Raw genomic sequence first — 61,169 nt, 5'->3', positions numbered from 1 at the left:
CCCTGGCTCTGTAACGCAGTGACCATTTGCTGCCTCTGCTGTCAGCAGACACCCATGGGTGAGTCTTAAATCTAGTCCTTGGTCTCTGATAGGTCACAATGCAAAAATGAGCCATTCCCTCCTGAACTGAAGCAGGTACAGATCCTTGTGGGAAGCAATTCTTTGGGCCTATTCTTGACACATTTTTGGGGGGAAGGAAGTCCCAGCCTTCAGGCATTGCACTGGGGTAATTCCATTTTATTACTGAGATGTCATGAGAGAGTCTTCACTGACTCACAGTGTTAGATGCACATCTATATGGTCTGCTAATGGGACAGTACAAGCTTGTTCATTCACAGCAGTGGGGGGAATCCAAATATTTATGTACAAATGCAAGGAACAGAAGCAGTAATAATAACCCAACAGCCTAAAAAAATAATAATTAATAATAATAATAATGAGTACAAAGACAACACAAGCTTGGAAGGGGATGTACTTGTATTCATTATTGGACAGTGCAGGGATCTTTATAAGTACTGGAAAACATTCCCCAAATCTGTCTCCTAACTGCACACTTGAGCTCCTTGTTTTGCATGCTGTAGATGAGGGGGTTCAGAGCTGGGGGCACCATGGAGTACAAAACTGCCAGCAAAAGGTTGAGGAATGGAGAAGAGATGGAGGGGGGCTTCAGGTAGGCAAATATGCCAGTGCTGATGAACAGGGAGACCACAGCCAGGTGAGGGAGGCATGTGGAAAAGGCTTTGTGCTGGCCCTGCTCTGAGGGGATCCTCAGCACAGCCCTGAAGATTGGCACATAGGACAGCACAAGGAAAACAAAACACCCAAATGCTAAAACAACACTAACCACAAGAAGCCCAGCTTCTCTTAGGTACGCATCTGAGCAGGAGAGCTTGAGGATCTGGGGAAGTTCACAGAAGAACTGGTCCAGGAGATTTCCCTGGCAGAGGGGCAGTGAAAATGTATTGGCAGTGTGCAGCACAGCATAGAGAAAAGTACTGCTCCAGAGAACTGCTATCATGTTGATACAAGTACTGTTGGCCATTATTGTGCCATAGTGCAGGGGTCTGCAGATGGCAATGTAGCGGTCATAGGCCATTATGATGAGAAGATAAAACTCTGCTGCGACAAAGAGAATAGAGAAAAAGACTTGGGTAGCACAGCCTGCATAGGAAATGGTCGTGGTATCCCACAGGGAATTGGCCATAGCTTTGGGAACAGTGGTGGTAATAGTGCCCAGGTCAAGGAGAGAGAGGTTGAGGAGGAAGAAGTACATGGGGGTGTGGAGGCGGTGGTCGCAGGCTATGGCTGTGAGGATGAGGCCGTTGCCCAGGAGGGCAGCCAGGTAGATGCCCAGGAAGAGGCCGAAGTGCAGGAGCTGCAGCTCGCGTGTGTCTGCGAATGGCAAGAGGAGGAACTCTGTGGGGAAGCTGCTGTTGGACATTTGCTGTCCTCTCAGGGCAGGGTTGGCTATCCATGGAGGAAAAAAAGAGGGACAAGTTAGAGAGATTTCTCAGCAAAATTCACACCTTCTCCCACAGAAATTACCTTTCCATGACTTGAATGAGGAATGAGTCAGCTCATCTCCAACCCTCCCAACTGGATGACAGCATGTCTGACAGTTTAAAATGAAACTTGGGCACCTTGTTCCCAAAAAGATGCCCTCAGGGCAGGGCCCAGCAGTCCATGTCGGAACAGAAGCTTACACCCACCTGTACCCCTGACAAAGAGATTAAGAGACCCCCACACAGGTGGACAAATAAGAAAGAATACCACAATGCTCCACACAGCCGACATAGAGAAAGGGAGATGGGCATGCAGGGAAGCCTTCACATTACTAAGCTTGCCATCTACCTTTGGAAGTGACACTGAAGGGCAGGTACTCTTAGCCTCATTGTTGTGTATCACCTCTCAAGACACAGGCTTCTCTCTTATTCTGGAGGTCCAGCTGAGGAAGAGCTGGCTCATGCCCTAAAGCCCCTGAGGGCAGAGGCTGTGCTGGGTGTCAGAGGAGAGCAGGGGGTTGCTGCAGAGAAGGCGCCTGCACTGCAGGCCTGGCAGGGAGTACCTGAATACCCCCTCCCTTGGTGTTTCAGGCAGCAGCTCCTTCTTCCATCCCTGCCCAGGTCTCTACTTCCTAGAGTTGTCCCTGATGGCAGCTGCTTCTCTCTCCCCACTTCTCCTCCCTGCCATGGCTCACAGACAACATTCCACCCGCTGTGTGCTCAACTCTGTCTTGCAGACACCGCCTGTCCCTGTATAATTTTCAGGAATATCTCCATGTGTTCAGTGGCTAAGGAGTAGCGCGTACGTATTAAGAGCTAAGAAGAACTGGGCTCTCAGGGTCTTCATCAAAATGTAGAAATAAATTCCCATATCCCACTGCCACTCAGGAAAGCAAGAGGAGAGAAGTCGAAATGCAAACACCTTCCCTTCAAGAATTCCCTGCTCTGATCTTCCTCCTGAAAAGTCCCTTCCAAAATACCCTCGGGGTGTTCTGGAGCCTGACTCATAGAGCAGCATCTGGACAGGAGGAGAGTCCTGCTGACTTATGAGGTTCCTCATAGACCTACAGATCTCTTTCAGTGTAATGATCTTGGAGGTTGTTTTACTAATACAAACCTGACAACTTCCTAATGATCACCCTGACTGCCCTTCAGGGAAGGAAATTTAAAGCACAGATTCCAAAGAGTGTCTTCCCTTCAGGTAGTCCCTGCCTTGGTTTTCACTATCAAGAATATCCCCAAAGATGTAGTGGGGGTGCTGTGGAGCTGTGAGAAGCCTGTCCAAGGCAGCAGCATCTGGACACCAGCAGGATCCTGCCCTACCCTGTCCTGCCAGGAGGCTCCTTCCACCCACAGCTTCTACCCGCATCTCTCTGGGCAGCTCCCCAGGCAGGCTGAGTGCTGAGCCTGGCAGGCAGCAGAGGCCCTGCCATGGCACACAGCCCCTGGGGCACAGCAGGGACCCTGCTCTGCACCACAGCCCTGGCCACCCCTGCCTGCACACGCAACAGCCAGCCCTGAAAGAAGAAACTCTCAAGTCCTCTCCTTCTGATAGTTTTCACAGGTAAACCCTGCTCTGGACCTTGTTCTTCTCCTCTTATCCAAAGAAGGTCTGAGAGTCCTCCTGAAAGATCCCATAGGCTGTGGGATTTGCCAGCAAATCTGGAGATGGCAACAGGAACAACAGCTGTGTTGCCCTGCAGCCAGAGACTTACCCTGTTCAGGGCTGTGAAGATTTCTCCCACAGTGAGCTCTCAGCATCCCCCCTCCACACTGCCTTTAACATCTCCCTCCCTTCTCTCAGCTGCCCTTGTCCCCTGTAGGCAGTGCCCCCAGCCCTGCTGCACTGTGTAGAGGATCTGCTCCTGGGCAGAGCTGTCTCTCTGCAGTGCTGCCCGCTTGCCAGGAGCTCCCCTTGGGCCCAGGAGCCCAGGAGCCCAGCTCAGCAGCACAGGGAGTTCTTGACAAGTCCCTAGGCCTCCAGAGGAATCAACTTTGAAATACACTGAAGTAAACATTCATACTGATTCCCTCCATTGGATAGGGGACAATGTCCTTTTTCATTTCAGAAGAGGTATGATGTCCAAGAATCACTTTTTCCATATCCTGGTTTTAGTCAGAACACCCAGCCTTCCCTCTCCTGAGGGAAGAGTTTCAGCTGGGTCAGTCAAGGCATCTCCTTCTTTATTTGCAGTCCAGATGCTAGAAGGGGGCTTAGTTGCCTCTCCCATGCCTCACACAAGCTCACAGGATTTGGGATTCCTCTTGCCTTGTTTTAAATATGCACAAATCAGGAATCTGCATGTTAGCTGCTTGTCTCAGCTCCCAGCACATTGAATGAAGACAGAGGCCAGGAGGAAGCTGTTCAGATGCAGACACCAGGTGAAAATGGAGGTGCCAGAGAGACATTAGAGTAATATTTGAAGTGCCAAATCCCTCTGGGCCATAAACAGAGATTTTATTGATGTATGTTCAGTATAATATAGTTGTAGCCATTTCTCAAGAACAAAGAAATAAAAAGCAAGCTATGACTTGGTTGCAATAACTGAAACATGGTAGGACTACGCTGATCACTGGACTGCTACAATGAATGGCTATAAGCTGTTCAGAAGGGACAGGCAGCACAGAAGGGGTGGTGGTGTGGCTTTTTATATTAGAGAGTGTTTTGATGTTGTGGAACTCGAGTCTGGGAATGATAATGTTGAGTACATATGGGTTAGGATCAGCGGGAAGGCCAACAAGGCAGGCATCGTGCTGGGGGTCTCTTATAGATCACCAAACCAGGATGAGGAGATGGATGAGGTGTTCTACAAGCAGCTGGCAGAAATTGCACAATCACCAGCACTTGTTCTCATGAGGGACTTCAACTTTGCAGACATATCCTGGAAATGCAATGCAGCTCAGAGGAAGAAGTCTAGGAGGTTCCTGGATAGTGTCGAGGATAGCTTCCTGACCCATTTAGTTAGTGAGCCTACGAGGGGAGGTGCCCTGCTAGACCTGGTGTTCAAGAACAGAGAAGGACTGGTGGGAGATGTGGTGGTCAGGAGCTGGCTTGAGCAGAGTGAGCACGAAAAGGTAGAGTTCTCTATTCTTGGTGAAGTCAGGAGGGGGATCAGTAAAACTGCTGTCTTGGACTTCCGGAGGGCAGACCTTGAGCTCTTCAGGACACTGGTTGGCAGAGTCCTTTGGGAGACAGTCCTGAAGAGCAGAGGAGTCCAGGAAGGCTGAGCACTCTTCAAGAAGGAAATCTTAATGGCTCAGGAGCAGACTGTCCCCACATGCCCAAAGATGAGCCAGCATGGAAGAAGACTGGCCTGGCTGAACAGAGAATTGTGGCTAGAGCTTAGGAAGAAAAAGAGGGTTTGGGACATTTGAAAAGAAGGCAGGCCTCTCAGGAGGGCTATCAGGATGTCATGGTGGCTGTGCAGGGACAAAATTAGAAAGGCCAAAGCTCATCTGGAGCTCACTCTGGCTACTGCTGTTAAAGATAACAGAAAACGTTTTTTTGTAAATACAGAAACACAAAAAGGAGGACTAAGGAGAATCTCCAGCCTTTACCGGATGGGGGAGGAAACGAAGTGACAAGAGATGAGGAAAAGACTGAGGTGCTTAATGCCTTCTTTGCTTCAGACTTTAGCAGCAAGACCAGTTGTTGTCTAGATACCCATCACCCTGATCTGGTGGAAGGGTTGGGGAGGAGAATGTGGCCCTCATAATCCATGAGGACATGGTTGGAGACCTGCTATGGCACTTGGATGTACACAAATCAGTGGGGTCAGATGGAATCCACCTGAGGGTACTGAGAGAACTGGTGGAAGAGTTGATCAAGCTGCTTTCTATTGTTTATCAACAGTCCTGGCTATCAGGGGAGGTGCCAGTCAACTGGCGACTAGCAAATGTGATGCCCATCTACAATGAGGGTTGGAGGGTGGACTCAGGGAACGATGGGCCTGTTAGTTTGACTTCAGTACCAGGGAAGCTCATGGAACAGGTTATCTTGAGTGTCATCATGCGGCACTTGGAGGACAACCAGGCAATCAGGCCCAGTCAGCATGGGTTTATGAAAGGCAGATCCTGCTTGACGAACCTGATCTTCTTCTATAACAAAGTGACACACTTAGTGGATGACAGAAATGCTGTGGATGTGGTCTACCTTGACTTCAGTAAGGCTTTTGACATCGTTTCCCACAGCATTTTCCTGGAGAAACTAGCTGCTTGTGGCTTAGACTGGTGTCGTGGTTCCGCTCGAGTGGGCAGCCGAGCTCCACCACAGCCGCTCTCTCACTCCCCCTCCTCAAAGAGGAATGGGGAGAAAATATGTGAAAAGGGCTCAAGGGTTGAGATAAGGATGAGAAAATCACACAATAATTATTGTAACGGGCAAAACAGACTCAGCATAAGAAGATAGTAAGATTTATTGCTCATTACTAACAAGCGAGAGAAGTGAGAAACAAAGGAAAGAAACCAAAAGCACCTTCCCCCCCATCCACCTTCTTCCACCTCCTCCCCCCGAGCGGCACAGGGGAACGGGGAATGGGGGTTATGGTCAGTCTACAGCACTTCTTCTCTGCCGCTCCTTCTCGGTCACTCTCGTCCCCTGTGCTGTGGGGTCCCACCCATGGGATGCAGTCCTTGATGAACTGATCCAGCGTGGGCTTCCCACAGGCAGCAGCTCTTCCAGAACTGCTCCAGATATGGGTCCGTACCACGGGGTCCATCCCTCAGGAGAAAACTGCTCCAACCTGGCTCCCCTACGGGCAGCAGCTCCTGCCATGTCACCTGCTCCTGCGTGGTCTCCTCTCCACGGGCTACAGGTCCGGCCCGGAATCTGCTCCGGCAGGGGTCTTCCACAGGCGGCAGCCTCCATCGGTGCAGGGCCACCTGCTCTACCGTGGTCTCCTCCACAGGCTGCAGCGTGGAACCCTGCTCCACCGTGGTACTCCATGGGCTGCAGGGGGACAGCCTGCTTCACCATGGTCCTCACCACAGGCCGCAGGGGACTTCTGCTCCGGCACCTGGAGCACCTCTCCCCCCCATCCACACTGACCTTGGCACCTGCAAGGCTGTTTTCTCAGTCCCTTGACTCTCCCGGCTGCTGTGTGGTGCAGCATTTTTTTCCCTGTCTTAAATATGCTCTCACAGAGGCACAAAACAACATCGCTTATTGGCTCAGATCTGGAAAACAATGGGGTCCTTCCCAAACATGGGACAGCTTCTAGATCTTTCTCACGGAAACCACCCCTATGGCTCCCTGCTACCAAAACCTTGCCACGTAAACCCACTACACAGGGCACAGTCAATCCTGGAAGGTCCTGTTATGCATTAATGATACCTTCCTTCTCCCATTGATAGTGGAGAGAAGTGCTATGCTGGACCTCATTCTCAGGAATAAAGCTGGTGGGGAATGTGAAGCTCAAGGGCAGCCTGGGCTGCAGTGACCATGAAATGGTGCAGTTTAAGATCTTAAGTGCAACAAGGAGGGAGCACAGCAGTCTCACTCTTACTATCATGGACTTCAGGAGAGCAGACTTTGGCCTCTTGGGGCATCTCCTTTGTAGAGTCCCATGGGACAAAGCCCTTCAGGAAAGAGGGGCCCAAGGAAGATGCTTAGTCTTCAAGGATCACCTCTTCCAATTTGTGGTGGTTTTACTTGGGTGGCCAGCTGAATTCCAACACAACCACTCTTTCACTCCCCCTTCCTCAAAGGGAAAGGGGGAGAAAATAAGATGCAAAGGGCTCAAAGGTTGAGATAAGGACAGGGAGATCACAAGAAAAAAAAAAAAAAAGAAAAAAAAAAGGAAAAAAAAAAAAGTAATCGAAAGAAAAAAAAATAAAGCAATTATTTTGATGGGCAAAACAGACTCAGAGTACAGAGACAGATTGTAAAATTTATTGCCTATTGCTAACAAACTAGAGAGGAAACCAAGTAAAGACACCCAGAAACACCTTCCCCTGATCCACCCTCTTCAATGGGGGAATGGGAGCTGTGGTCAGTCTGTAGCATTTCATCTCCACTTCTCCTTATCGGTCACTCTCTTCCCTTGCTCCATCGTGGGGTCCCTTCCACAGGATGCCATCCTTCCAGAACCGATCCTGCATGGGCTTCCCACAGGCAACAGCTTCTCAAGAACTGCTCCAGATATGGGTCCATACAATGGGGTCCATCCCTCAGGAGCACACTGCTCCAACCTGGGTCCCCCATGGGCAGCAGCTCCTGCCAGGTCACCTGCTCCTGCGTGGGCTCCTCTCCACGGGCTACAGCTTCAGTCTGGAATCTGCTCCAGTGGGGTTCTTCCACAGGCCTCAGCCTCCTTCAGTGCAGGTCCACCTGCTCCACCATGATTTCCTCCACAGGCTGCAGCACAGAGATCTGCTCGACCGTGGTACACATGGGCCTGCAGGGGACAACCTGCTCCACCACGGTCCTCAACACAGGCTTCAAGAGAACTTCTGCAGAAGGGGGATCACATCCTCCTGCTCTTTCTTTGCTGACCATGGCTGCAAGGCTGTTTCTCAATCCTCTCTCTCCCATATGCTTTTGAGCAGCATTTTATTTTTTCCTATTTCTTAAATATGCTCTCAGAAAGGCACAAACAACACTACTTATTGTCTCCGCTCTGGCCAGTGGAAAGCCCCTTATCTAACACGGAACAGCTTCTGAATTCTCACAGAAGCCACCCCTGAAGACTCCCCAATAAAGAAACCTTCCCATGTAAACCCACTACACCTTCTTTTTTGTGTTTGAGTTTGGCCAGCTTCTCCTTGATCATCCATACAGATCACCTGTCATTTTTGCCTGACTTCCTCTTTGCTGGGATGCGTCACTCCTGAGCTTGGAGGGTGTGATCCTTGAAGAATAGTCAGCTTTCCTGGACCCCTCTTCTCTCCAGAGCTTTGTCCCATGATACCCTACAAAACAGAACAATGAAAAGGCCATAACCTGTCCAGGGTCGGGAGCTTACTGAGCACTCTTTGTCCTGCTTGACAGATCCTGAACACCACCAGTTCATGGTCATTGCAGCCAAGGCTACCTTTGAGCTTCACATTCCCCACCAGCCTCTCCTTGTAGCTGACAACAGGGTCAAGCATAGCACTGGCTAGTTCAGAGTAAAGGAACTCCAAATGAACTGGGTCCAGACAGACCAACTATACTGGGTAAAATCTTTCTAGTGGGAAAGGAGGGCTGAAGTAGACAGCCTGGTCCTGCAGGGATGAGGGGTCTGGAGCAAGGCAGTGGGTGTCCCTGTCTCAGTCCAAGAAGATGTAAGGAAATGACAGAAGAAGACTTGAAACACAGCCAGAGGATCACAGCTGGAGCTGGGATGTAGAAAGCCTCAGCTCTTCTGTAACAGAGGGGCTTGTCTTGTTGAAGGAAGAAGGAAGCAGAAAAACTGATATTTCCTTCCAAACAGGATGCCTCTTTCCAGCATGGGAGGTGCTCTGGGGCCTCCTCTGGTAGCCAAGGGCAGCAAGTGTCCATGATTCCTCCCAGTACTGTTGCACTTCCACTGCAGGAGAAGCATTTCTTCTGCCCCTATCGTAGCTGAAATACAGAAGAAGACAGCCCAGTGGACTCAGTTGTCTGTGCGGATGCTGCTAAGGACAAGAGATATGCATCCCAGTCTATCTTGGGAGCCTCACCCTGAAATGTAGGTGCATGGAGTCCATGTCTAAGGCTGATAAATGAACTCCTCATCCTGATGGTGATGTTCAAGGAAGAGAAGCACTCTTTTGTCAGCACCCTGCAAGGCAGTGCACAGCTGTTGTCCCAGTCCATGTCTTTTCTACCTCCTGCAGATACTGCAATTGGTGACAGTCTCCTTGAAGGCCAATGCTTGAAGGCTTCTTTTGATCCATGCAGAGGTTTCAGATACCCAGAAGTATCTGAAACAGCCCCAGAAAACAATATCCGGGTTTACCCATCTATTTTTATTCACAGACTCTCATCCACATGGTATTTCTCCTCCAGCTAAGTCAGCCTTCCCACATCATTGTTCTGCCATCTGCGTCAGCTCAGTACTTTGTAAACTTGATTGTACATGTTGCATCAGGGCCATGTCCATGGTGAGGATGGAGAGAAGCTCCTTTCCTCTTCTTGCCTCCCACATGGCTCTCTTCTGGAGAAAATGTCAGCTGAAGAGCTAGATGCCTCAGAAAAAATTTGACTCTTCAGATACTTCCAGAGAAATATCCCCATCAGTCAAAGCAGCTCTGTGTTTCAATTCTCCCCTATGTGTTGAGCAAGGATTCTGCCAGCTGGCACTGAGCAAAGCAGGATCTTTGTAAGGAAGCCTCAGAAACTTGGGTTATAAAAAGGATTGAAAGCTTTATTTAATCACCCCTGGAGATTTCATTTCAGTTATTTGCTTTGATTAAGGTACTCATTCATGGTGCCAATTTATTTCTTGAATGTTAGAATATTGTTTGATATGTTACACCAAGGGTATATGACACTCTTCAATATACTAGAAATATAGAATAATTTGTTGTACATATTCTTTAGAGGCCTTGACATGATAGCATGCAATATATATAACTACAAACTTCCTTATAATTTTTATAACTACATTTTTTTTTGTTTGTTTTATACATGTAAAGGATTTAATTTGTCATGTTCTATTCTTTGATATTCCTCAAAACACAAGGAAAGAGCTTCTAATGTCATCTACCTGGACTTCTGTAAAGCCTTTGATATTGTTTCCTGCAATATTCCTACCACTACCCTGAGGAACACGGTTTTGATGGATTGACTGTTAGTTGGATATAAGATGGAAACATCCAACGAGCTGCAGTCAACAGCTTATGGTCCAAGTGGAAATCTGTAAGGAGTGTCTGTGTTGAGACCTATACTATTAATATCTTCTTTAACAAAGTGGAGTGTAAGTGTAAGCACACCCTAAGCTAGTTTGCTGAGGACACCAAGCTGAACGGTGCAGTTGGCATGCCAGTGGGAGGGGATGTCATTCAGAAGAACCTGGAGAGACTGGAGAGGTGGGCCTGTGTCAACCTCCTGAAGTTCAACAAGGAAGAGTATAAGGCGCTGCACCTGGGTCAGGGAAAGTCCAACTGCCATTATAGATTGGGGGATGAATGGATTGAGAGCACCTGTGTTAGGAAGGGCTTGGGAGTAGTGGTGTTTGACGACTTGGATATGATCTGGAAGGGTGCGCTTGCAGCCCAGAAAGCCAACCATACTTTGGGCTGCATGAAAAGAAGCAACAGCAGATTGAGGCAGGTGATCCCCCCTCAGCTCTGCTCTTGAGAGACCCCACCTGCAGTACTGCATCCAATTCTGGGTCCCCCAGTGCAAGAAAGACATAGAGCTTTTAGAGGGGCTACTGTGGAGGGCAATGATCAGAGGGAAAAAATAGCTCTCCTCCAATGAAAGATGGTGCATGTTGCCGTTGTTCTACCTAGAGAAGAAAAGGCTTCAGACAAAACTTATTGATTCCTTTCAGTATTTCAAGGGAGCTTGCAGCCCAGAAAAGACAAAGTTTTTTTGTTTGTTTGTTTGTTTGTTTGTTTTAATCAGGGCCTGTAATGTCAGGACAAGTTTGCAGAAGTCTGATGTCAGAAGTGATGCAAGTCCTAGGGGATAAATGAGAGAAATGATGCAAGATTGGGAGGTAAGGAGCAAGGTTGTCTCTGCAGGGTCAAACTTCTCCTGCCTGTCCAGACCTCCTTAAGAGACTATTAGGGCTTTCTGTGTATTAGTAAGTCCCAAGTTGTAGTTGCTGACAAGGTTATCAACTTCAGCTCCTGAGAGGACACTGATGAACTCTCTCAGAAAACCAGTCAGAAGCCAAACCCCAAAGATCTTCAAAGCACTGAGTGGTCCAAATGAGGGCCATTTCTGACAAAGACCCATGGACTCTTTAGAGCAGGTAATTGGAGGCCATGATACAGGTAGGCCAAGGCCCTGTGCAGGTGGCTCTGAGGCTGAGAAAACGCTAGGTTTGTTTCATCAAGCAGGAAGGCCAAGGCCTGCTGCCAGGCCTGGGCAGAGAGATCCTGTCCCTCACATAGGGCTCTGGGCTCTTCCTCAGGGAGTGGGATGAGTGGTATGCAGTGCCAAGTGAAAGACAGAGGTGTGACACTTACTGGCCTCCCTTTGGACATGCAAAGTGGGGATAAAGGCCCAGTGGTAAGAAGACAACATGTCTCCTCCTAGGCCTTGGTGGCAGAGAGACCTGTCATAGACAAGGGGACAAGACCTTGGTTTTCTTGTCTGTTTTGCCTTGCTGGTGCCCTTGTCCCTCTCCACCTCTGGCTGTCCTATGCTGTTTCACTACCTGCCCCTGTTTCACTACATGTTACAAACATCCATCTTGCTTTCCCACCTTGCTCACCCCTTGACATTTCCATGCTTTCATTGATGTCTGTACCCTCTCCAGCTGTGCCCTGAAACACCATGTCATGAAGGGATAACAGATTCCCTCCAGGTCACCTCTGACAATTTTCCACATCCCTTCCACTATCTTATCTTCTCTCTCAAGCCTTATCTCCAGCACCCAAGCTTTTCTTTGAGGCAGGTTTTCTCTCACATGCTGTTTCCCATGACCAAGGAAAGTTCCAAAATTTCAAAAACCATTCTTTACACAGGAATCCTCACCCACTGGCTTTTCTGTGGCTTGTCGGCTGACCATACACAAGGAACCTCACCATGATCTTCCAGGCCATGTGGCCTTCCTGCTGGCCTTTCAGTTCCTCAGAAAGACACAACCAAGCCACATGCGTGTCTCTCTTCAGTCATATACTCAGGCACAAGACACTTAAAAACCCAAAACCAAGGCCAGTTCTGCATGGGCCTTTCAGGTACTTGGACAGAGGGCATCACACAAACACCATGCCAGCCAGGTGCCTTCTGCTGGCCTGTGAGAGATGCTGGGAAATGTGAGCCTAAAAGCCCATCTGGCAGCCAGGAGGCAAGGGTTGACCTGGCAGCTACTCCAGAAAGATGGGACCTCCCAGTGCCTCACCCAGCCATACTCCTGCTGCTGGCCTCTCAGCTCCAGAGGCAGAAGTGAGCTCACAGTCCCCACCAAAGTCAATTGCTTCCAACCGGATTGGGAGTTTCTAAGGCAGAAGTGACACCCTGTAGGAACATCCAAAACTGGCACCCTCCTTGACGCCCAGCACCTAATGCAAGAAAAGTAGGGTCGTTGTCATCCTCCAAGGCCATAAATCTCCTGATAGCCTTTCAGCTTCTCTGACGGACAGCAGACTACTATGTGCAAGCTCTATTAGGTACCAGGTTAGAAACGACTTTGAAATAAATAGTGACACTAACTGCATGTCTGCAGCTCCTTAGTTCCTTATGACAACTTAATTGCCACACGCATACACCAGCCATGTGCCTAAGGTGGCACATCAGGCCCTCAGGCAGAAGTGCCCTGACACCCACCTGCACAGCCATGGGCCTCCCGCTGCCTCCTGAGATCCTGAGGCACAGCTGACCTCAGCAGAGAATCCCCACCAATCTCCTCCTTGAGCCCTATGGCCTGACCAGATCCATGTCACCTCCTCCAAGACCAAGCAATTGCTGCAGGACCTCTCAAGCCCCTCCTAGCCTCATGGGGTGAAACCACTTCAATTTTGTGATAAGAGTGCAAGAACAAGGTATGTGAGGATCAGGTGTTCAGGTTAGGGTTTAGGGATTAGATTTGCCTTCCAGGTTAGGGGTTGAGCAGCATTTTAGAGGGATGCTTGTGAGTTCTGCTTTGAGTAGACAGTCAGTGTTTATGGCATGAGCTAGATCTCTGGTTAGGGTTTCATTATGTGCTTTGTTACGGGACAAGAGTTGGTGCTAAGGATGGCAATTTAATGCTAGCGATTAAGGGCTAGGGATTGGTAAAAGCAATAGGTTAAGATTAATGGTAACAGCTGCCATGTTGGGGGATTAAGATAAAGGTAGGATTTGAGGTAGGTTATTAGAGCAGTGGATTCCTTCCATGGTGAAGCATAGTAATTAGGGTAGCACTAGGTTTTAACATTCCTGGTTAGAAATATTGCTAGGACATAACATGAATATTTTCCCAGTGAGTACTGCAGCAGCATCAGCCTTACCAGAACCCCTTTTACCACTTCAAAATCTTTCCTTTCTATTAGCCAAGCCAATCTTCTCTCCCCCAGATCTCCCACCTTTATTCTCCCAGATTTCCCCTGGCATCCTGAAATGTTTCACCCTTTTGGGGGCAGCTTTCTGATGGCCTTTATGACCTCAGAGGCTCTGCCTCCCTGCTGTTGTCCAGCCAGGGGTTGGGACACAAGTGGCCTCACAGCCAGCATCCACAGGGCTACAAGGAGCTGTTGTGCTCAGGAGGCCTCTTCCTCTTCACCCAGGAGCAGTGTGTGCAGGGGATGCCCTGCACAATCCCTCAGGTACTCTGCCTGCCAACCAGCTCATGCTTCAGAAGGCCTCCCACACATCAAGACGTTTCCCAAAGCTGCCTTTAGAAAGTCCAGGTCATACTGAAAGAAATGGCCACCTCTTTGTGGAAAAGTGAATCAAGAACTGTATATATAGTTTAGGAAAAAGTCGAGAACTCTTCAGTGAAGGAGTTGGTGTGAAAGTCATAGAATCATAGAATCATAGAATCATAGAATCATAGAATCATAGAATGGCCATGTGTTGAAAAGGACCTTAAAGATCATCTAGGTTCAGCACCCCTGCTCTGGGCAGGGTTGCCAGCCACTAGAGCAGGCTGCCCAGAGCTGCATCCAGCCTGGCCTTGAATGCCTCCAGGGATGGGACATCCACAGCCTCCCTGCACAACCTGTTCCAGTGCCTCACCACCCTCTGAGTGAAAAACTTTCTCTTACTTTCTAACCTAAATCTCACCTATCTTAGTTTGAAACTGTTCTCCCTTGTCCTATCACTACCAACACATGTAAATAGGTGTTCCCCTCCTCTTTATACGCTCCCTTCAAGTACTGCAAGGCCACAATGAGGTCTCCCTGGAGCTTTCTCTTCTCCAAGCTAAACAAGCCCAGTTCCCTCAACCTTTCTGCATAGGAGAGGTGCTCCAGCCCCCTGGTCATCTTCGTGGCCCTCCCTGTTCCAAGAGCTCTACAACCTTCTTGTGCTGGGGGCCCCAGGCCTGCACGCAGTATTCCAGGTGGGGTCTCACAAGAGCAGAGTAGAGGAGGACAATCACCTCCCTCTCCCTGCTGGACTTCCCTTTTTTTTTAATGCTGCCCAGGACATAGTTGGCCTTTTGGGCTGCAAGCACGCACTGCCGGCTCATGTCCATCTTCTCATCCATCAGGACCCCCATGTCCTTCTCCACAGGACTGCACTCAACTTCTTCTTCTCCCAGTCTATATGAATACCTGGGATGTCCCAGCCCAAGTACAACACCTTGTACTTGGCCTTCTTGAACCTCATTAGGCTCCCATGAGCCCACTTCTCCAGCCTGTCCAGGTCCCTCTGGATGGCATCCCTTCGGTCTATTGTATTGACTGCACCACTCAGCTTGGTGTCATCTGCAAACTTGCTGAGGGTGCACTCGATTCCGTCATCTATGTCGTTGATAAAGATGTTGAAAAACACTGGGCCCAAGACTGGCCCCTGAGGGACACCACTTGTGACTGCATGTCATGATGACTAGCATTGCTTTATTCAGCTGGTTTTCCAGAGGGCCATACCTCCAATGGGAAGTGACCCTGAGACTCTGTCTGTCCCACTGGACATGATGGCACCCTTAGGTAACAGCTTGTGGCACTTGGGCTCATTCAGGTTCATCTCACCACACCCACACCATGTGTACTCTCATATGGACAAGGCAAACATGGACTCCTGATGCAGTCTTTTGGTGTCCATAGCTGGAGGAACAAACCACCAGTGTGAGCTGGGGCGAGAGCTCAGTGCTGGCAATGGTGGTTGTGAGGGGCTGCTCTGGGACCGTTGTCCTGGGGCAGGATCTCCAAGGGTGTCCAGGGTGTTTCCCAAGGGTCCAGACCAACCCCTGCTCTGCTGGTCCTCCCTGTCTCTGCTAGGAGGACAACACAGCCCAGACCCTCCCCAGTGCTCCAAAATTCCCTGACCTCTTCACAGCCTAACCCAGCCCAGCAGAACAGCCCAGGCTGGGCTGGCCCCACAGCAGCAAATGAAGTAGGGGAGGTCAGTGGTCGTGTCTCTGATGCTGCAATTAACCTCCCCTCCTTTCCCCCCTGCCTCCAACCCTTTTATCTCCCCCAGGCATTCTGCAGCCTTCCAGGCCAGTTCCGCTCCCCAGCAAAGCACACCCAAACTCTGCTGGCCCTGAGGCTTCTCAGACAGCACCACTGCACACACACAGCACCCTGCTCTGCTTCCAGGACACCCCATGTCCCACACAGTCTTTCCCCAGCCCAGCACGTCTGGGCTGGCCTGAGCAGCCATTTTTGCAGCCCCTGCCCGTGCTGCCCACAGCCCCCGAGCTGGCAGTGCTGCTTTGTAGAGTAAGGGAGCTGTGGTGCTTGGGGCTGTGGGGGCACTCTGAAGGGCTGTGCTGGTCAGGCTGGGAAGGCAGAGCCAGCTGGTTGGTGGCACTGCCTCTGGCTGCCTCCCACACAAGTGGTTTTTGGCCATAGAAGGTGCACACAGATAGATGGCCTTCTTCAGAATCAGAGACTTATGGACTGGCCCGATCTGGAAAGGAACTACAAGGATCATAAAGTTCACCTTTTTTTTTTTTTTTTTTTTTTTTGACTGATTCACGAAATGCAGTCTATGAAATTTCACCGATTGGGTAACTAATAATTAACGGACCCCTTTCATATTGCCTGATGTTGCAGAGCTCTGCATTGTCTATGGAACACAAATAATAATCTTTTTTCTTTCTGGACCGCATTATCATCAGTAAATCAAAGTAAAAGGAAAACAAAATGAAAACAATATCTTGGTCTGTAATGAGTTACATTATCAGTGATATGCAGAAGATAAGCACTTTATTGCTTGTGAAAAATGCTCAGACATCACTTTCCACACTGCATCCTTGAGCTCCTGGTTCCTCATGCTGTAGATGAGCGGGTTCACTGCTGGAGGCACCACCGAGTACAGAACTGCCAGCAAAAGATTCAGGGATGGGGAAGACATAGAGGGAGGCTTCAGGTAAGTAAATGTGCCAGTGCTGATGAACATGGAGACTACAGCCAGGTGAGGGAGGCACGTGGAAAAGGTTTTGTGTCGGCCCTGCTCTGAGGCAATCCTCAGCACAGCCCTGAAAATCTGCACATAGGAGTAAAGAATGAAAAGGAAACACACAAAAAGTGAACAAGCAGTAAAAACAACAAAACCAGTTTTCCGGAGAGAGGCATCTGAGCAGGAGAGCTTGAGGATCTGGGGAATTTCACAGAAGAACTGGTCCAGGGCATTGCCTTGGCAGAGGGGGAGGGAAAAGGTATTGGCAGTGTGCAGCACAGCATGGAGAAACCCACTACCCCAGGCAGCTGCTGCCATGTTGACACAAGTTTTGCCACTTATGATGGTCCCATAGTGCAGGGGTTTGCAGATGGCAATGTAGCGGTCATAGGCCATGATGGTGAGAAGATAAAACTCTGCTAGAATAAAGACAGCAAACATAAAGACTTGGACAGCACATCCCGATGAGGAGATGGTCTTGGTGTCCCAGAGGGAATTGGCCATGGCTTTGGGGACAGTCATAGAGATGCAGGCAAGGTCAAGGAGTGCAAGGTTGAGGAGGAAGAAGTACATGGGAGTATGGAGGCGGCTGTCATAAGCTATGGCTGTGAGGATGAGGCCATTGCCCAGAAGGGCAGCCAGGTAGATGCCCAGGAAGAGCCCGAAGTGCAGGAGCTGCAGCTGGCGTGTGTCTGCAAATGCCAACAGGAGGAATTCTGTGGGGAAGCTGCTGTTGGACATTTGATGCCTCAGGGCATGGTTGACTGTCCATGGAGGAAAAGACAGTGACATGTTAGAGAGACTCTTCTGAGCAAAACCTAAACCATACTTCACAGAAAACATGTTCACTGAGACTGCATCTTCACTGTATCTTCATCTGGAGAAGACTTGCTCTTGCCTAGGGCTCTATATTTCTCTGCCTCAGGGTGCCACAGACACCATTCAGATCCTCTCTGGGCTCAGCAGGAGTCAGTACTGCCTTTCAGTATATGGTAAAGAGCAGCAGAGATGGATCTCAGGCTCCCACTGACCAGAGGAATCTTCCTATTTGCAGGTGCTGAGAAGGACATCCAACAATCCCACAAGAAACAATGAAGGTGGTACTGGTGTTTTCTGTCAGCTAAAGGTTGTGGGGTGAAATTGTGATGTTCCTCAAAGACTTAAAAATCCATTTCACTGTAATGCTCTGTGAGGTTCAGTCCCTTCTACAATCCTGACAACACCATTATCATCCCCCTGACTGTCCTCCAAAGCAGGAAGTTGAAAGCAGAGACCTCAGAGACTGCCTTCCCTTCAGGTACAGCAGGTGTTGGTCTTTCCCTTTTAAGAATCTCCCCCAAAGACGGCCAGCAGGACCTTACCCTGATGGGGGGATCCCTCCTCCCACAGCTTCTCCCCGCAGCACCCTGGGCAGCTCCCTGGGCAGGCTGAGTGCTGAGCATGGCAGGCAGCAGAGGCCCTGCCATGGCACACAGCCCCTGGGGCACAGCAGGGACCCTGCTCTGCACCACAGCCCTGGACACCCCTGCCTGCACCCTGGCTGCACAGCCTGCAGCCAGCCCTGTGAGAAGGAACCCTCACATCCTTTCCCTCTGACAGCTTTGGCAGGTAATCCCTGCTCTGGAGTTTGTCATTCTCCTCTTATCCAAAGAAACACTGAGAGTCTTCCTGAAAGATCCCATAGGCTGTGGGATTTGCCAGCAATTCTGGAGATGGTACCAGGAACAACAGCTGCACTACCCTGCAGCCACAGACTTACCCTGTTCAGGGCTCTGAAGATTTCTCCCACTATGAGCTCTCAGTGTCCCCCCTCCACACTGCCTTTAACATCTCCCTCCCTTCTCTCAGCCGCCCTTGTCCTCTGCAGGCAGTGCCCCCAGCCCTGCTGCTGTGCTGTGCAGAGGATCTGCTCCTGGGCAGAGCTGTCTCTCTGCAGTGCTTCCCGCTTGCCAGGAGCTCCCATTGGGCCCAGGAGCCCAACCCAGCTCATCAGCACAGGGAGATCACAGAATCACAGAATTTTCTAGGTTGGAAGAGACCTCAAGGTCATCGAGTCCAACCTCTGACCTAACGCTAACAGTCCCCACTAAACCATTTCCCTAAGCTCTACATCTAAACGTCTTTTGAAGACTTCCAGGGATGGTGACTCCACCACTTCCCTGGGCAGCCTGTTCCAATGCCTCACAACCCTTTCAGTGAAGAAGTTCTTCCTAACATCTAACCTAAAACTCCCCTGGCTCAACTTAAGCCCATTCCCCCTCGTCCTGTCACCAGGCACGTGGGAGAACAGGCCAACCCCCACCTCGCTACAGCCTCCCTTGAGGTACCTATAAAGAGTGATAAGGTCACCCCTAAGCCTCCTCTTCTCCAGGCTGAACAAGCCCAGCTCCCTCAGCCGCTCCTCTTCCCTTGGGCCTCCAGGGGAATTGACTCTGAAACTTACTGATGCAATCACTGATGGTCCTTCTGTCAGCTAGAGAGAGGCACCTACTTACAGTTTTATCTTTTCTCCTAGTTCAAAGTATGATGTCTTTATGGTAATCATTGTTTTGAATTTAATTCATGGTAACCCCCACAAATTGCCAGGCATTTGCATCCCATCTCTTCCAAGCATTGGTTGATATGCAAGTGGAAGGAAACGTTTTCACAGCAACTGAAATCATTTTCACAGCAACTGAAATCCTCCTGTCTACACCATCTGCGTCATTTATTTTCTTCCCCACTTCTTTTCTTAATATATTTTCCTTATCTCAACTCACTAGGCCTAAGACATATATATATGTATTTGCAGTTCTCTCCCCCATCCTCCTCACAGGAGGTGGGGAGGTGAATGAACTCTTGTGGTGCTTATCTGCCTGCCAGGTCCAGACACACCACAGGGAAACTCAACAAGCAGAAAACCCCTTGAATAAGTGTAAGCACCGTTCAGTAATAACCAAAATGTTGGTGTGTTATCACTGCTCTTTCCATCACAAATCTAAATAATAGCATCATAAGAACATCTGTGAAGTAAATTAACTCTATTCCAGCCAAAACACACACACCAACAACCTAAAACAAAGGTAGGCATAATTCAATATAAAAGACATGACATTCCTCTGCAGAGCATGAGGGTAATTCTGCCTCTACTGATGTCCACTTCAAAGCTTTCAACCTATGGAAATTATATTTGTTTATCTTTCTTATTCCAAAGCAGATCCCAAGACCCGCAAAATTCCCCCTGATGCCAGAAGGGATGAGCGTGATCTTTTCTAACATGCCACAACTTTCACTCAGTTGCCCAGACTTCTCTTTCTAGTCAAAGGAGAGAAATCAGATGTCTCATCTGAGATGCCTTGGACTACCCCACTTCTTCACTACCTTCGTCCTTCAGAAAGGTTCCTGTAAGTGCAAGGTCATATTCCCCAGTCTTATTGGAGGGCTTCAGCTGCCCCAAGAGGGCAGAGTCTCTCTCTGGGTGGGCAACTGAATCAAGTATGCCAAATGTAGGCCAAAAAGTTGGCTGTTCAGTAACAGCACATCTGGGAAGCAGTAGCCCTTTCTGTTTAGATAACTGAATCAACCCCTACATGAAGATGTTAGGCAAAAGTGGAACCATATGGAATAACATGGAATAAGAAAAGACATTGTTGTGATTGATGTGTAAGAAGTCTTCATCTTCACAGTTTTGAAGGTTGTCTACAAAATCATTCTCATGACTTCTTTCATAGGCTGTGGAGATGTAGTAGCAGATGATGACACTTTCCCTCTATGCAAAAATGCATTTCCTCCCAATACTTTGAATGGAGAAACTGTTCCAATAGCATGTTTGTACTGGCATATTTCACACCTACATTTCATATCTAAATGGATCTGGGAGCAATAAAGTCTTGTGAGGTTGTATGGATCCTGCCTTTACTTCTTTGCTCAGAAGCAATGGCTAGCAGTTTCATCCTATCATCCCTGTTTATGACACAGACAAATTTTATGGGATATCCAATAGCATAACACCATAGCTTTTCAAAAACCAGACCCCAGATCCTACACAGAGGCCCGGTGCTTCTCGAAGTGGATCACTGCTTGTGCCACCACATCTGTGAGCTGCAACTGCCTCAGGCAGAAAGCGTCCTCTGCAGAGGGAGATCGTCACTTCCACTGCTCATACGGCCCGCAATATCATTGGACTGCTTTGCTGGTGGCTCCTGTTTTGTTCAATGTAAGCTAAGGCTCACCTGGGAGTTTTCTGCAGAGTTTTCTGCAATATTTTTAGCCATGATTTGAGCACAGGAAATTAAATGAATCTTCAGCAAGTTTGCAGATGCACTGAATTGAGACATGCTACTGACTTCCTGGAAGGATGAGAGGCCTTGCAGAGAGGTCTAGATAGATTGGAGCATTAGGTGATCAGCAATGACATGAATCACAGAATGGTTCAGGTTCGAAGGGACCACTAAAGATAATCCAGTCCAATCCCTCTGCCAAGCAGGATCACCTAGCCAATGTCAGATGCTGCACCTCAGATGAACTAATGCTGGACACAGGTCCAGCACAGACTGGGAGACAAGTGGCTAGAGAGAAGCTCAGCAGAAAGGGCTCTGGGGGTGCTCGTTGACAGCAGGCTCAACATCAGCCAGCAGGGTGCCCTGGCAGCCAAGAGGGCAAAAACCATCTTGGGATGCATTAAGCACAGCACAGACAGATGGTCAAAAGAGGTGAGTTTTCAGCTATATTGAGCATTGGTGCAGCCTCCCCTTAAATCATGTATGCATTTCTGGTCTGCACAATGGAAGAAAGACGTGGAGTTGAAAGCATCCAGAGGAGGACAACAAAGCAGGTCAGTGGGCTGGAAGGCATGTCCTGTGAGGAGAGCCTGAGGACACTTGGGTTGTCTAGTCTGGAGAAAAGAAGGCTGAAGGGCAACCTCATTGGTCCTGACTACTTCCTGAGAAGAGAAGTGGAGGGTGAGGTGATGATCTTTTTTCTCCCTGGTAACTGACAGGATGTGTGGGAATGGCACATAGGGGAGCATCAGACTGGACATTGGGAAAGATTTCTGTACTGTGAGGGTGGTCAGCTACTGGAGGAGGCTTCCCAGAGACATGGTTGATGCCCCAGGCCTGTCAGTGTTCAACAGGCATTTGGACATTGCCCTCAGACATTGTCTCTAACTTTTGGTTAGCCCTCAGGATGTCTGGCAGCTGAACTGGATGACTTTTGAAGGTCCCTTCCAACTGAACTATTCTGTTCCATTTGATTGAATTTGTTGCTATCCATTTATATTCTATTTTATAAAGCTCTACTGTCCCTAACCTGTGTCATGGTACGGCAGTTGTCCACTTCAGAGGCACAACTTGGGATCTGTCCTTGCTGAATATCAGAGAGTTTCAATTGGTCTCTCCTGCCTAAAAGTGGAAGAGGACAAGGCAATTCTTTGATGAATCTTCTCCCAGTAGGAGAAATGACACTGCTGGAAGTAAGTGTCTCTCCCGAGCTGAGAGAAGGAACATCAGGGATTGCTTCAGCCTGATTCAAAATCAGTTCCCCTGGAGTTCCCTCGTGTCAAGAGCTCCCTGTGCTGATGATCTGGGCCGGGTTCCTGGGCCCAAGGGGAGCTCCTGGAAAGCGGGCAGCACTGCAGAGAGACAGCTCTGCCCAGGAGCAGATCCTCTACACAGTGCAGCAGGGCTGGGGGCACTGCCTGCAGGGGACAAGGATGGCTGAGAGAAGGGAGGGAGATATTAAAGGCAGTGTGGAGGGGGGATGCTGAGAGCTCACAGTAGGAGAAATCTTCAGAGCCCTGAACAGGGTAAGTCTCTGGCTGCAGGGCAGCACAGCTGTTGTTCCTGATGCCATCTCCAGATTTGCTGGCAAATCCCACAGTCTACGGGAGCTTTCAGGAGCACTCTGCTCTCTCTATGGTAGAGAAGAATGACAAGGTCCAGAGCAGGGATTCTCTGCCATAAATAACAGAGGGACAGGACATGAGGGTTCCTTCTAGAGGGGCTGGCTGTCGGCTGTGCAGCCGTTGTGCAGGCAGGGGTGTCCAGGGCTGTGGTGCAGAGTAGGGTCCCTGCTGTGCCCCAGGGGCTGTGTGCCATGGCAGGGCCTCTGCTGCCTGCCAGGCTCAGCACTCAGCCTGCCTGGGGAGCTGCCCAGGGTGCTGTGGGGAGAAGCTGAGGGTAGAAGGGAAGGAAGGAGCTGTGACAGGGCAGGGCAGGGTTCTGCTGCTGCCCAGAGGCTGCTCCCTAGATCAGGCTGCTCACATTTCCACAGCACCCCCATTGCATGTCTGGGGGAGATTCTTCACAGGGAAGACCAATGTCTGCTGTATCTGAAGGGAAGGCACTCTGTGAAGTTTCTGCTTTCATTTTTCTGTTTTGAAGTGCAGCTAGGGGGATGGTAATAGAGTTGTCAGGTTTGAATGAATGACTGAAGATCAGAGAACATTACACTGAAAGGTCTGTCGGTCTTTGAGGAAACTCACAATTTTGTTCCACACCCTTTCACCTAGAGAGCACCAAAACCACTGTCACTGTTTCTTGAAAGATTGTTGGATATCCTGCTCAGGATCTGCAAATAGGGAAATACCTCTGGCCAGTGTGCACCTGAGTTCCATACCTGGTGCTCTTTACCAGATGCTGTAAAGTAGTACTGACTTCTGATCTCACGGAGGATCTGCCTGATCCCTGACACCCTTAGACAGAAAAAAACATGGCTCACAGGGAAGAAGCAGTGTGTGTTGCTGTGGAGGGTTCTGTGAAATATGTTAGAGGTTTTGGTCACAGAAGTCTACCTAAATTGTGTCTGTCTTTTCCACCATGGACAGCCAGCCATGCCCTGAGACTGCAAATGTCCAACAGGAGCTTCCCCAATGAGTTTCTCCTCCTGCCATTTGCAGACACACGTGAGCTGCAGCTCCTGCACTTCGCGCTCTTCCTGGGCATCTACCTGGCTGCCCTCCTGGGAAATGGCCTCATCCTCACCACAGTAGCCTGCGACCACCACCTCCACACCCCCATGTACTTCTTCCTCCTCAACCTTGCCCTCCTTGACCTGGGCTCCATCTCCACCACTGTCCCCAAAGCAATGGCTAATTCCCTGTGGGACACCAGGGCCATTTCCTTCTTTGGCTGTGTTACCCAGGTCTTTATGTTTGTTGCATTTGTCACAGCAGAGTTTTATCTTCTAATCATCATGGCCTATGACCGCTACATTGCCATCTGCAAACCCCTACACTATGGGAGAATAATGGCCAGCAAAACTTGTGTCAACATGGCAGCAGCTGCCTGGGGCAATGGCTTTCTCTATGCTGTGCTGCACACTGCCAATACCTTTTCCCTTCCCCTCTGCCAAGGCAATGCCCTGGACCAATTCTTCTGTGAAATTCCTCAGATCCTCAAGCTCTCCTGCTCACATGCCTACCTCAGAGAACTTGGTCTTGTTGTGGTTACTTTATGTTTACTCTTTTTGTGTTTTGTTTTCATTGTGCTGTCGTATGTGCATATCTTCAAGACTGTGCTGAGGATCCCCTCACAGCAGGGACGGCACAAAGCCTTTTCCACGTGCCTCCCTCACCTGGCCGTGGTCTCCCTCTTCATCAGCACTGGCACATTTGCCTACCTGAAGCCCTCCTCCATGTCCTCCTCCTCCTTGAATCTTATGCTGGCAGTTCTGTATGCAGTGGTGCCTCCTGCAGTGAACCCCCTCATCTATAGCATGAGAAACCAGGAACTCAAGGATGCAGTTAGGAAAATGATGACAGAATCTTTCTCAGAGGCATTAATCTTCCTGTTTTCATCTACATATCACTCATAACGTAACTTGTTACAAGCCCTGATTTTCTACTTTTAATTTTATTTTTATTTATTTTGTTTTTATTATTTTTATTTTGTTTTTATTTGTTATTTCTTTGCTTCAGTTGTCATAGTGTTTTACACAAAGATATGACATTATTCATTCCCTTCTACAGGCAAAGAAGAGCTCTGCTACACTAGGTAACACGGCAGCCATAGAGAAAGGAGCCTGGTGAATTATTTGCCATTCCTCTATTGAAATCAGTGGATCTAGTGAATCACCTCAAAAGACTCTGGAAATGGTGTGAACTCTATGATCCATGTGATCCGTGGATTCTGTGATTCTTGTGAATCCCTTCCAACTCAGGATATTCCACGTGTGGAGAGTAGTTAGACTTGTTTGTGTCACTGATAGGCACCAACACAGGACAAAAGGGGAGTTGAACAGCTTGTTCCTGCTTTCTCTTGTATAAACTTAAAGATGGTGATCCACAATCTTGGTGTGAGAGACAGCTGAAGGAGGGAGTGTTCTAGTGGCAGGACAACCCTGTTTGGTGACAGAACAAAATATTGGCAGCTATAATGTCTAGAGTGAAAGCTTTTGCATGATTATTTGTAAAATGAATATTGATGTTAAGATCTCTGAATATGATAATGAGCTCAATGAAGTACATGATAAACATATGTGACTATAGTAGTCAACTCTGTACCCAAATCATGCTAAATGTCACTTCTCAGGTGGTGAGGGGATGGCAGGGTGGGGGGGTGATGGTAACAGATAACAGTAGGGTATGAAAGAGTGTTGGTGATAGGAGCATAATTTAGAGATAGGGAAAAAAGGAGTAAGAGTGAGGAAAAAGAAGGGGGGGGGGGGGGGGGGGGGAGGAAGAAGAACCTGGGGACCTTGTCCTGGTTTCAGTTAGGACAGAGTCAATTTTCTTCCTAGTAGCTGGTAGAATGCTATGTTTTGGCTTAGGATGAGAAGAGTGCTGATAACACCCTGATGTTTTAATTGTTGCAGAGCAGTGCTTACACCAAGCCAAGGACGTCTCAGCTTCTTGCTCTGTCCTGCCAACGGGCAGGCTGGGGGTGCAGCAAGAGTTGGGAGGGGACAGACCCAGGACAGCTGACCCAAACTAGCCAAAGGGGTATTCCATACCATCTGACATCATGCTAAACACTATATAGGGGTGGCTAGCCGGGGGAGGGTGGCCAGACTGCTCGGGGTTAGGCTGGGCATCGGTCAGCAGGTGGTGAGCAATTGCATTATGCATCACTTGTTTGTACACATTATTAGTAGTAGTACTATTATCATCATTATTGTTACTATTATTGTTATTGTTATTATAGTTATTATTATTATTGTTATTATTATTTTCCTGTCTTAATAAACTGTCTTTATCTCAACTCATGGGCTTCACTTTCCTGTGTCTCTCCCCCATCCCGGAGAGGGAGAGGGGAGGGTGAGTGAACAGCTGCGTGGTGTTTAGCTGCTGGCCGGGTTAAACCACAACAGTCCTTTTGGCGCCCAATGTGGGGCAAGAAGGGTTTAGATAATGACAGATCTGACCAGAGTGTGTTAAACTAAAATTGGTATAAGTATTAGACCTGCTTAATAGTCATTTGTCATAATGCTGATTGCTTTAATCTCAACTCTGCTGCACCTGCTTTCCAAATTGAGTATTATAGTACATTATTTTCCGTATTTGCTCTCTGTCATGTTGTTTATCCTCTCCGGGCCCTGGTTTAAGATCATTATGGTACTGTGCGTTGTAACAGTGGCTTATGAGACGATGAAATATCTGGTCATAACTCTAACTTGGTATTTGTACTCAGCAAAGTCGTCGACTCTATACTTTGGAAATCATATCTCAGAAACTATTAGCAATCATACCTATTGCCTTTTTTCAGCAGGGAGTCAATCTGTGGAGGGGAAAGGGGAAGATATTTTTTCTCACTCGTTCACTCTCCCTTTCTCCTTCACCACCCCCTTTTCCTCCTTGATCACTCTCCCTTTCTCCTTCACCACCCTCTTATCCTCCGAGCTTGTTACAATAGCTCTCCAAGATATTGAATATCCTTGGGATACTTAGACCAGCATGGTCTTGTTGTTATGCCTCCTGAATGTGCTTCAGGTTTTGCTTAAATTTAAACAACTACTTAGGAATCTCATCCAGAGATCTGCCCGGAGGCAGTATAGTTGTGAGTGGCAGGGAGTATGGGAGGATATGGACAGGCATTTAGAGCAGTGGACACCTCCAGTGTTTTGAAAATTCACCCCTGAACAACTGCAAAATCCTCAAAAACTGGTAGAATGCTTGAAAAAAAAGGTGTCATGACTATGGCAGTTCCAAAGTGACACAAATCATTGTAACATGCTGGGGCCTGACTCATGCCTATCGAGCTGCAAATGATATTACTATCAACTCAGTGACAGACCCTATGGCCACTCCAAGTCCTGTGAGAGATCCAATGGCCACTGCGACCCCTGCGATGGACTCTGCAGCCACTCTAGCTCCAGTTCCTGCAAACGCTCCAGTTCCTGCAGCCACTCCAGTTCCAGTTCCTGCAGCTGCTCCAGCTCCTGTGGCTGGGTCAGAGAAACGAGCTGTAGCAGTGCAAGTTGCCCCTGTAGAGGAGGTGAAAAAATGGTATAGGGATTCAGGTCGTTTAGAACGCAGAGAGTCTTCTGCCAAATCTAGGTATAGAGACGATGATGCTGGGCCATCAGGGATTCAGGAGGAGGAACATGAGGATGCTGAAAAATCAACAGTAACTACCAAAAAGCTATACCAGCGTGAGCTATGAGATGTACAAAAAGATTTTGGTTGTTGCATAGGTGAGCAGCTTGTCACCTGGCTACTCCAGTGCTGGGACACTGGAGCCAATTGTGTAGAATTAGACGGCAGGGAAGCCAGGCGGCTGGGATCCCTTGCTAGAGACGCAGGCATTGACAAAGCAATTGCAGATGGAGCACAATCTCACAACCTCTGGAGGCATCTCCTCTCAGCTGTGAGGGAAAGGTATCCCTTCAAGGAAGAACTTTTATGTCTACCAGGCAAGTGGACCACTATGGAGAAGGGAATCCAGTACCTGAGAGAATGAGCCGTACGGGAGGTGATTTATGAGGACCCAGACCTCAGACAAACATCCAAAGATCCAGATGAAGTCAGGTGTACACGACCCATGTGGCGGAAGTTTGTACGGAGTGCACCATCATCATATGCCAGCTCATTGGTGTCGTGGTTCCGCTCGAGTGGGCAGCTGAGCTCCACCACAGCCGCTCTCTCACTCCCCCTCCTCAAAGAGGAATGGGGAGAAAATATGTGAAAAGGGCTCAAGAGTTGAGATTAGGACGAGAAAATCACACAATAATTATTGTAACAGGCAAAACAGACTCAGCATAAGGAGATAGTAAGATTTATTGCTCATTACTAACGAGCTAGAGAAGTGAGAAACAAAGGAAAGAAACCAAAAGCACCTTCCCCTCCATCCACCCTCTTCCACCTCCTCCCCCCGAGCGGCGCAGGGGAACGGGCAAATGGGGGTTATGGTCAGTCTACAGCACTTCTTCTCTGCCGCTCCTTCTCGGTCACTCTCGTCCCCTGTGCTGTGGGGTCCCACCCACGGGATGCAGTCCTTGATGAACTGATCCAGTGTGGGCTTCCCACAGGCAGCAGCTCTTCAAGAACTGCTCCAGATATGGGTCCGTACCACGGGGTCCATCCCTCAGGAGAAAACTGCTCCAACCTGGCTCCCCCACGGGCAGCAGCTCCTGCCAGGTCACCTGCTCCTGCGTGGTCTCCTCTCCACGGGCTACAGGTCCGGCCTGGAATCTGCTCCGGCAGGGGTCTTCCACAGGCAGCAGCCTCCGTCGGTGCAGGGCCACCTGCTCCACCGTGGTCTCCTCCACGGGCTGCAGCGTGGAACCCTGCTCCACCGTGGTACTCCATGGGCTGCAGGGGGACATCCTGCTTCACCATGGTCCTCACCACAGGCCACAGGGGACTTCTGCTCCGGTGCCTGGAGCACCTCTCTCCCTCCTTCTTCACTGACCTTGGCACCTGCAAGGCCATTCCTCACTCCCTTGACTCTCCCGGCTGCTGTGTGGTGCAGCATTTTTTTCCCTGTCTTAAATATGCTCTCACAGAGGCACAAAACAACATCGCTTATTGGCTCAGCTCTGGAAAACAATGAGGCCCTTGCCAAACATGGGGCAGCTTCTAGATCTTTCTCACAGAAACCACCCCTACGGCCCTCTGCTACCAAAACCTTGCCACGTAAACCCACTACAATTGGCAATAATGGCCTGGAAAGACGATGAGGAACCTACAGTGGATAAAGTGGCTAAACAACTCTGGCAGTACGAAAAGTCTCTCCTCTTCCTTACAGGCCTGTGTCTCAGCTGTGGAGAAACTTTCAGAAGAATTCCACCAACTTAAAGAGAATTTATCTTTCTCCCCACCTAAACGAACCAGTGTCCACCAACTAAAAGAGAATACATTGGAGAAACTTTCTGAAAAGGTCCACCAACTTGAAGAGAGTTTATTTTCTTCCCCACCTGTACAAAGCAGTGTCTTAGCTATCAGGAGTAAGCATTCATCCACACAAGGAAGACAATATGGTGGGTACACACCCCGTGCCACACTGTGGTTTTACCTACGTGACCATGGAGAGGACATGAGAAAATGGGATGGAAAATCTTCCTTGACCCTGGAGGCACGGGTATGGGAGTTGCAAAAGAAAACAATCGGGAAAAAGGGGTTCTCTGAAAAATTTGCTGCTCCAATTTCCAGCAGGCAGTCCTTTAGACACAGAAACAGAGATTCTGACTAGGATTAGAGGGGCACTGCCTCCAGCCAGGGGGAGAAGAGGGACAACTGAGTTTATTGGACTGTGTGGATTTGGTGGCCTGGCATGTCAGACGCACAGAAGTATAAGGCTTTAGTAGATAACAGTGCACAGTGTACTATAATACCATCAAGCTATAAAGGGCCAGAACCCATCTGCATTTATGGGGTGATGGGGGGATCCCAGCAGTTAACTATATTGGAGGCTGAAGTGAGTCTGACTGGGAATGAGTGGCAAAAACATCATATTGTGACTGGCTCAGATGCTCCGTGCATCCTTGGCATAGACTATCTCAGGAGAGGATTTTTCAAGGACCCAAAAGGGCTTTTGGCATAGCTGTCTTAGAGACAGAGGACATTAAACAGTTGTCTACCTTGCCTGGTCTCTCAGAGGACCCTTCTGTTGTGGGGTTGCTGAGGGTCGAAGAACAGCAAGTGCTAATTGCTACCACAACTGTGCACTGGCAGCAATATCGCACCAACCAAGACTCCCTGATTCCCATCCATAAGCTAATTCATCAATTGGAGAGCCAAGGAGTGATCAGCAAGACTCATTCACCTTTTTAATAGTCCCATATAGCCAGTGCGAAAGTCTAATGGTGAGTGGAGACTAACGGTGGACTATCGTGGCCTGAACAAACTCACGCCACCACTGAGTGCTGCAGTGCCAGACATGCTGGAACTCCAGTACAAACTGGAATCAAAAGCAGCCAAGGGGTATGCCACAATTGATATTGCTAATGCATTTTATTCCATCCCTTTAGCAGCAGAGTGCAGGCCAGTTTCCTTTCACTTGGAGGGGTGTCCAATACACCTGGAGTCGGCTACCCCAGGGGTGGAAACACAGCCCTACCATTTGCCATGGACTGATCCAGTCTACGCTAGAGCAGGGGGAAGCTCCTAAACATCCGCAGTACATCAGTGACATCATTGTGTGGGGTGGAACAGCAGAGGAAGTTTTCGAGAAAAGGAAGAAAATAGTCCAAATCCTTCTGAAGGCTGTTTTTGCCATAAAACAAAATAAAGTCAAAGGACCTGCACGAGAGATCCAGTTTTTAGGAATAAAATGACAAGATGGATGCTGTCAAATCCCAATGGATGTGATCAACAAAATAACAGCTATGTCTCCACCAACTAGCAAAAAAGAAACACAGACTTTCCTAGGTGTTGTGGGGTTTTGGAGAATGCACATCCCAAATTACAGTCTGATTGTAAACCCGCTCTACCAAGTAACCCGTAAGAAGAATGAGTTTGAATGGGGCCCTGAACAACGACAAGCGTTTGAACAAATCAAGCAGGAAATAGTCCATGCAGTAGCCCTTGGGCCAGTTCGAACAGGACCAGATGTAAAGAATGTGCTCTACACTGCAGCCAGGGAGAACGGCCCCACCTGGAGCCTCTGGCAGAAAGAACCTGGGGAAACTCGAGGTCGGCCCCTGGGGTTTTGGAGCCGGGGATACAGAGGGTCTGAGGCCCGCTATACTCCAACTGAAAAGGAGATATTGGCAGCATATGAAGGAGTTTGATCTGCTTCGGAGGTGGTCGGTACTGAAGCGCAGCTCCTCCTAGCACCCCGATTGCCAGTACTAGGCTGGATGTTCAAAGGAAGGGTCTCCTCTACACATCATGCAACTGATGCTACGTGGAGCAAGTGGGTTGCACCAATTACTCAGCGGGCTCAAATAGGAAACCCCAGTCGCCCAGGAATCTTGGAAGTGATTATGGACTGGCCAGAAGGCAAATACTTTGGGATATCATCAGAGGAGGAGGTGGGTCGTGCTTAAGAAGCCCCACTGTACAACCAGTTACCAGAGAATGAGAAGAAATATGCCCTGTTCACTGATAGGTCCTATCATATTGTGGAGAAGCATCGGAGATGGAAGGCTGCTGTATGGAGTCCTTCACGACGAGTTGCAGAAGCTGCTAAGGGAGAAGGTGAATCGAGTCAGTTTGCAGAACTGAAAGCCATTCAGCTGGCTTTAGATATTGCTGAATGAGAAAAGTGGCCAGTTCTCTATCTCTACACTGATTCATGGATGGTAGCAAATGCCCTGTGCAGGTGGTTACAGCAATGGAAGCAAAACAACTGGCAGCGTAGGGGCAAACCCATGTGGGCTGCTGCACTGCAGCAAGATATTGCGGCCCGTGTAGAGAACCAGGTTGTAAAGGTATGCCACGTAGATGCTCGTGTGCCCAAGAATCGGGCTACTGACGAACATCAAAACAACCAGCAGGTGGATCAGGCTGCTAAGATTGAAGTGGTTCAGGTGGACCTGGACTGGCAACATAAAGGTGAATTATTTATAGCCCGATGGGCCCATGACACCTCAGGCCATCAGGGTAGAGATGCAACATACAGATGGGCTTGTGATCGAGGGGTGGACCTGACCATATAGCTATACGGACAATATAGCACAGGTTATTTAGGACTTTGAAACATGCGCTGCAATCAAGCAAGCCAAACAGTCAAAGCCTCTTTGGTATGGAGGACAATGGCTGAAATACAAATATGGAGAGGCCTGGTGGATTGATTACATCACACTCCCTCAAACACACAAGGGCAAGCACCATGCACCTACAATGGTGGAAGCAACCACCGGATGGCTGGAAACATGTCCTGTGCCCCATGCCACCACCCAGAACACTATCCTAGGCCTTGAGAAGCAAGTCCTATGGCAACATGGCACCTCAGAAAGAATTGCGTCAGACAATGAGACACATTTCCGAAACAACCTTATAGACACTTGGGCCAAAGAACATGGTATTGAGTGGGTGTAACACATCCCTTATCATGTACCAGCCTCCGGGAAAATGGAGCTATACATTGGACTGTTAAGGACAACACTGAAGGCAATGGGTGCTGGGACATTCAAACATTGGGAAATATATTTACCAAAAGCCACCTGGTTAGTCAACACGAGGTGATCTGTAAAAAAGCTGGACATGCCCAATCAAACATGTTATGTTCTGCAGAAGGAGATAAAGTCCCTGTAGTACACATAAAAAACATCCTGGGGAAGACAGTCTGGGCTATTCCTGCCACAGGCAGAGGAATGATATGCTGAACAATTAATATGGGGAGGCTGGCTGGGGTGGGAAGACCAGCTGTTGCTTGGGGATAGGTTGGGCATCGGTCAGTGGGTGGTGAGCAATTGTGTTGTGCATCACTTGTTTTGTACACATGATTATGAGCAGTACTATTAGCATTATTATTATTTTCCTTTGCTTTCTGTGCTAATAAACTGTCTTTATCTCAACTCAAAGGCTTTCATTTTTTCTGCATTCTCTCCTCCATCCCAGAGAGGGAGTGGGGAGTATGAACAAATGGCTGTGTGGTGCTTAGCTGCTGGTTGGGTTAAACCACAACGTCATGGTAGAAACCCTCACCCTAATAGCAGAAAGCATACTTTTAAAATCCGTCTACCTTTTGTTCAGAGAGGAGCAGTCAGTGATGACATCAGTCTGCTTCAAGCACCGCACCCCAGCAGAGACCCTGCTGCCTTCAGGAGCTGTCAGCCCTGAGGCCTTGGGGACACTTCAAGGGAGCCCAATGGCACAGAGCAAGCGATGCCATGGTCGGGTGCTGTGCTGCTGAGCTGGGCTGGGCTCCTGGGCACAAGGGGAGCTCCTGGCAAGAGGGCAGCGCTGCAGAGATACAGCTCTGCCCAGGAGCAGCTCCTCTGCACAGCGCAGCAGGGCTGGGGGCTCTCACCACAGGTGGCACGGGGAGAGGAGAGAAGGAGAGAGGGCTTGGAGGCAGTGAGGAGTGCAGCAACAGTGGGTAGAGTGTGGCAGGACAGATTTGCAGCCTCTTGACACCATGAGGCTCTGGCAGCAGGGCAAAGCAGGTGGGGTTGCCAGAGGGGTCTTCTACAGCTGGCACATCCGATGCCTGATACAGCATCTGTCCAGACTGTTCTCTCTGTTTCTGAAGTGCTTTAGAGAATGGCATTTATGAGAGGGCATTTCAAGAGGAAGATTGAGGCTTGATTTATCTGAAGGGTAAGTCTTTTTCTGCAGTCTGTGCTTTCAGATTCCTGCAGTGGAGGGGAGGCAGGTTTCATGGTAATGGACTCTCAGTATTTTGCAGGAGACTCAGATGCCCAGGATTTCTGTTTTAGAAAAACTCATCAGGTGTGGTGGGGTAGCAACAACAAACAATCTGACCCCATAAAAGGAAAATTAAAACAAAAAATCCATATATATATATATCTGATCTGAAGTTAGGTGACCTGGGAGCAACACTGGGGCAAAGTTCTTTGATATCGGGGGTGAAGTGAGTCTGAGATTACTCTGTGTTCCTCTTTACTTCTGCCAGGGCATAACTGACTCTTCCGTTTCCCACAGAGGAGTCCCCTGCTCACAGGGATACCCTCAGGCAGCATCAGGAAGAACTTACGAAAAGGACCTGCCAAATGACTTCCTGGAAGTGGATAATGTTTTTGGCAATTTTAAATAAGAGATGGGATGAGTTTTCTTCTGATAAGTTGGTTGTACGTTATTACTGTTCTTTCTCTTCTTTGTGCAGGACCACATCCCCAGAAAAGCAGATGTCCAATAGAAGCTCCATAACTGAGTTTCTCCTGCTGCCTTTCGCAGACACACGTGAGCTGCAGCTCCTGTATTTCGGGATCTTCCTGGGCATCTACCTGGCTGCCCTCCTGGGCAACGGCCTCATCCTCACAGCTGTAGCCTGTGACCACTGCCTCCACACCCCCATGCACTTCTTCCTCCTCAACCTTGCCCTCCTTGACCTTGGATCCATCTCCACCACTGTTCCCAAAGCCATGGCCAATTCCCTCTGGGACACCAGGGCCATCTCCTATCAAGCGTGTGCTGCACAGGTCTTCTTTTTTGTCTTCTTGGTTGGAGCAGAATATTGTTTTCTCACCATCATGGCCTATGACCGCTACATTGCCATCTGCAAACCCCTGCACTACAGGAGCCTTCTGGGCAGCAGAGTTTGTGTCCAGATGGCAGCAGCTGCCTGGGGCAGTGGCTGTCTCAATGCTGTCCTGCACACGGCCATTACATTTTTACTGCCCCTCTGCTAAGGCAATGCTGTGGACCAGTTCTTCTGTGAAATTTCCCAGATCCTCAAGCTCTCCTGCTCAAATGCCTACCTCACAGAAGTTGGGGCACTTGTATTTAGTTTTTCTTTAGCATTTGGCTGTTTTTTCTTCCTTGTGTTGTCCTATGTGCAGATCTTCAAGGCTGTGCTGAGGATTCCCTCTGAGCAGGGTCAGCACAAAGTCTTTTCCACGTGCATCCCTCACCTGGCTGTGGTCTCCCTGTTTGTCAGCACCACCATGTTTGCCTACCTGAAGCCCCTCTCCATCTCTTCCCCCTCCCTGGACCTGATGGTGGCAGTTATCTACTCGGTGCTGCCTCCAGTAGGGAACCCTTTAATCTACAGCATGCGGAACAAGGAACTCAAGCAAGCTCTATGGAAACTGATGACTTGATGTGTTTCAGAAGAAATTAATTTTCAATCTACTTCTGCAAATGATTTAAAATGTCACTTATTAAAAGAACAGACTATTTTCTCTTTCTTTTTTCTTTGTGTGTGTCTGTGTGTATACGAGCATGTGTTTTTAGTGGTGGTATTTTTTAGTTTCAATTCATCTATGGATTTCCAATAAACTGTCATTATTTGTCCCACTTCCATTTCAGTATGTATGTGTTGAATGTATATACTGAAACTCTATACATGAGGAGCCTATCTCCCTGTGAATTTAAACAAAAGAAAGGATCCTGCAGTGCTTTCTTTGTCTGACGTCCTTCCTCTGAGACCTGGTCTGGATCTGCAGGGGCAGTGCCCGTGTGCAGAGGAAAAGAGTCCCATCCCATCAGCACGGCCAGGGAGCACCAGCACTTGGTGCATGCAGAGTTGCTCTCTTGCCACTGCCACTCTCTCCTACTGAGCCCTCCTGGTGGAGGCAGGCCCGGCTGCTCCTGTAGCTTGGTGTCAGTGCTGCTGTGGGGCTGTGCTGGGACTGCAGGTAGGGACAGGAAGTGGGCATGACAGTGGCACCGCTGGTCTCCAGAGAAGTGTTTCAGTACTCAGAAAAGATCTTCTCAGGGCACTGCTTGAAGGCTGATGTCTTCTTAAAAAACTGTGGTCAAGAACATTTTCAAGGAATAGACAGCAAAGATCATTGCCTTTCGTGTTTCTCCATTAGCTCAGTGTGTTGAAGTCAGGATCACAGCATGGTCATGTAGGGACTGAGGGCTCAGCAAGGACTCATTTGCTGTTGGTTGCACCTGGCAGGCAGGGAAAAACCATAGAGCCATTAGCTCACTGCCACCATATGAGTCAAAAACAGAAGAAGTGCAAGAACTCTTCACTTGAGGTAAAGTCAATCTAATAAGAAAACAAATAACAACAACAAAAGAATAAAAATAAAACATAAAAATATAAATAAAAATAAATAAAAAAGAATAATAAAATAATAAAAAAATAAAAAGAAATCCACCTGTAGCCCATGGAGAGGAGCCCACGCAGGAGAAGCTGACCTGGCAGGAGCTGCTGCCCATGGGGGGGCCAGGTTGGAGCAGTTTGCTCCTGACTGATGGACCCTGTGGTATGGACCCATGTCTGGAGCAGTTCTTGAAGAGCTGCTGCCTGTGGGAAGCCCATGCAGGATCAGTTTGGGAAGGACAGTATCCCATGGGAGGGACCTCACAGCACAGGGGAAGAGAGCAACCGAGAAGGAGTGGTGAAGACAAAGTGCTATAGACTGACCACAGCCCCCGTTCCCCCATTCCCCTGCACCACTTGGGGGGATGAGGTGGAAGAGGGTAGATGGGCGTAAGGCGTTTTTGGTTTCTTTCCTTTGTTTCTCACTTCTCTAACTTGTTAGTAATAGGCAATAAATTTTACTGTCTCCCTACTCTGAATCTATTTTGCCCATCATGATAATTGATGAGTCATCTCCCCATCCTCATCTAAACCCTTGAGCCTTTTATGTCATATTTTCTCCTCCTTTCCCTTCGAGGAGGGGGAGTAAGAGAGCGGTCGTGGTGGAACTTGGCTGCCCACCGGAGTAAAACCACAACTGTGGCAAACTCATAAAGCTCAACAAGGCCAAGTAGAAGGTCCTGCACCTGGTCAGGGCACTCCAAGCACAAATACAGTCTGGGTGGAGAATGGATGAGGTGATTCTCCCCCTTTATTCTGCTCTCATGAGACCCTACCTAGAGGAGTGTGTTAAGTTCTGGGGTTCTCAGTATGAGAAGGATATAAAGCTATTAGAGTGAGTCCAGACAAGGATGCAAGGATGATCAAGAGGTTGTAACACCTCTCATGCATGGCATCGCTAGTCAGTTGAGGGAAGTGATTGTCCTGCTCTACTATGCGCTGGTGCAGCCTCACCCTGAGTACTGTGTGCAGTTCTGGGCACCACAGTACAAAAAGGATGTAAAACTGTTGGAGGGTGTCCAGAGGAGGGTTACGAAAATGGTGAAGGGTCTAGAGGGGAAGACGTATGAGGAGTGGCAGAAGGCACTGAGCCTGTTAAGCCTGCAAAACAGGAGGCTGAGAGGAGACCTCATCATGGTCTACAGATTCCTTGCAAGGGGGAGTGGAGGGGCAGGCACCGATCTATTCTCCTTAATCACCAGTAATAGGACCTGAGGGAATGGTGTCAAGCTGAGAAGGGGGGGTTTAGGCTAGACATCAGGAAGAGGTTCTTCTCTGAGAGGGTGGTCGCACACTGGAACAGGCTCCCAAGGGAAATAGTCACTGCACCAAGCCTGGTGGAGTTTAAGTGTTTGGACTGTGCACTTAGTCACGTGGTCTAAAATTTTGGGTAAACGTGTGTGGTGCCAGGAGTTGGACTCGATGATCCTTATGTGTCCCTTCCAACTTGAGATATTCTATGATTCTATGATTCCTATTAAAACTTGCTGAGGGAGCTGAGGTTGTTCAGCCTGGAGAAGAAAAGGCTCTGAGGAGGCCTTATTGTGTCCATCCAATACTTAAATGGGGCTACAGAAAAGCTGGGGAGAGACTTTCTTTCAGGATGTTCAGTGAAAGGACAAGAGGAATGGTTTTAAACTGAAAGAGGGTAGATTTAGAGTAGATACTCAGATGAAATTCTTGACTTGAAGGTGAGGCTCTGGCACTGGTGCTGTGGGTCCAGAGGTCACCCAGAGAGAGTTTGGATCAGGTCATGCCCTTGTGTTTGAAGGAACAGCTGGCAAGAATGGAGAGGCATCAGTGAAATCATGGGAACAGCAGAGTGACAGCCAGGTGGGGAAGAGAAGTGGCTGTCTGCAGCCTTCAGAGAGAAATGGGACAGCATAGGAAAGCCTGTGGAGGAGAAGGCAGAGGGCTCTGACAAGAACAGAAGGCTTCAGCAGCACTGACATCTTTGTTCCTTTGGCCATGGCTTATGAGGAGACGTGTTATGGCATTGGGACCATGTATTCTCCTTTCAGCCATGTGAAAACGCTGGAAGGTATCATAACATTGTCCTTCACATGATATTATGGGCATTAAACCCTACCCCACAGACTCCAGGAAGAGCCCTGAGTGAGACATGCTGGTGCTGGGGGTACAGGATCTCCCCTCCCAGTGGCTGGGGTCAGGCTTTGGCCTTCTGCTTCACCAAAACAAACCAAGACTTTTCTCAGCACAGTGCCTTTGGCTATCTGTAATCATGGCTTCCAATTATCTGCCTTAACAGTTCCCATGGGAGGCTTTCATAGTAACAGACTTGAATAGCCAACAGAGTATAGAGTATGGAGTACTCTAATACTACGGAATAGAGTAGTCAACAGAGGTGAGACAGGTGCTCTGATGTTATGAAAGCCATCAGAAGGCTGATCACAGTTAGATGACTGATATGGGAAGGTCAGAAGTAGCCTGACCAGGACAAATTTGGGGGAGGGAAGAGGAAAGGAAAAGGAGCTTGGAAGCTTACCTTTGTAGAGGTAAGACAGTTCATGTAATGTTGATGCTGCTGTAACACTGACTTAAAACTTGTCACATATGGCCCTTACACTATTTTCAACAGTAACAATAATCCCTCAACCTATACATTAGCCCAACACCCTGACAGGAATCCACTACTATAAGGCAGACCTCAAAGTATCACTTGAAGCAAAACTCAGCCCATAGTCCCTTTCCCTTACCTTTACTCTCTTGCAGTGTCACTGCCCTTAACACTAACATTAAAATGTTCTATTTAACCCTAGACTTCTTGACAGACCTAAACAAAACCCTTAACCATAATGAATGCCCATACCCTAACCAGAGACCTGACACCACAAGCAGAACACCAAACACTCCATCTAAAACTTTGTTTAATCTCTAACCCAGAAAGGTAAAATCTAGTCCCTAGGAGACTAGAGAGAAGTCAGCTCTGCCTCAGGATATCCTGCCCCAGCAGGAGGAATGTGACTGTGGAAGGGACTGTGAGGTCACTTCTGTCTGTAGGTGGCAGGTCACCCTTGACTTCTCCCTGGGATTGGTACGTTTTGGCTGACATCTGCCAGTGGTCCTGGTAGGCCAGCAGAAGGCACCTGCTTGGCATGCTTACTGTGGGATACCCTCTGCCTACAGACCCAGGAGGACCCAGACAGAAAGAAGGCCCCAAGATGGGTTGTCCCGTCCCTTCTACTTGAGTCCATGACTGGACAGCAGAAGGCACAAGGCTTGGCTGTGTCTAGCCAAGAAGCTGCAAGGCCAGCAGCAGGCCCATGGCTTGGAAGATGCTGGTGAGGTGACTTGTGTCTGGTTGGCTGACAGGCTGCAAGGAGCCTGATGAGTTGGGATGCCTACTTTAGGAGTGGTTTCCGCCGAGATGGAGCTTTCTTTGGTGGTAGGAAAGAGCAGGAGAAAAAACTTCCACAGAGTGCACCTTGGAAGGTTGGCTCTGGCCATGAGGAGGAAGAAATGTCCCTCAAATGGTCATGTTGTGGTGCCAGAGGTCACCCAAAGAGTGTGTTTAATCAGACCCTAGCTTTGTGTTTCAAGGACCAAGTGGTGAGGGTTGATGAGACATCGGTGAAATGATGGAAATGCTGGGAGGAGAGCAGGGTGGTGAACAGAGATAGGTGTCTGAAGACTTCAAGGAAATAAGACAAAGTGTTGGACAGAATGGGAAAGCCTGCAGAGGAGAAGCAGAGGGTGCTTTTAAAAATGAAAGACCCCAACAAGGGTCCCCTTTGCTAGAACTTGAGGAGATATTTTATATTCACTGTGATGAGGCTTCATTGATTCCTTTCAACCCCGTGCAGCACCTCAGAGCTGTAATACCACTGTTCTTGTGGCATCACACTGCCCACCACATCCCCCAGACCCCAGGAAGAGCCTTGAACTGGATGTGGGGGTGCAGGATCTCCCCTCCAGTGGCTGGGGTCAGGCCTTGGCTCTTCTGCTTCACCAAAACCAACCAAGACTTTTCTCAGCACATTGCTTTGCCTGTCTGCAATCATGGCCTCCAATTGTCTGCCCTAACAAGTCCCTGAGGAGAATCTCTTGGTAACGGCCCTCAGTGGGGCCCATTAACACTCCAAGTCACTTCAACTTCTCCTTCTGACTTTACTTGATCAAGCGGTTACGCATTGGGTGCTGCCATGTTCTGCCTGCTGCTGCGCCCGGGCCCACTGTCCCGCGGGCCTCTGCTCACCCACCGCCGCCGCTGCTTTCCCCCCCGCCAACCTCCACCCCTGGGCGGCATTTACATCCTTAAAGGATGTAAAACTATTGGAGAGTGTCCGGAGGAGGGCAATGAAGATGGTGAAGGTCCTAGAGGGGAAGACATATGAGGAGCGGCTGAGGTCATTTGGCCTGTTCAGCCTGGAGAAGAGGAGGCTGAGGGGGGACCTCATCACTGTCAACAACTTCCTCACAAGGGGGAGTGGAGGGGCAGGTGCTGACCTATTCTCCTTAATTACCAGTGATAGGACGCACGGGAATGGTGTTAAGCTGAGGCAGGGGAGGTTTAAGCTAGACATCAGGAAGAGGTTCTTCACCGAGAGGGTGGTTGCACACTGGAACAGGCTCCCCAGGGAAGTAGTCACTGCACCAAGCCTGTCTGAATTTAAGAAGTGTTTGGACTGTGCATTTGGTCACATGGTCTAAACTTTTGGGTAGACCTGTGTTGTGCCAGGATTTGGACTCAATGATCCTTATGGATCCCTTCCAACTTGGGATATTCTATGATTCTCTGATTCTACGATCCCTCTTTGCAAGACTGCTCTTCAGCTTCTCATCCCGTAGTCTGTACGCATAGCTAGGGTTGCCCCATCCCAGGTGCAGGACTCAGCACTTGCTCTTGTTAAACTTCAGGAGATGTTTACAATACTAATGCAGGAGAGATGGGATCACTTTTCTTAAGAGCTCTGAAAGTTATAGTCGGGTCTTAATTAAGTCTAAACTGTCGCTCTTTCTCTTCAGTTTTCCATCTTAATTTGAGGTTTTGACCACCTCATTGAATATCTCAACCTTTTGGAAGAGCTTTGAAGCTTGGAGACAAGGTGTCTTTATAGTTTTTAATCCCCTTCTATCTTTTTCATAACTATGCTCTCAGGGCTCCTATCTGTTTCTCAGCACCATGGGTTTGACCTGTACAGCAGGGCAGTTGACATTAGTAACCAGGAACAAGAGATTTGAGGATCAGGTGTTCAGGTTAGGGTTTAGGGATTAGATCTGGCATCCAGGGTTAGAGATTGAGCAGGGTCTTAGAAAAAGGCTTTCGTGTTCTGCTTTGAGCTTACAAATTATTGTCAGGGATTAAGGACTAGGGATTAGCAAAAGGAATAGGTTAAGACTAATAGTAACAGGTAATGTGTCTGGGGTTTGACTTCCAGGTAGTAGAGGAGGCTGGGGATTAGAGCAGTGGGTTCCTTTCTGGGTGAGAGGGGCCATTTAGGATAGCACTAGAATCTAAGGTTCCTGGTTAGGAAAATTACCAGTGGTCTAACATGAATGATTTCCCAGTGAGTGTTGCAGCAGCAGCAGCCATACCTCAGAATCTCTCACCTCTTCTGAACCTTTCCTTTCTGTCATCAAGACCCTCTTCTCTCCCCCAAATCTCCCATGTTTATTCTCCCAACTTTTCCCTGGTCTCCACAAAGGAGTCACCCTCTTGGGGGTAGCTTTCTGATGGTCTTTATTACCTCAGAGCCTCTGCCTCCTTGCTGTTGGCCAGCCATGGGTTGGGACACAAGTGACCTCACAGCCAGCATCCACAGGACTACAAGGAGCTGTTGTGTTCAGGAGGCCTCTTCCCAGCCCACCCAGGAGCACTGGGTGCAGGGAATGCCTTGCACAATCCCTCAGGTACTCTGCCTGCCAATCAGCTCATGCTTCAGAAGGCGTCCAGATGTTTAGACTCACATTTTTCCTGACAAGTCTTCAGAAACCTCAGGGCATCCTGAAGGGGCTGTCCACCTCTATGTGGACAAGTGAATCAAGACCCGAATATATGTTTTAGGAAAATGTTGAGAAAACTGAAGAGATTGGTGTAGAATGTGTGACAGTCCTGACCTCCAACCTTCCTTTATTTAGGTGTTTTCCCACAGTTTATAGCACATGCTCTCTCAGGATCATTTACCACAGCAATACTATGGGGAATCTCATATGGACAAGAGAATCACATCCTTCTGATGTCATCCTTTGGTGTCCATTCCTGAAGAAACAAACCACCTGTGTGATCGGGGGTGAGAGCTCAGTGCTGGGAATGGTCATTGCAAGGGGTGGCTCTGGGACGAATACCCTGGGAAAGCATCTGACTGGGTGTCCAGACACGAAGGACACAGACCAGCCCCTTCTGTGCTGGTCATCCCATTCTCTCCCAGGAGGCCAGCCCAGCCCAGACTCAATCCAGTCTACGAAATTTCACTGGTTGAATAACTAATAATCTTGATGACGCCCTTCCCATTGCCTCGTGTTGCAGAGCTCTGCATTGTCTGTGGAACACAATCATATTTCGTTCTGGATTACTTTATCATCAGTAAAGCAATGTAAAAAGAAAAGGAAAATGAACAAAACAAAAATATATTGGTCCGTAGTAAGTTGCATTATCAGAGATATGCAGAAAACAGACATTTTATTGCTTCTGAAAAACACCCAGAAATAACTTTCCACACTGCATCCTTGAGCTCTTGGTTCCTCATGCTGTAGATGAGGGGGTTCACTGCTGGAGGCACCACTGAGTACAGAACTGCCAACAAAAGATTCAGGAATGAGGAGGACATGGAGGGGGGCTTCAGGTAGGAAAACATGCCAGTGCTGATGTACAGGAAGACCATGACCAGGTGAGGGAGGCATGTGGAAAAGGCTTTGTGCCTGCCCTGCTGCGAGGGGATCCTCAGCACTGACCTGAAGATCTGCACATAGGACACCACAAGGAAAACAAAACACCCTAAAAGTGAACACGCAGTAACGACAATAAGTCCAGTTTCCTGGAGGTAGGCATCTGAGCAGGAGAGTTTCAGGATCTGAGGAACTTCACAGAAAAACTGGTCCAGGGCATTGCCTTGGCAGAGGGGAAGGGAAAAGGTATTGGCAGTGTGCAGCACAGCATTGACAAAACCACAACCCCAGGCAGCTGCTGCCATGCTGACACAAGTTCTGCTGTCCATTATTGTCCCATATTGCAGGGGTTTGCAGATGGCAATGTAGCGGTCATAAGCCATGATTGTGAGAAGATAAAACTCTGCTGGAGTAAAGACAGCAAACATAAAGACCTGTGCAGCACATCCCGGTAAGGAGATGGTATTGGTGTCCCAGAGGGAGTTGGCCATGGATTTGGGGACAGTGATGGAGATGGATCCCATGTCAATGAGGGCAAGGTTGAGGAGGAAGAAGTACATGGGGGTGTGGAGGTGGTGGTCACAGGCTACGGCTGTGAGGATGAGGCCGTTTCCCAGGAGGGCTGCCAGGTAGATGCCCAGGAAGAGCCCGAAGTGCAGGAGCTGCAGCTGGCGTGTGTCTGCAAATGGCAGGAGGAGGAACTCAGTGGGGAAGCTGCTGTTCGACATTTGTTGCATCTGGGCATGGTTGCCTGCCCATGGAGGAATAGGCAGTGACAAGTTAGAGAGAGTTTTCTGAGCAAAACCTAATCCATATTTCACAGAACCCTCCTCACCAAAACTGCATCCTCAACATATCTTCATCTGAAGAAGATTTGCTCCTGTCTTGAGCCCTAGGTTTCTCTGACTAAGGGTGCCACAGAGACCATGCAGATCCTCTGTAGACTCAGCAGCAGTCAGTAGTGCCATACAGTACATGGTAAAGAGTACCAGGGATGGATCTCAGGTGTCCACTACCCAGAGGCATCTCCCTATTTACAGGTGCTGAGAAGGACATCCAACAATCCCACAAGAAACAATGAAGGTTGTGTTGGTACTGTCTGTAGGCTAAAGAGTGTGGAGTGAAATTGTGAGGTTCCTCAAAGACCTAGAGGTTCCTTTCATTGTAATGCTCTATGAGTTTCAGTCCTTTCTACAAACCTGACAACACCATTATCATCCCGACTTCCATCCAAATGCAGGAAGAGTAAAGCAGAGGCGTCAGATAGTGCCTTTCCTTCAGGTACAGGAGGTGTTGTTCTTCCCTTTCAAGAATCTCCCCTGAAGATGTCCTGTGGGTGCTGTGGATCTCTGAGCAGCCTGCTCCAGACAGCAGCCTCTGGGCATCAGCAGGACCCTGACTTGTTCTGCCCTGCCTTGAGGGTTCCTTCCACCCACAGCTTCTCCCCGCAGCACCCTGGGCAGTTCCTCGGGCAGGCGGAGTGCTGAGGCTGGCAGGTGGCAGAGACCCTGACCTGCCACACAGTCCCTGGGGCAAAGCAGGGACCCTGCTCTGCACCACAGCCCTGGACACCCCTGCCTGCACCCTGGCTGCACAGCCTGCAGCCAGCCCTGTGAGAAGGAACCCTCATGCCCTGTCCCTCTAACAGTTTAGGGACGTAATCCCTGCTCTGAAAGTTTTCACTCCCCTCTTACACAAAGAAACTCTGAGAGTCCTTCTTAAAGCTCCCATAGGCTGTGGGATTTGCCAGCAAATCTGGAGATGGCAACAGGAACAACAGCTGTGCTGCCCTGCAGCCAGAGACTTACCCTGTTCAGGGCTCTGAAGATTTCTCTCACAGTCAGCTCTCAGCATCCCCCCTCCACACTGCCTTTAACATCTCCCTCCCTTCTCTCAGGAGCCCTTGTCCCCTGCAGGCAGTGCCCCCAGCCCTGCTGCACTGTGCAGAGGATCTGCTCCTGGGCAGAGCTGTCTCTCTGCAGTGCTGACTGCTTGATGGGAGATCCCCTTGGGTCCATGAGCCCAGCCCAGCTCATCAGCACAGGGAGCTCTTGACAAGTCCCTGGGCCTCCAGGGGAATCAACATGGAAACACACTGAAGTAAACATTTATGTTGCTTCCCTCCAGTGGAGACGGAGCACTGTCCTTCTTCATTTCAGAAGAGGTATGATGTCCAAGAATCACTTTTCCATATCCTGGCTTTAGGCAGAACAACCAGGCAAGGACAGGGAGTTATCTGCCTTCCCCCTGTTGAGGAAAGGGTTTCAGCTGAGTCAAACCAAGCGACTCATACCTTGTTTGCAGTTCAGAGGCGAGAAGGGGGCTTAGCTGACTCTCCCATGCCTTACAGAAGACCACAGGAGTTGGGATTCCTCTTGCCTAAGTTCAGGTGGGCACAAACCAGGCAGCTCTATCTCAGCTGCTTGTCTCAGCTCCCAGCATATTGAATGGAGACAGCGGCCAGGAGGGAGCTGTTCAGATGCAGACACCGGGTGACATTGGAGGTGCCATGGTGACATTTGAGTGATGTTTCAAGTGCCAAATTCCTCCGGGCCATAAACAAAGATTTTATTGATGCATGTCCAACATAATATAGCTCTAGCCATTGCTCAACAGCAAAGAAATAAAAGGCAAGCTATGACTTGGCTGCCATCACTGAAAGGTGCTGGGACCACTCCCATGACTAGTGTGCTGCAATGACTGGCTTCAGGCTCGTCAGAAGGGACAGGCAGCACAGAAGGAGTGGTGGCATGGCTCTCTATATTAGAGAGGGTTTTGGTGTTGTAGAACTCAAGACTAAGAATGGTAATGTTGAGCCCCACTGGGATAGGGTCAGTGGGAAGGCCATCCTGCTGGGGGTCTCTTATAGATCGCCAAACCAGGATGAGGAGATGGATGAGGCATTCTAAAAGCAGCTGGCAAAAGTTGCACAATCACCAGCACTTGTTCTTGTGGGGGACTTCAACTTCACAGACATATCCTGGGAATACAATACAAAATACAAATACAAATACAAATACAAATACTAATACTAATACTAATACTAATACTAATACTAATACTAATACTAATACAAATACTAATACAAAAAGAGTAAGCAGTCTAGGAGGTTCCTGGAGAGCATGGAAGATAACTTCCTGACTCATCTGGTTAGTGAGCCTACCAGGGGAGGTGCCCTGCTAGACCTTCTGTTCACAAACAAGAGAAGGACTGGTGGGAGATGTGTGGTCAGGAGCTGTCTTGGGCAGGGTGACCATGAAATGGTGGAGTTCTCTATTCATGGCAAAGTCAGGAGGGGGATCAGTAAAACTGTTTTCTGGGACTTCCGGAGGGCAGACCTTGAGCTGTTCAGGACACTGGTTGGCAGAGTCTGTTGGGAGGCAGTTCTGAAGGGCAGAGGAGTACAGGAAGACTGGGCACTCTTCAAGAAGGAAATCTTAACAGCTCAGGAGCAGTCTGTCAGCACATGCCCAAAGACAAGCCGGTGTGGAAGAAGACTGGCTTGGCTGAACAGAGAGCTGTGGCTAGAGCTCAGGGAGAAAAAGAGAGTTTGGGACATTTGGAAAAGAGGACAGGCCACTCAGGAGGAGGCTCAGTATTCGGGCCAGTTCTCTTTAATATCTTTACCAATGCAGTCTGTATCAGTCCATGGAAAATGGCAGGACTGTGTTTCCACCCATGGGGCAGTTGATTCCAGGTGTATTGGACACCCCTGAAGTTAAAGCGAACTGCGGCCTTCACAGTATTCTCAAAGGGATGAATAGAAATGCATTAGTGATATCCACGGTGGCATACTACAAGGGAAAGGAGATATGTTCTCTTTATGATGTAGAATCTCTTGGAAAAGTTTTTCCCTTGCCTTCCCTTGGAGTAGGTGAGCCCCTTGAGAAAGTTTCTCCACAGACAATACAGAAGCCCATAGAAAGGAAGAGAAATTTTCTTCATACTGCTGGAGTTGACTAGCCAATTCATCCACCATAGGTTTCACCAGACTTCCAGCATTGTTTCTCTTGTTTAGAGGAGCAACTGATACTGGCATAGGCTGGTTCTCTGGCCCAGACATGGGGCCATCACATTGGTTGGATTAGCTGCAGGGCCTGTCACTGATGGAGTGTCACAGGAGCCGGAGTGGCTGCAGGGCTTGTTACAGGGTTGGAGACGCTGATGGGCCTGTCACAAGAGTTGTTGTGGCTACAGGGCCTGTTGAAGGTGTTGTAGTGCCTACAGAACCCATCGCAGGAGTTGCTGTGGCTGAAGTGCCTTTCAGAGGAGTTGTAGTGGCTGCCGGGACTGTCACAGTAGTTGGAGTGGCTACAGGACCTTTGGCATGTGTTGGAGTGGTTGCAGGGCATAACACAGGGGTTGAAGTGGCATTGATTGAGGCTCAGTAAGCAGAGGTCAACTCCCAGCATGTTGATTTGTGTCTCTTTGGAATGGCCGTGGTGATCATATTACTTTTTCAAGGGTTTCTCTAGATTTTTTGGATTCTGCACTTGTTCAGGGGTGAATCTCCAAAGCATTGGAAGTGTTCACTGCTATAGGTACCTGCCCATATCCTCCCTCAATCCTTGCCACTCCAAACTCTCCTGCCTCTGGACAGATCTCTGGATGGCATTCTTAAATAATTGTCTGACGTTAAACAAAAGCTGAAACACATTAATGAGACATAACAAGAGGAACATGCTAGTTTGACCGTCCCAAGGAAACTCAAAGCTCTGCAGAGCTATTCGGAATATCCTGGAGGAGAAGGGGGAGATGAAGGAGACAGGGAGAGTTAACAAGTGGGGAAAAGCGTCCCCCTCTTGTCCTCTCCATGTCCCTGTCTACCAGTTCTGGGGGCTGAGTATCAGGAGAACAACTGGTGCTGCTGCTAAAGACTGAGGGAAAGAAAGCATTAAATACCTCAGCCTTTACCTCATCTCTTGTCACTATGTTTACCCCACCTACAAAAAGGATGAAGATTTTCCTTAATCCTCCTTTAAAGTATTTCTATAAACAGTTTTGATTGTCTTTGACAGTAATAGATGGATTGAGCTCCAGCTGGGCTTTGACACTTCTAGATTTTGTCCCTGCACTGTTTCATAACATTTAGGACACAGCTCTGGACAAAATGACAACACGCATGACAAGGAAGCACAGAAAAGGTGGAACCTGGCAGCCTGCAGTCCCTTACCCTTCTGAGACTGTTGCAATTCCATTCAGCTGGTTACTCCTGTATTATCCAAACTTGCCTGCAACTCCTGATGCTGATCTCTTGTCAGAGATAGCACAATCACATGAAGGTTGAACCGTCTGCCTGCAGACATTAACAGCTGACAGAATGGAGCATCAGTGTGGGGGAGCCGTGAGAAACTGCATGAATATGCCTACAGAAATCTCCTGACATTGACAAGGAGAAGAGTCTAGTCCTGCACCAGTGGAAGAGGAGCCCCACACATCAGGGCAGACCATGACCCTGCTGAGTGAGCAGTGCCCAGGAGGAAGAGGAGGGCCTGGGCACCACCATGGATGCCATACGAGCAGTGGTGCCTGCTCACCATGAACCAGGCCAGATTCCTACAGAGCTGCCTTACAAGGAGCACGGCCACCAAGAAAATCTCAATTACTAGACTCATCTCAGATCCGGTGAGACACTGCATGGAAGAGAGTCTATAGCCAGCAGGGAAAGAGGTGCAGGTGTGAGAGTCCCAAGGACTGCATGGGGTGGAGAGGAACAAGGGCTGTAGCAAGGCTGAAAGTCCAAAGACGACCAAGTTCTTTGTGTCTATGCCTATGGCTGTTGTCAGTGTCACTGAAGCCTATGGGGAGACAGCTTATCGCTAAAGTGCCAGGGCCTCATTGCCTCCTCACACCCAGCCATGAACCAGGCAGAGGTCGTACCACTGTCCTGCACTTGGCAATGCACATCCCTATCTCCTGCTGTCCCGGAAAGAGCCCTGAGCAATGTCTTAAGGGAAAGGATCTCCCTTCCCAGAGGCCAGGGGTCAAGGCTCAGCTTTTGTGCTTGGTGAAACGTATCCAGTTTTTTTCCAAAGATCACTGTCATTTTCACATTGCCTTTGTCTCCTTGGCCTCACCGCCTCCAAAGCTTGGCTCTAACGAGCTCCAAGGGAGGCTATGTCAATCCTGGCCCTCAGGGGGAAACTCCAGAAAACTTGCATCTGACTTGGAGTTCTTAAGAGAGTTCTTCACTTTCCACTCAGTGCCTGAGATTCATGGGCTCATCACCAAAGCCACCAGAGGGGTGATTTCAATGCCTTGGTCTGGGCCTGTGCTGCTGAGCTGGGCCAGGCTCCTGGGACAGAGAGAGCTCCCGGCAAGAGGGCCCTGGTGCAGAGAGACAGCTTTGCCCAGGAGCAACTTTTCTGCACAGTATAGCAGGGCTGGGGGCTCTCACCACAGGTGGCACGGGGAGAGGACAAAAGGAGAGAGGGGCTGAAGGCAGTTGGGAGTGGGAGAATGCTGAGAGCTGACTGCAGGAGAAATCTCCACAAGGTAAGTCTCTGGCTGCAGGGCCATACAGCTGCAGTTTCTGGAAGGGTCTCCTCCTGGGTTTTGTTTCTGGGAGGGCAGTGGGCAATGCAGTAGGCTTTGAGAGTCCTGCTTGGTTGTACTGCGAGGGGAGGAAGTCTGACAGAAGCCCCTCGGAGTGCCCTAAGCCAGGTGCCCCCGGTCAGCCCAGAACACCCTGCCCTGGCTGGCCATGCAGAGCCCAGATGAGGAGAAGCTCCCAGGCTCCTTCTGGCAGAGAGCTTCTCCTGGAGACAAGGTGAGGATTCGGTCCAGCTGCACTTGGACTGGGGCTTCTCTGCTCTAAGCTGTCTGCAGTTTCTTCTCAGGAAAACACCTGAGTGGGATTGTGCTGCAGCTTACAGAGGGGTAATACAGGGCAGCTGAGAGCAGGACTGGTTGGCACGTCTGCTCTGCTCAGTCTTCACCAAGGCACGGTCCTGGCACACACAGGGTTTCACTAGGAGTGTACATGAACTGTCAGGCCATTCAGCCGTCTCATACATATCCTAAGCATTATAAGGGCAACTCTGATAAAATAAACCAATAAAATATCTGCAGCTCTGCTCATCATTCAGATGAGGTGTTTGCAACAGCACTGCAAAGCTCATGTCTTATTTGTGGACTGAACATGAGTTTCCCTTACTCTCCTCTTTCATTTCCAGTTTTTCTTATTTAATTCTGCTTTCTCTCTCTCTTTTTTTTTTTATCTTTTTTTTTTTTTCCTTCTCTTCAACAGACAACTGGGTCCAATGTCAGCAAATGCCCAACATCACCTCTCTGAGCGAGTTCCTCCTGCTGGCATTTGCAGATACACGCGAGCTGCAGCTCCTGCACTTCGGGCTCTTCCTGGGCATCTACCTGGCTGCCCTCCTGGGCAACAGCCTCATCCTCACCGCTGTAGCCTGCGACCACCGCCTCCACACCCCCATGTACTTCTTCCTCCTCAACCTCGCCCTCCTTGACCTGAGCTGCATCTCCACCACTCTGCCCAAAGCCATGGCCAGTTCTCTCTGGGACACCAGGGTCATCTCCTATCAAGGATGTGCTGCACAGGTCTTGTTTTTTCCTTTCTTTCTCACAGCAGAGTATTCCATGCTTACTGTCATGGCCTATGACCGCTACATTGCCATCTGCAAGCCCCTGCACTACGGGAGCCTGCTGGGCAGCAGAGCTTGTGCCCAGATGGCAGCAGCTTCCTGGGGCAGTGGCTTTCTCAATGCTGTCCTGCACACGGCCAATACCTTTTCCCTGCCCCTCTGCCAAGGCAATGCTGTGGACCAGTTCTTCTGTGAAGTCCCCCAGATCCTCAAGCTCTCCTGCTCAGATGCCTACCTCAGAGAAGTTGGGGCTCTTGCGTTTAGTTTTTCTTTAGCATTTGGGTGTTTTGTTTTCCTTGTGCTGTCCTATGTGCAGATCTTCAGGGCTGTGCTTAGGATGCCCTCTGAGCAAGGACGACACAAAGCCTTTTCCATGTGCCTCCCTCACCTGGCCGTGGTCTCCCTCTTTGTCAGTACGGCCTTTTTTGCCTACCTGAAGCCACCCTCCATCTCTTCCCCATCCCTGGACCTCGTAGTGTCACTTCTGTACTCGGTGGTGCCTCCAGCAGTGAACCCCCTCATCTACAGCATGAGGAACCAGGAGCTCAAAGATGCAGTGAGAAAACTGTTTCTATGTGTGCTTCTCAAGCATAAGTACTGATACCATAATTGTGATTCATAACATAACGTTTTTCTCATTAGCAACATTACCATAATATAACCATTAATAATAACCCTGTCAAGATGTTTGAGAAACTGATGTGCCAATTTTCATATTATTTTGTGCATTATTATTTTCATAAATTTTGATATTGTTTGAAATGGTCTTATTATTTATATGTATATTTCCTCTTAATTAATTTGACTAAATCTTCTAATTTACCTATAAAATTAGGCTTCCAGTGTACATAAAGACAATAAAGAATCCATCAGAAATTCATTGATCTCATCTGCCGTCTCTTGCCATCAGCTCTGGAGCTGGTGGAGTAGCCCCAGCACACAGGAAGGGCTCAGGGCCAAGAGCCCAGCTGCCACATGGAGGAGCAGCCCCGGCGGCCCTCAGGCCTGCCCCTCACTGCCCGCTGGGCTCTGCCTCCCTGCTGCATTTGGGTCGGGGCTGCTGCTTCCCTGGAGCCATGGCCATGGCCAACAGCAGGATGTGGCCTTTTCACTGCTGCTCTCTTCTGGCTTCCACATTGTTCCTCTGTGCTCTTGCATTTCTCTTAGCCCTCAGATCTCGTGTACCTTGGTGACAGTCCTGTTGTCTCTGCGGTGGCATCCCTGTGGCTGCGGGCAGCAGCAGGCAATGTGCAGCCCTGGGTCACAGCTGGCCTCCCTGCTAGCACCACAGTAACAAAAGGGGCTGCTCAGGGCAAACCCAGAAGCCTGGACACCTCTTGCAAAGCTGCTGTAAGACATACAGCCAGGGAGTTACTCCCTGCTTCCCTGTTTTCTGGGATTTTTCCCAGAGTGAAGGACACAGGCTGAAAGTCCCAGCATGGTCTGTGAGGAACCAAGGGCTGGACCAAGAGCTCCCTTTGTGGTGGCACATGCCCAAGCAGACAACAACTGGTCTTGGAATCATCTACATTGGAATGTGTCCCTGCAGTGGGGCAGATAGCCGATGCCTGCCTGGAGAGGAATCTGAAGCTGCCAGATGGAAGGGGAACCCAGGGAAAGTGTGCTTATTGGATAGTGATTAGAACCTCATAAAAGGAGTGACCAAAAAGAATCTGGGAAAAGAACAGGAAAATCTGAGGTGTCCAGGGGCTAAGGAAGACTCTGCAATTCCTGCTGAGGTGGTGAAGAGCCAGCAGGTGAAGGCCCATAAGAGTAATTGAGGACACCTTCCTTGAAGCCTCATGGGCCAGGTCTGGTACAGCACTCACCTGCCCTTTGTGCCCTTAGAGACATCCCATGGCGCTACCAAGCATGGCCCTATAGTTCTGAGCCGTCAGGGGAGCTGGAAAGGGGCTCAGCAGCAGAGATCCCCATGGAGTTGGGTCTGATGACCACCTGGAGCAGAATGGGTGTGGCGAAGTCCTCCAGGGGACCCTGGGCACCACAGCCCCCTGGATCTGCAGAGGAGAATCGCCAGCTCAGGACCCTCCATTTCCTGAGCCATGGCTCGTCCCAGCCCGGGGGCTTCTGGGGAGGCCCAGAGCCACCTTTGTCCCAGCAGCTGTGGTGGCCATGCCCAGAGCCCTACAGTACGCTGCGGTGGGAACTGACCTGGGGATAGCCCATACTGGGCTGATGGGCTGGGATGCTGGGGTGGGCTGGGAAGATGGCAGGGTGGTGGGGGGAGGTGGGCAGGGGCTAGGCTGCGATAGGCAGTGCCCGGCAGAGGGCAACAGCAGCATCAGGGAGCGGTGGGAGCATGCAGGGGAGGGCTCCCAGCAGGGCTTGGTGCTGCAGAGCCAGGGATGTGTGAAGGGAGCCCAGAGCTGGAGGGGCAGGGGAGAGGAGGCCGCTCTGGGCCTTTGCTGGCCTGGGCAGATCAGGAAGGGGGCCCAGGGCATTCGTCCCCTCACCATGGCCTGCCAGAACCTGCAAGGTGGTCATGGAGCGTCCAGGGCCAGGCTCTGCACTGTGGCAGTGAGTCCTGCCTGTCCTCGTCCTGACACACTCCGTGCGCTGGCTGTAGCAGAGGAGACCCCTAGTCAGTCCCTGCATGAGCCTCTGCCCCCCGCTTTGCCCCAGCCCTCTCCAGCACCTTCCTTGCTGCTCTCTGATGCACACCAGGACCTCCCCATGCATGCCAGCCAGCACATCCACTGAGGGCCAGTACAGCTGCTGCAGGGGCAGGAAGCTCAGCATGGCACATGCAGCCACCTGGGCCTGGGCCTGCCTATCCCCTTGGCCTCGGCCCCAGCCTTGTCTCTGCTGGCAGGAGGGCTCTTGGCATGCACTTCCTGGCCTCCCCTCAACTGTACACAGCTGCTGCCCACTCAGGCTGCTGGCACAAACATGTCCTCACAAGCAGCACCACCCCTTGGGCTGCTTCTCCTGGCATCCCCCACCCCACTGTCTTGACTCCTTGTCTCTGCTGGGCCCCCTCATTGACACCCAAATGTGTCCCTTGGTTGTTGGCTCTATCTGTCCTGCCCCACAGGATGGTATATATGGGGTGGGATATGTTACTGTTACATGTGGATGTGTTTATGTAATCCTAATTTGTGATGGCACAAAACCACAGTTCCTTCACCAGTGATCTACATCCTTCTTCAGGTGAATTTTCAGGATCTATATTCATCACAGGAGAAGAAATACTGATGGTCATGAACACTTGCATTTCATTGCTTTCTCCATCATGGTGTACTCCCTCATCTTCCACGTAATTCCACCCATCCTGAATAAACAAACCCTGTTGAATGTCCCCTTTCCAGCTGCCTGTCTGGACCTATGCACTTCCCATGGTTCTCCTGTTTTGCCCCCTGTGTTGGGTCTGTCTGAGCTGGAGTCACCTTTTCCCTGCAGCAGCCCACACAGTGCTGTACTCTGCACTCGTAGCTGGAACAGCACTGATATCACTCCAGTGTTGTGTCTATTGCTGCATAGTGCTGGCACAGCATCAGGACTCCTTCCAAGCCCCCAGGAGCCAGCAGGCTGGGGGTGGGCAAGTGATGGGGAGGGGACATTGCCGGGGCAGCTGACCTAAACCAACCAAAGGGATATTCCATAACACCTGATGTCACACTCAGCAATAAAAGGGGGGGCTCTTGTGGGGGAGGGGGCTGTTCCTCCTGAACAACCACTACGCGTTTGAGGCCCTGCTTCCCAGGACGTGGCCGAACACCGCTCGCTGATGGGAAGTAGAGAATAATTTTTCCTCTCTCTGTGCTTCCGCACGGACTGATTGCTTCTTTTGTCTCTGTTTTTTCCTCCCTTTCCCTTTCCCTTTAATTAAACCTTTCTTATCTCAAACCTTGAGTTCTCTGTGTTGTATTTTCTCCCCCTTCCTCTTTGAGGAGAGGGAGAGTGAGAGAGCAGTTGTGGTGGAGCTCGGCTGCCCACCTGAGTAAAACCACCACAGTCCTTTTTGGCGCCCAACGTGGGGCTCAAGGAATTTGAGATAAGGATGATAGTTAGTAGAAGTAACGGGCAAAAATATGTGCAGGATGATTGTTAGGAATGTACAAGTTGTGAAGAATTTAAGAAAGCAGTAACTGTGAGATGTTAGTGTGGTGAAGGGACGAGGGGTGGTGTGTGTGTAAAATGTCCACCTTGTCGGTGCTGTGATGATGTTATGTTTATTTTGGTGTGGTGAATTCTTTTTTGTTTTGATTTAAGTGAATTTTGTGAAGGTTGTTGTGATAATTGTAAAGTAAGAGTATGTTGTGAGTAGTCTTAAATATGCATTTAACAGAGGCGAGGGGTGGAATGTAGTGGGTTTACGTGGCAAGGCTTTGGTAGCAGGGGGCTATAGGGGTGGTTTCTGTGAGAAAGATCTGAGAAGCTGCCCCATGTTTGGGAAGGGCCCCATTGTTTTCCAGATCTGAGCCAATAAGCGATGTTGTTTGCGCCTCTGTGAGAGCATATTTAAGACAGGGAAAAAAAACGCCGCGCCAGACAGCAGCCGGGAAAGTCAAGGGAGTGAGAAAACAGCCTTGCAGGTGCCAAGGTCAGTGTAGAGGGAGGAGGAGAGGTGCTCCAGGTGCCGGAGCAGAAGTCCCCTGCGGCCTGTGGTGAGGACCATGGTGAAGCAGGCTGTCCCCCTGCAGCCCATGGAGTACCACGGTGGAGCAGGGTTCCACGCTGCAGCCCGTGGAGGAGACCACGGTGGAGCAGGTGGCCCTGCACAGACGGAGGCTGCTGCCTGTGGAAGACCCCTGCCGGAGAAGATTCCAGGCCGGACCTGTAGCCCGTGGAGAGGAGCCCACGCAGGAGCAGGTGACCCGGCAGGAGCTGCTGCCCGTAGGGGAGCCAGGTTGGAGCAGTTTTCTCCTGAGGGATGGACCCCGTGGCACAGACCCATATCTGGAGCAGTTCTGGAAGAGCTGCTGCCTGTGGGAAGCCCACGCCGGATCAGTTCATCAAGGACTACATCCCATGGGTGGGACCCCACAGCACAGGGGACGAGAGTGACCGAGAAGGAGCGGCAGAGAAGAAGTGCTGTAGACTGACCATAACCCCCATTCCCCCGTTCCCCTGTGCCGCTCGGGGGGAGGAGGTGGAAGAGGGTGGATGGGGGGGGAAGGTGCTTTTGGTTTGCTTTTTCCTTTGTTTTCTCACTTCTCTCGCTTGTTAGTAATAGGCAATAAATCTTACTATCTCCTTATGCCGAGTCTGTTTTGCCTGTTACAATAATTATTGTGTGATTTTCTTGTCCTAATCTCAACCCTTGAGCCCTTTTCACATATCTTCTCCCCATTCCTCTTTGAGGAGGGGGAGTGAGAGAGCGGCTGTGGTGGAGCTCAGCTGCCCACTCGAGCGGAACCACAACACCCCCCCTTACTCTTTGATCATTCAGACTGCTCTCATTGACCCAGTTTCTGCTTTGAGCTTCATTGAGTTCAAGCTTGCCCATCGATTAGCAGTTCTGCCTAATTGTGTCTGTAGCAAGCTCCTCATCATTTATCATTGAATTAAGATCATATGGAATAATACTAATCTTAATACCTATAATTTCTTATCAATCAGTATAAAATACTTAATCTACAGTCATCCTTTTGTGAGGATAAGCCAGTGAGGTAAACCTGACTGGAGACATATAAGATGAGGAGCTTGCAATGCTGTTTGGAAAATTGCTGCATGTTTTCCTGTTGATTGTTTTAAAATAAGGAAAAAACCTTCTGTGTGCAGCCAGGTTTCTAAGGAAAACAGGTGGGAGCTGGTGCAAAGGGGCTGTAACAGCCAGCTACAGACTTCAGTGCAGAAGTGTGGTGTAAGGAAAAGTGATGAAAATGCCAGGTGGCCAATGAGAGAAATGTCAGGATTGGGGTGGTGAGGAGCAAGGTTGTCCATGCACTGTCAGACCTCAATAGTCTGCTTTCCCTCCCTATGGACGTCTCCATAGGTTAAGCGCTGGATTAATATCAATTGAAGAAAGATGCTCAAAACTGAAATGCCATAAAATTCACCCTTTAAAATGAGAAAAGATTTGTATTAGGTGCTTTTTGAAATCTTCCTCCTTAACTACACCATGAAAGCTCTCCAATTAGTTCTCCAAGTCTTGAAAACTTAAATAAAACTATGGAAGACATATGGTTCCTTAGGTGTTTCTGCATTTTAATGAGTTCCATGGTGGATTTTGGTGCTCAGTCTGTGAATGTCAGATACTGAGAGAAGAATGATGCAATTGCTTGAGAAAGTAAAGTCAGAAGGAGAAGTTGAAGTGACTTGGAGTATTAATGGGCCCCACTGAGGGCCATTACCAAGAGATTCTCCTCAGGGACTTGTTAGGGCAGATAATTGGAGGCCATGATTACAGATAGGCAAAGCACTGTGCTGAGAAAAGTCTGGGTTTGTTGTGCTGAAGTAAAAGGGCCAGGTCCTGACTCCAGCCACTGGAAGGGAATGTCCTGCACTCCCATGTGATTCTGTGATTCTGTAATAGAGGAAAGGTAATGGAAAGGGGTTATGGACTAATCTTGGCTTCAAGTGATATTGTTGTAAAAAATTAGAGCGGTGGATTCCTGTCAGGGTGTGGAGTGGCATTTAGATTTAGGTATTAATGTAACAGGTTAAAACAGGGTAAGGCCCTTACATGACTGCTTTAAGTCAGCTTTATGGTGGGATCAACATTGCCTGAATATTCTTACCTCTTCAAAATTGTTAGCTTCTGCTGTCCAAGCTCCACTTTCCTTCCCCAGATCTCACATCTCTCCTGGCTGTGGGTAGTTAGGGTCTGGCGGCCGGAAGATGTTGCGCTGTACGGAAAGGTGGAGCCCGTCCCTTGATGGACAGTAGCGTGTGGTCTGTGATGTAAGCAAGCGGAAGTGACGCTATGGGCCTCGGGTATATAATGCCATGTGGCTCGACAATAAACGCCATTTGCCATCCACCACATTGGTGTCTGTGAGCCGATGGACCGAGCAGCCTGGGGTTGGTCGCCGTGCCGTTCCTGAACCAGGTCGCCACTGCCCCCTGAAGGCAACAAGTGGTGCCGAAACCCGGGAAAACTCCTGGATTTGGGTGAACGGCGGCCGGAGCGGCGGGACCAGCCCGGCGGGGAGGACGCTCCCGGACCAACAAGGAAGATGGAAACCCTTGTGAAGGTCGTATCAAAGTTGTGGAAGCTATGGGGTGGCTCAGCTGAGGAAGCCAGGGGTGCCGGTGGGGAACCAGAGTCTGAGGAAATCTGGGAGAGGCCACCGCCATGTGCGCCCCAGTACGGCGCCGAACTAGAAGACGAAGAGTCGGGTGAAGAAACCTCCGGCGGGAACGGGGATGAAGTGCTAGGTTTTACTAACATGTGGAAATGGGAGAAAGAGAATGGCTGTGGGGACAACCGGGGAGGAGGTAGAAACGCGAGAGAGGGGCAGAGAGCCGATCGGAACGGCCATCCGAAAAAACGCTCTGGTGGGGCAAACACCTCGCAGAGAAGGCGGCGGGGCGAGCCACGAGGGAGAGAGCGGCCCGCCCAAAGGGCTGGGGGGCGGGGCCGGAGCGGGGAGCGGCCCCCCTGCAAGGCTAGTGGGCGGGGCCCGAACTCGACAGGAGGGTACCGGGACTCAGAGGTGAGCAGTCAGTTGAGCTCCGACTCCGGATCAGATACCGATTCAAATTCGGAGGAGGAAATGGGGACAGAGAGCAAAAATATCCCCATCCGAAATAAAGCAGCACCGCGAGGGGGAGAAATTTCTCTCACGGATTGGAGGAAAATAAAGATTGCGTGCGCCGACTGGGCTCTTCCAGCCATGCTAGCATTCCCGGTCTGGGTGACAGATGGGGGGCAGAGGGTTCACTCACCAATAAACCCTAAGGATGTACAAGCAATTGTTAAAGCCATTGCAGATAAAGGGCTTCATTCTGCAATGGTCTCCACCCTCATAGATGGTGTTTTCAGGGGAGACAATATGCTCCCGTTTGATATAAAACAAACTTGTAGACCGATCTTTGACGGGGGGGGGATGATCACTTTTAAACAAGAATGGGAGGACAACTGTATGAGACAACTGGCCCAAGTTACTGGGGCAGATTACCCACTTTATGGCTCTAGCGTGCAGCGGCTAATGGGTGTGGACCCAACAGTGATCGCCCCCCAGGCGCAAGCCCAGGGCCTGTGGGCCCATGAAGTTATGGCAACTCGTGCGGCCAGAGAAGCTCCAAACAGCCAACGCCCCAACTTCAAGTGGAAAATGCTGCCTCAAGGAATGATCAACTCACCTACTATCTGCCAGATCACAGTGGATCGGGCGCTGGCGCCAGTTCGGTGCAGTGACCCGACCGTGACTCAGAATAAAACTAATGAAAACTGAGTTTCTGTTCACAGGAATGGATCATCGGACACCCCCGTAATCTCTATACCCCGGTGACAAGAGAAGACAATAAGTCAGCAAGCGTCCTGTCTAAGCCTGAGAGTTCCACACTGGCAGAATCCAGATGACAGCGAAGCGGCCTCCGTGGGTGGGGGGCTGTGATGCCTTTGTATGATCTTATCTTTGGACCTTGTATACTAAATAAGCTTGTGTTGTTTGTTAAAAGCTGGTTAGAGAAAGTTAACATTATGTTGGTAGAACACCAACAACTACTTTAAGAGTGTATTTACTCAGGGTTACCAGTTACCTCCTATTTTTCTCCTGGTTATTGTGCCTTATGTTTTTTATTTAAGTTATGATGTCTACGTCTTAAGATCGTTATATTTTAGCTAATTTGGTTGTGCATAGGGAGGGGGGAAATGTGGGTAGTTAGGGTCTGGCGGCCGGAAGATGTCGTGCTGTATGGAAAGGTGGAGCCCGTCCCTTGACGGACAGTAGCGTGTGGTCTGTGATGTAAGCAAGCGGAAGTGACGCTCTGGGCCTTGGGTATATAATGCCATGTGACTCAACAATAAACGCCATTTGCCATCCACCACATTGGTGTCTGTGAGCCGATGGACCGAGCGGCCTGGGGTTGGTCGCCGTGCCGTTCCTGAACCAGGTCGCCACTGCCCCCTGAAGGCAACACTCTGGTGAAATTTCATAGATTGAATACAGTGAATCACCTCAAAACATCTAATGACAATTGATTGCATCTAATGCAATGATCCTTGTGGGTCCCTCCCAGCTCGGACTATTCCATGAGTCTCTGACTCTGAAGAAGTCTGGCTATCTGTGCCGGCTATCCATGGACAAGGAACCACTTGTGTGGGAGGCAGTCAGTGGCAGTGCCCCCCACCAGCTGGCTCTGCCTCCCCAGCCTGACCTGCACGGCCCTGCAGAGTGCCCCCACGGCCCTGTGCACCACAGCCTCCTTGCTTTGCAGAGCAACACCACCAGCTGGGGGGCTGTCAGCAGCATGGGAAGGGACTGCAGAAATGGCTGCTCAGACCATCCCAGACGTGCTGGACTGGGGCAAGGCTGTATGGGACATGGGGTGTCCTGGTAGCAGAGCAGGGTGCTGTGTGTGTGCAGTGGTGGTGCCTGAAGAGCCCCAGGGCCAGCAGTGTGGTGCTGTGCTGTGCTGTGCTGTGCTGGGGAGTGGGGCTGGCCTGGGGGGCTGCAGAATGCCTGTGGGAGGGGAATCTCCTGCAGATGGCAGCAGCAGAGATACTGCCACTGCCCTCCACTTCTCCATTTGATGCTTTGGGGTCTGCCCAGCATGGGATGCTCTTCTGGGCTGGGCTGGGTTGGGGATAGGAGATGGAGGTGTGGAGAGTTTGGGAGGGTCTGGGCTGAGCTGGCCTCCTGGGTGAGACAGGGAGGACCAGCAGAGCAGGGGCTGGGATGGACCATTGTTCTCTGGACACTCTGGGAAATGCTGCCTCAGGGCAATGGTCCCAGAACAGCTCCTTGCAACCACCATTCCCAGACTGGGCTCTTGCCACAGCTCACACAAGTGGTTGATATTTCCTCCTCTGAGGGATATCGAATTAATGTATCAGGAGTCCATGTCTTTATTCTCCATATGACAGTGCACAAGATGTGGGAATGGAGAGATGACTACCAGTGAGCAGAAGTTCCATCAGATACTCCCTAAGAATATATTGTGGGACAGACAGTGACTCAAGGTCACCTTCCTTTGATGGCAATGTGCCCTGGGAATGCACTTGAATGAAACAAATCTAGACATGAAGACTTTCTCACCTAACACAGAGAGTTTTGAACACTTCCCTAACATGTGCACTCAGTGCTTGATAATTTTTTTGCATATTGAGGTGGTCATTTCCTTCAGGATGCCCTGAAGGAGCTGAAGAACTCCCAGGGAAATGTGAGTCCAGACGTGTGGGAGGCATTCTGAAGCATGAGCTGCTTGGCCTGCAGGGTACCTGAGGGATTGTGCAGGGCATCCCCTACACCGGGTATTCCTGGATGGGCTGGGAAGAGGCCTGCTGAGCACAACACTTCCTTGTAGCCCTGTGGATCCTGGCTGTGAGGTAACTTCTGTCCCAGCAGCTGGCTGGCCAACAGCAGGGAGGCAGAGCCTCTGAGGTCATAAAGGCCTTCAGAAAGCTGCCCCCAACAGGGTGACACATTCAGGAAGCCAGGGGAAAGCTGAGAGAATAAAGGTGGGAGATTTGGGGGAGAGAAGAGGGACTTGGCTAACAGAAAGGAAAGATCTGGAAGAGGTGAGAGGGGTTCAGGCAAGGCTGTGCTGCTGCAACACTTACTAGGAAAACATCCATGTCAAGCCCTGGCAATATTTTGAAGCAGTAACCGTAAGCCCTACTTACCCCTACATCTAAATGCTATCCCTCTCTCTGCAAGGAATCCACTACTCTTACTCCTAACCCCAAATCTCACCTGGCATGGGTTAGCCAAGTCCCAAATCCATAAGGCCTTACCGTACACTCTTAGCTCAGTTCTCACCCTATTCTTCAGACTTTCATCCCTAGCATTGAATTCCATCCTTAACATGATTCCTCAACAGAGCCCTGAAGAAAATCCCAACATAACATAACATAGTCTCTACACTAGACACAGACTAGAAGCCAACGCAGTAAACACAGGCCTCCCTCTAA

General features: G+C 49.6%; 5 protein-coding genes and 1 pseudogene across 6 annotated transcripts; 3 read left to right on the top strand and 3 right to left on the bottom strand.

Annotated features, from left to right (window-relative positions):
• Nucleotides 1-484: 484 nt before the first annotated feature.
• Nucleotides 485-9,610, bottom strand: LOC311216397 (olfactory receptor 14A16-like; the record flags this gene model as incomplete). The annotated part of the gene is made up of 4 exons (XM_084297939.1): nt 485-1,467; nt 8,534-8,629; nt 9,144-9,386; nt 9,523-9,610. The coding sequence occupies 4 exons, from the start codon at nt 9,608-9,610 to the stop codon at nt 485-487; spliced, it is 1,410 nt and encodes a 469-aa protein (XP_084154065.1).
• A 6,797-nt stretch (nt 9,611-16,407) lies between these two features.
• LOC311216396 (olfactory receptor 14C36-like) lies at nt 16,408-17,367 on the bottom strand (the record flags this gene model as incomplete). Its single annotated transcript, XM_084297938.1, has 1 exon — nt 16,408-17,367. The coding sequence occupies one exon, from the start codon at nt 17,365-17,367 to the stop codon at nt 16,408-16,410; it is 960 nt and encodes a 319-aa protein (XP_084154064.1).
• A 6,087-nt stretch (nt 17,368-23,454) lies between these two features.
• Nucleotides 23,455-24,420, top strand: LOC311216395 (olfactory receptor 14A16-like; the record flags this gene model as incomplete). Its single annotated transcript, XM_084297937.1, has 1 exon — nt 23,455-24,420. The coding sequence occupies one exon, from the start codon at nt 23,455-23,457 to the stop codon at nt 24,418-24,420; it is 966 nt and encodes a 321-aa protein (XP_084154063.1).
• Nucleotides 24,421-28,702: 4,282 nt separating this feature from the next.
• LOC311216394 (olfactory receptor 14J1-like) lies at nt 28,703-34,713 on the top strand (annotated as a pseudogene). The gene is made up of 4 exons: nt 28,703-28,761; nt 33,596-33,693; nt 33,848-34,044; nt 34,255-34,713. The product of its transcript is annotated as an olfactory receptor 14J1-like (transcript).
• A 7,570-nt stretch (nt 34,714-42,283) lies between these two features.
• Nucleotides 42,284-43,243, bottom strand: LOC311216393 (olfactory receptor 14A16-like; the record flags this gene model as incomplete). Its single annotated transcript, XM_084297936.1, has 1 exon — nt 42,284-43,243. The coding sequence occupies one exon, from the start codon at nt 43,241-43,243 to the stop codon at nt 42,284-42,286; it is 960 nt and encodes a 319-aa protein (XP_084154062.1).
• Nucleotides 43,244-49,787: 6,544 nt separating this feature from the next.
• LOC311216392 (olfactory receptor 14J1-like) lies at nt 49,788-50,726 on the top strand (the record flags this gene model as incomplete). Its single annotated transcript, XM_084297935.1, has 1 exon — nt 49,788-50,726. The coding sequence occupies one exon, from the start codon at nt 49,788-49,790 to the stop codon at nt 50,724-50,726; it is 939 nt and encodes a 312-aa protein (XP_084154061.1).
• Nucleotides 50,727-61,169: the final 10,443 nt, after the last annotated feature.

The sequence above is a fragment of the Netta rufina genome (genome assembly GCF_964035555.1).
Source record: "Netta rufina genome assembly, chromosome: 18".
In the NCBI taxonomy this organism is placed as follows: Eukaryota; Metazoa; Chordata; class Aves; order Anseriformes; family Anatidae; genus Netta; species Netta rufina.
The sequence above is the reverse complement of the archived record's forward strand: the minus strand, read 5'-3'. Positions and strand labels throughout refer to the sequence as shown.